The sequence below is a fragment of the Momordica charantia genome, assembly GCF_013281855.1.
Source record: "Momordica charantia cultivar OHB3-1 chromosome 2 unlocalized genomic scaffold, Mcharantia_2.0 BLBB01000002.1, whole genome shotgun sequence".
Classification (NCBI taxonomy): Eukaryota; Viridiplantae; Streptophyta; class Magnoliopsida; order Cucurbitales; family Cucurbitaceae; genus Momordica; species Momordica charantia.
Window position 1 is genome coordinate 11,536,610 of NW_028275160.1, and position 72,089 is coordinate 11,608,698.

Here is a 72,089-nt window from a genome sequence, read left to right on the forward strand (position 1 = left end):
TTGATTTCTCAACTGAAGAGACTACAACTTTTAATAGCGAGTCAGAGATTGATGTGTATTTGTTGGAAGCTCTTGTTTCGTTAGAGGAACCTAATTTCAACATACTTCACTGGTGGAAGGAGAATGGTCAACGATTTCCAATTCTTGGCCAAATTAGTAGAGATATTTTTGCAATTCCAGTATCAACGGTAGCATCTGAGTCGGCTTTCAGTATTGGAGGACGTGTAATTGATTGCTATCGTTCTTCGTTTGCTCCAAGAACTGTGGAGGCTCTTATATGCACTCAAAATTGGCTAAACTCTGACCCAATAGATCTTAAACTTCATCAACACTTGGAGGCAGCTCTCATGATGGAAGAAGGTATTGGTTCTACTTTTATTTATTTTATTTGTTTGGAAATATTTTCTTTTAAATCCTAACCATGTCGTCTTCTCTTCTTTGACTATAATTTTATAGGATTCAGAGTGATTGTGGACGAGGAAAAGAACATTGAAGAACTTGGAGATTTTTCAAAGTTGGTGATTTAATATTTGTGATATAAAAGTTGTTGATTTATTTTTTATGTTTGGACATGGACTTATGTATTAGACTATGATTTTATTTTCTATGTTTGAATTGACGTATTTTAGATTTAGATGACAACTTGGAAGTACTTTTTTTTTTAATTTGGATCTAATGTCTTTTGAATTTCTATTAGGAGTAGAACTAATAATTATTTTAAATTATTATTTGGAATTTGATTATTCATTTTAATATTGATTAACTAGCAATTCTAGCATAATTAATTGTTTAATTGTTATCAAATATTCAAAATTATGAAAATATTCTCATAACTTTACGGTTAAAATTCAACTATTAAAAAGAACACCCAACCCAAATCATCAACAAAATCAGATTTTAAATATAAAATGAATTAAAAATTATTCAAAAAATGAAAAAAATGAATAATTAAATCAACAAAACCGACCGACTGAACCGACTGTTCGGTTCGGTCGGCCGCATAAGCATGTGTCAGCGTGGTCGGTTTTCTGCATACATAAACCAACCTGGTTGGTTCAGCAGGCTGGATTTCGGCCAAAAACCAAACTCGCCGGACCTATGCTCACCCCTACTGATATTGACAAAACACGATCACCTGAAGATTTTTTAGAATTGATTACTTTTACTATATGATAGATCAAGCAATTTCTTCCCCTAAAAATAGATTTTAAAAATTTCAAGTATATGAAAATATTTTAATTTCTTATTTGATATGAATTTTTTAAAGTCATTAGATGATGATAATCTGAAAAGATATTGTATTAATCTTGAAAATACATTAAAACACGATACATTTTCTGACATTAACGGTTTATATTTATTTTTTGAATTAAAAATATTAAAAGAAATCTTGAAAAACGAAATGGATTGTCCTATTAAAATATTAAATTATATAAAAAAGGTAAACGCTTCTTCAAATGCATATATTGCTTATAGAATATTATTAACAATACCGGTAACCGTTGCTTTCGCATAGAGAAGTTTTTCAAAATTAAAATTAATCAAATCGTATTTAAGGTCAGCTATGTCACAAAGAAAGATTAAATGGATTGGCTATATTGTCAATTGAAAATGAACTTAGATTATCAAAATTTAATTCATAATTTTGCATCTCAAAAAGTAAGAAAAATAAATTTTAGATGATATTTTCAATATTAAGGCCTCCCTATCAAAGTTTTGCTTAAGACCCTGTATTATCTCGAGCCGCCATCGATGGAATTGACCCAAACCACTATAATTTTTTTGTAAAATTGTCTCTGACCCTTCCCTAATTTATCTTTGTATTTAACTTTTATGTTTTTAAGTATTGCCTTTATTATTTTTGGTTGAAATTATTGCCGACCTTGAGTCGTAGGAATTCATACCATTTATTAAAGAAGTTGGTATTTATTTAGCTTGCAAGAATTATTTGTGTTTATTAAGGGAAATGAAGATCATTTCTTTACTAAAATATAGGAGTGAAATCAATTGGTAGGATCTACCTCAAAATTATCGTTTTCTTTAAATCGGCGAATATTGGTCAGCATATATGAACAATTAGAAATCTCCTTTTATATTTTTATGTGGTAGATTGACAATTTCTAGATCATGTTATGGGTCAATTTGGGTGGGTGCAATATATTCTTGTACCTTGCAATATATTCTTGTACATCTCCACACATATGACTAACACGGACGTCATGAACAAAATTGGGAACGAACTTTGGCTTCCCAGATTCAAGAGTAGGAAAACCGTCAAACTAATACTATTAATAGTCACTCTAAAACCGAGTGCAGACGTTGATCATAATTATAATACTTTGGTCAATGACATTAGTAGGAGATTTCTCACCAAAACAGAAGTATCATATAATCATTGGGAATTAACATTATTATAACAAAATTTTTATACAACCTCATTGATAACTCCATAAGAGAGTTATTTTAGGAGAAAATACCTTGAATAGATCAGAAATCGTACAAAATAATTCAAATTACCGATGTTTTAGGCTTACTATGTAAATATTCATAGAAAAGTTTGAGCACGAGGTACTCACCTTTCGGTGGGAGGGGAATTCTGATTTTCCCTTTTTCAACAACCTTTTTCTTATTTCTAATTCTTTTTTTCAATTTTTAAAATGATTGATTTGACCAATTTAGTTAATTTTTAAATTTTCGCTTTTACTTTAACTTAACTTTTACCTTAAGTCTTATTTTCAAACTTAAATTTACACAATTTCTAATTCTATTTTTTATCACTCAACCATTTTACTTTTTCCAATTAAATTTACGCAATTTTCAAAACTATTTTTCAATCACTCAAATTATTTTTATTTTAAATTTTTTAATAATTTTTCATTTTTTTTTTACATCCTAAATTTCAATAATCTCTCTTTTATTCTTTATTTTCAATCATATTTTCTCTCCCCTAAATTTTATTCCTCCTTCTCCTTTGAATAAGTTTAAATTCTTAGTACTATTATACCCATATTAATGATAGATTTTATATTTCGTTATATCAACATAATGTAGATTCACTTTTTTTTTCATCTGATTGGCTAACGAGAAAAACATGTCATTTTTTTTTATTGTTTTAAATTTTATTAGGAGACTTAATTTTTTTTTTTGAGGAAAGACTTAAATTGTATTAAATACTACAAATTCTTTTCAATTGTGTTAGGTTTATTTTAGTGCATGTTATATAGTTTTTCTATAATATATATACTAACTTTTTTTTCAACTAATAAAATAAGAAAGCAGAAAGAATTGTCAAATACATTTTTACTTCTATTCAAGTAAGAAACATAAATAATTACTATTTTTGTTTTTGTCCTAAAAATAGAAACAAAAACAATAAACAAGAAACAAGAAATAGAAACAAAAACATTACCAAGCAACCAACAAGTCCTAAAATTTCTACTTTCATAAGTTAGTTTCATGAGTTTCAATCATACCATATGTTTTGATAATAATGAACGTTATCAAGTGTTTATAGGGTACAGCCTGAAAAGAAAACACCTTTTGAATCACTTAAATTGAAGTTTAAACAAATAAGTTATGGTAAAAACAAGTTTCGGAGAAAAAGTCTACATAAGAAATGATGGGGATAGATTGATCAAACAATAGTTGACATGTGGCATCGACACATATATTTTTGTTGATGTGACATCGAACCATCAAACGAGTGAAATGATGACACGTGACGTAATCGAATAGGAAGGATTAATCAATAATTTCCACAATTCCTTCTTAATTTCCGCTGTCACTGTCAATCTCCACAAAAATTCCTCATTCTCCATTTTCTCAATCTCCAATTTTTTTTATTTCGTTTCCGTATTGTGACTCTTAATCTCCGTTCATTTCGTTTTAGATCAAATGGTCAAATTTCATCATCAAAATTCTATTTAAAACCACCAAATTGACGTTGCTCCACACCAATTCCTCAAGCAAAATAAAATTTTCTCTTCTTCCATTTTTACTCTCCAAATCTCTAAATTCTCATTCTCTCATATATCAAAATTTGTCAACTTTTGTAATTGTGAGAGATACATTAGAGTGTGAGTTTAGTCATTGTTTTTCATGCAAAATTTTTAGAAATCCACCTTAGTCGGATATTTTCTTTGAATTGCTTATTTTACATTATTTGAGATTTTGTATTAAGGTGTGCGTACACCTTAGGATTCTGAGGGTGATTTGATCATGAACCAGTGAAAATGATTATAGTAATTTGATCCTAAACTTGGAAAGGAGTTGATAAGAGGTTTAATCTATTGAACCAATAAAAAGAGTAGTTGATTTGGTTGAGTTCTCGCTCGCAAGAGAGCCAGCACACTAAAACATTCAAGAAATCTTAGGAAGTTAAAAAGAAATTTCTGAACCACTCTAAAGTCATCTTTTCCATTATATATTCTCTTTAATTTCCGTATTTAAATTCATTAGATTTTTATAATAACCACATCCTACACCACAATGTAATAAAAGAATTTAAAAAGCTAAATTCATATATTATTAATTAAATTGGATCACGACCACAACTTTGTAAAAGAAATTAAGAAGTTCATGAAAAATATGGTCAGCAGATGGTCCAAATTTGAGATAAAATGTATACTTTTTTCTTCATCACACCTATGCAGGTGGTTATTCAAATCTTATATTTTTTTAGAAGAGGTATGGATGCTCATAGTTCTATCAAGGCATATAGTTCAAAATAATCTGTTAAATCATGAAGTAAGTTTTGCTTATCTTCTCTAAACGAAACAATATTAAAGACATGTCAAGAGTGATTTTGATAGTCAAAATTAGGGATGACAATGGGATGGAACGGGATTGGGAGACCATCCCCAGACCATCCCCATCCCCGCTCCGTTGGAGATTTTTTCTCCCATCTCTGTCCCCGTCCCCCAAATCTTGGGAGCGGGGATTCCCCTGAACCCGTCCCCGACATATATATATTTAAAAAAATTTAATAAATATTTATTAATATTTTAATTATTTAAATCATATAAACCTTTTCTTTTATAAAATATTGTAAAATTCAACTAAATACAATTAAAAGTATTTATTAAAATTAATATATATTAATATGATTATATATAAAAAAATATAAAATAATAATAAAGTATTAAACGAGGCGGGGTCGGGAACAGGGTGGGGATACTCCCCTATTCCTGCCACATCCTCGTCGGGGACTCCATTTAGGATGCCCGGTTTGACCTCGTCCCTGGTCAAACTGGAGATTCTTGATCCGATCGAGTCGAGTACCTGCAGGGATCGGGTCATGTGGATTTTTTTGCCATCTCTAGCCAAAATCACTTTTTTCTATTTCCTAAAATCACTTGTACGTCGTTGTAAGATAGTAAGACACGTTTTGAAGTGATTTTGACATGATCAATATCACGTTTTTTCATTGTAAAAATCACTTCCATAATGTTTTACAATGATATACCGAGTGATTTTAGAATGATAATGCCAAGATCACTCCCAATTATAGCCTAATGTTGATTAAAATTAACCCAAATTTATATTATATTAGTCATGCTACACATATCCAGCTTTTAGATATATTGTAATTTTTATAATGTTGATTTTTTAAAGTAAGCTGGGTGAGCTTGACATTATATATATATATTTTTTTTATTTTTCAAAAAACTTTCTAAGGGGAAACATTCATCTACAAGAACCTTGCACTAATATGGGTTCCCACGTACACTCCAAAACTTAAGTTTGATTTTATTCGAAATTGGTGTCGAACCAAACATTATTATTATTATTATTATTATTATTTACTTCCAAACTTAGTTAAGTTGCTCTTTAGAAAATGTCTATTTTAAAAAATAGGGACCCCATCTTATAAGGGGAGCTTTAGAAAATGTGGTCCTATCACTTTGACATTCCGTATTTAGTGTTAGTAGATTTTTCGTCAATGACATATTTTTCCATGTAAGTGGTAAGTTGAGCCTGACCTAGTCATACGTGATTCAACCTGTCCCACTTGTCCTTAACCTGTCAAAGCTGAGACTCGTATACTTATTTTCAAGTGAATGTGGTACACGTGGCAAACTCCAAACCTACTTATAAGGCTACTTATTTTAACTTTACCAATTTAGTACAAATTATTAATCCTTTCATGTACCCTGTACATTGTACTTTGCAGGTTATATTCTACCTTGATCTTTGATGGCTGAGGAAATTAATAATGTGTCTACCCTACTACCACTATGCAATCATTTGAGCCATCAATCGGTTGGAAGTTTAAGTGTGTAGAAAAGAATAATGTCTATATATACTTTGTTGCGACTCTAGTCACTCAAGTAATAAATGAAAAAATGTCTGTGTCTATTCCTTTATATGAAAGAGAGAAAAAAATTAATAAAACACTACCTAAAATAAAATAATAAGACAAATTATTTAGTTTTTTAGTACAGGGTGACAATTTTGAACTCCGATTTTGAGAGAATGCGAACATATTTTTACCATTGACTTATGCTTATATTAACAAGTCAAGTGATCTGATTAATAAATGACAAGTATTCGAAATCTGAATCTTAATTTAGTTTCATAGGTAGTTTTTTAATAGTCAGTCCTTTATATTTAAACTATTTACTTTCTATTAGATCTCATCCTTTAGGAATGAATAATGTTAATTACAAATTTTAAAATTGTAGTTGTATTCAACCAAAAAAACACACTTTTTAATAAAGTGATTTTCTAAAAATTGCAATATATTTCAAGTAAATGCTAACTATGTTGCACAAATAAAATAGGATAAGGGTAGAAAGAAATAGGTCGAAAGTTTATAGTGGTCTGACCAAAGTTAGCCTACTCCACCTCCCAAAAATCTATTTAATATTCGATTATAAAAAGCTCATTGATGACTATTCCTTAGTTCATAGTCTTTCAACTGCTACAAAACCTTACTTTTTCTGAAGCGAGAAGAAACCATATCCTTTCCATAGTTAAGAATTAAATCGTTAAAACTCTTTTTTTATAAGTTCAAGAACAATCCTTGCAAATAATTTAGAAATATAAGGACAATGTCACAATCTCTCATAGTAGATATACAAATCTAGACTCACAAATTGGTAAGAAAAATTCATACAATATAAAAATTCCAATTTCAAAAGTTCTACAAAATGGCGAAATAAACGCTCAAACAATGCTGATTTTTCCCATTTTTCCTTCAATTTTAAGATTTAAATAGTGGAGGAATAATTTGATCATTGATGCCACGTGTCCTCTTGTGATTGACTACAAAAATCAAAATTTAAACAATAAAAAAATTTGTACTTTTATTATAGTTTTGATATCTGCCTTATTTTTAAAATTTTTTATTTAATTTATTACTATTTTGAAATCTACATTATTGTTAAAATTAACCCTCCAAAGCAAATTGTAAAAAGACAGACCAAAATCTGATCAAATCTTCTCTCTTTTACTGTGAAAGCCCAAAATAAGAAGCATTAACTGTGGGGACTGGGAGGAGAGAGAGAAGCCTTTATTTATTTATTTATTTAGAAATTAACTAGCATGAATTTAAACTATATATAAAAGACTGACGTGGAATAAATATTTTTTTACCATATTGCCCTTGACTTTTTTTGTAATACCCATATCCATCTCTCTACCTGTCTCTCGGTTATAATTAAGTGACTACCCAATTGGTCAAGGAAGCTTTTTTCACGGTATGCCTCTAGGAACCTCTCATGCTTTCAACTTCATGATTGTATTCTAGACTGAGCACAACATCATTATGCACCCATTTCACATATTAGATGTAGCCAGTGTATTCGGCGACATCAATGTTATGCATGGTTCTTTGGTAACTTTTAGTTTGTTAAAGGGAAAACCATAGAAAATGGATCTTAATGAAGGTTACAGTTTCGAGCAAGAGGAAGAAACTTATAATATCGTAGCCGCTCATGGTTATTTTAGCAATTACCGCTTAGTTATGCTCACTTTAGCAGTTTTCCAATATTATTAAATTATATTAATTACCTAAATTATATTAATCATAAAACGTAGCATGTACGTCCCAATTTACATAAATTAATTTAAGCATTATAACCCTTAATTATATTTAATTTTTTAATGTAAAAAATTTTGGAATCTCATAAATTTTGTAACTCTTTCATTTCCTATCATGCTAAGATGACTCATTTTCTATCACAATTTAAACTACCATTTTCTTTAGTCTTATTTTTTTAGATTTTTTTTTTTAATTTTTTGGTCTCTAAGATTGTTGTTTAGTGATCTCAAGCATGGATGAGAAGTAAATCCATTTTTTAAAATGACGTGCATATCAATTTTCTTCTTTCCTACCTACTAGCTATTATTTTCATATTATTTTATATTTAATCTTCAAATTATTTTAATATTTTAAATTTGTATGGATATTTGTATATTTTAATCTTTTGAATATTTTTTTCCCTTTTTTGGAATACAGTTTTTGAATTCTTAAAGAAGATATTTTGATTCAAATTAGAAATATGTAAATTAATTTTAATTTTAATAAAATATAAATTATGCGAGACATTTCGACTCTTTTGATCTATCAGAACAGATCATGCTATCTATCAATCGATTTGAAAATAGCACGTTCATTTCCGTCATAATAATAAGTAGGCGAAGTAGCTAGAAGCGCTCGCTTCTAGCCCTTTCATTCTGATTCATGAATGAATTTTGATTTTGGGAAAGCCAACGGATTAGATTAATAAATAATGGATAGGATTGTCTGTCAAAAAAACAAATTATAGGATTGATATTGTATACTCATAGGTTAATTATATAGTTGAAAGAAATTTGCCTATTATATAGTTGAAAGAAATTTTATAGCAAATTTGTTGTTTTGAATGTATACATAAGTTATTATAAAATTTAAACATATCTTAATATTATAATCTACTCTTAAAGAATCAATCATATCAGATATATTATATAATAAAATAAATTTCCAAAAAAAAAAATGCAAGTTGTAATAAAATAGGATAGTTTTTTTTATATAACACCTCATTCATCACTTTTTTATACGTAGAACTTATTAATTTTTTTAATCTATAATAAATATTAAGTTCACTTCACACCTCTACATAAATAATATTAATTTACGGCTTAACCTCTTCTCACATTTTCACATCTAAAATTTTGAATTCTAAATTTTTATATATACAACTAGGGATGGCAACAGGGTGTGGGTCATCTCCATCCCCACCTCGTTGGGGTTTTTCACCCATTCTCGCCCACGTCCCCAAAATTTTGGGGGTTGAAACGGGGCAGTGATTGATAACCCGTTCTCGTTATAAATATATATTTTTTAATTTTTTAATTTAATTTTTAGATTTAATTTTTAATTTTTAATTTTTAATTAATTTTGGTTATCATTAGTATAAAAGTGAAGTGGCTAAATGGGTATTAGCTTGAGTTTTTTTTAATTAAAAAGTATTTATAAAATTAATATATAGTAATATTATTATATAAAAAAGTAATAAAAAATTAAACGGGTGGGGACGGGAATAGGACAGGGGGACCGATTCCCGTCCCCACCGGGAAACCCTTTGGGATCCTCGATTTGACCGAGGACGGGGTCAAATCGGGGAATCTCCGACCTGAGGATTCCATGGGTATTTTTGTCATACCTGTATACAACCTCCTAATTCTAAGAATTCAAGGGAGAAATTACATTAAAACTACAAAATTTTGTGTAATTATATATATTTTACGAGTAACGACAAAATAAGTCCTACCTTCTTTTCCCCAATTAAATATTCCTACATTTGTATAATTTGCTTGGAGTGAAAAAATCAATATATAACGTACGAAATACGAGCTAAAATACTAGTATTTTAAAATATGTGAGTACTTTTCGTTTTTTTATTCATAAAAAATGATATAAATTTTATTGTCGAGGTAGATAATAAGTAAACCTCCGATTGTTAAAAAAATATAATTGATGGCTTATTCACTGAGGTATCGAATTGTTTTAAAGAAAACAAACTTTGTTATAAATAGTGTTCAATGTAATTATTTTCATGCATACCATTAGGAGTGTCATTTTTTAATATAAAAATAGTAGTGTCTTTTTAAAACAAATAAATAAAAATAGTCACATATCCAAGGCCCTCCAAAATTTGTTTAAACCAATATAATAGTGTAAAGCGAGTGCGATCCAAATTAAAGATTGATATCGGTTGTGAAAATGTCGAGGTCTCACTTTCATATAAATATTAATAAAATATCGATGTCGATAGATATTTCTATAAAAATTTAAAAATTTAAAAGTCATAAAAAATATTTAAATTAATATTAATTTAATTTCTAAAAATTATTAATATTAATATATATAGTAGCAACCTTTAGTTGAAATTGTTCATATTTTATCTAATTTTTGTAATACGATGAAAATTCCGATTTATCGTAATATCGATGTTGAACTTATAGTTACATAAAAATGTCGATAGAAATATTAATGTATCTCTTAATCAAGTATAGATATCAATTACTGTTAAACTATGCTCCAACATGTCATCCCATTTTCATTATACACACAATTGAGATAGGAAAGATTTATAAGATCTATTTTTGAAAGGCTTTTTTTTAATTATTTTTTTTACTAAATTTGTAGTTTAACATATATATATATGTGTGTGTGTGTGAATTTTTTTTTAAAATTATTTTCTTAAATTGAAAGTTGACACCTCAAAATCTCTGAACGACCGCGGTGGACCCCGACGGCGACGGGTTGCGGGTGAATCGGTGATTTCTGGTAGCAAGATTTTGCTTCGAAGCAGTTGGAAGTATCGATTTCATAGATTCCTTTGTTTTAGATCTGTCTGAATTTCATTATCTTCTTCATTTCTCTCCCTTCCTCTCACCGGAAACAGCGACGGAATTTGAAGCGGCGGAGGAGCCATGGATAAGATGAATCAGGCGTTTGAGAAAATGAAAATGTTAGTAGGAGTTGAGGCGGACGAAGAACATCAAGCTACTACTGCTACAATGGATGACGGTTCCTCTTCCTGGTTTATGGACGATTTCAACCGCAACTGCACGCTGTCCACCAAACAGGTTTCATTTTTAGGTTCTTATTTTGATTCTCTTGTCGCTGAATTTAGCGTAGGAAACTAGTGGTTTGATCTTTATCTGCCATTTATTGTATTGTATTACATTTGATGCGGTATTGCAACTTCAGGATACATTTTGCATTGCTGAGTTTGATTTTTGAAAGATGGTCTAACACAGTCGGAATGTAACTGGAATTCTATTACAGTTTTGTTTGGATCAATTGGATTATACAATACTCATTGTTGAAAAGTAAAACTTCAGTTATTTTAAATTAGAACTTAGAAGTGTTTTCAAAGGAGAACTTTGTTTTACTACCGGCAGAATTTAGTAAATGTTGTAAGGGATTGAACCCTATCGAGCATACAACTTTGCCTCAAGAGATCTTGGACAAGGGCCAATATTAGCATAGCTTAGTAGTTAAGACATTTACTTATTTCCTTTAGGTTGGAGGTTAAAATCCTCGCCCCATATTTGTTGTACTAAAAGAAAGAGAGATCTTGGACAAGGAGATTTCTTCTCTCCCTTTCTCTTGATCATTGTAGTGGATTGTTTCAGGAGAATTCTCTCCCAAAGCCGTTCTTGCAGTCTCTCCAAGGGTTCTAATATTGGGGAAGCCTTCCCTATCCATTAATCCTCTTAATTTACAGACAGCACTATTATCTTCTCAACCAAGGACAGAGTTAGTATCAACAATATCTTTAATATCATCAAGATCTTTGAGGATGCATTTGAGATCAACATTAATTATGGACAATTTGAATTATTGGGGATTAAGTTTAACATTGCAAATTCAGCCCTCAAACCTATGTGGACTAGTTTGGTTTCAACCTTTCAGGAATGACTCGTGGCCAAGTTTTGTTGAGCATTCCCGTAATGGTAAATACTGCTCCATTTCTTCATCTGTTTTTGAGTCCATATTATTGAAAGAATCAACTGACTTTATAAATGGAAAAACTCCTCCATCTCCAAAGGTGGCCACCTAACAATCAAAGAAGCGACATTATCCAACCTCCCTACCTACTAAATGTCACTTTTTCTATATCCATCTAGGTTATCGATATAGGGAAACTCTTTTCGTGACCTTTAGAAAGGTTCAAACATGGATGGGGGCTCACCCTTTGTCAATTGGTACAAAGTGCAACTTCGTACATGTTAGAGAAGGAAGAGCATATGCATCACATTTATCCTAGTGTTCTTGGAAGAGCATTCTCAAGCATAAAGATCTTATTGGCTAGATGCTCTGTTGGAAATGACTCCACAAATTTTTGACTTCATCAGAAGATTAGAACGAAACCATTATGCAAATGTTTTCCTAGACTCTTCTCCCTATCCAACCAAAAATACTCATCTATTAAAGACACAGGGAACAACTACTCTCTAGACTCTCTTGATAGCCTTTTTTTGATAGAGTTATTGTACTAGCTCTTGGTTGGTGTAAATGTTTCTATTCCCCTTTCAACAACTACTCTCTTAATGATCTTATTACAAGTTGGAAGACTTTCTTGTAATTGTCCATGTGGTCTTTTGTATATTTCATACCATCAATTAAATATTTGTTTCATACCAAAAAAAAAAAAAAGAAAGACACAGGGAACAATCCCTCTCCATGCCCTTCTTGTTGGCCATGAATCCCCTTAGAAACATAGATGTAGACTTCCCAATGCCTTCTTCTTTCCATTCCGATTGAAAGAAACGATATACCTTTGAAGGAGACAAGAGATTAAGAGGAACAAGAGTTGAAATCACAGAAATGACAAAAGATCGTGCCTTTTTTTTTTCATATCTATACACTGGTCATCCCTTTCTTGGGTTTTCTCATCTCTTCTCACGATTCCCCTGAGCCAGCAACTACACTTCTTTTGTTATTAACCTAGATTAGAAGCCTTTCGTTTGGTCCTCCATTGGGGAATGGGACACCTTGTTCCTATGGCCTTTAGGATATTTTGTTTGTCTCTTTTTTAAACGGCTATCTACCTGTTCCCTATAAAAAAATAAGAATAAACAAACAGCAGGGGCATAATTTCTATAATTAGAGAGAGAAAGAATGGAAGAATGTCATCCATATACATAATACTTATAAATACGTGGCCATGAAAATGGGAAAGTGAGGGTTTGAATCATATTTTTTTGAAGATGCTATTTCTTTGGGGAAGATTTGGCAGAGTTTCTTAAAGGTCTTTGGTTGTCCAGTGCTACAGCTTTTCCCCTTTTTCAATAATTCAATTGTTGCATCATGTTAATGGAATTAAATATGACACCCCACCCCTTTTTGAGACAGAGCGTTTCCTTTGACCAAGCTAGTTTTACAGTCTTTTGGTACATTTGACCTAAAAGGAATAGGAGGATCCCTTTCCTCTAATTATTATTTGTTGCATTTGTTTTACTTTTGAAGCTTTTTTTGTTTTATGATGGCCTTTGTTTTTAGTATGACCTTCTTGTACTTTCTTTTTTTCCTTCATGAATGCAGTTTTAAAGCCAAAAAAGAGTATTCATTATCTTATTAAATCTTTTCTTTTTCTAAAAAAAGCACAGAGATGTCGATGGCCATGCAATTATGAGTTTAAGTGAGCCCAATAAACCAGTCCATTTGTTTTCCATTGAGATTCTTTATTTTTCTCTAATATTTGCTATATCCACGTGTTTGAACATACGGTGTATGTCTCTATGATCACAGAATGTTGAAGATTTAAAACTTTTTTAAGCATCTAACTGAGCATTGGATGCCTACCATGTGTTAACTTAGTCATGTTACTCAAGGCTCAATTGAATTATTCATCTGCAAAATGTTTTGGAGGATCCATCTAGTTAAGTACATCAAAAGTTGGGTCCAGTTTGTGGAGTCGATAGTTGAGTATTTTTTACTTGTCAAACTTGGTTATGTGAACCAATCTGCTGAATCATACAGCTCTTTGTGAACAGAAGAAAATTGGAGTGCCCCACACTTTTTCCGGAAATCACATGGTTTTTTATACAATAAATCTTGATTGGAAGCCTTTTTCGTATTAGTTGATTGTGGCAGGGGTTGCTTATACCTCCCACCCATAGGCTGCCTTTTGATCTATTTTTTGTGAATATATGGCCTATTTCAAAAAAAAAAAAAATTGAAGCTACAGTGCCTAATTGCCATCATGTTCTGAAGGTTGATTAGTTGCCTTCCCCCATGACTGGATGAAGGGAAAGAACTTTTGATTGATTGATCCACAATTTGACTTTTTCAGAATATGCGAATTAATGCCCTTCCCATTATCCTTCTGCATCCAATATTGTGCTTTTAATATTGTTCATATGTTGGCAAATTTTGCCCTACTAATTCATCCCTCTCCCTCTCTCAATTTAACAGAGATTTTATGGTTTTGCCATATGCTTTACTGCTGGTTTAACGTGTACATTGATGGTAAGTGTTATTGAAACTAATATTAATCTCACTTTTCTTTATCAAGTCATGCCAATTGTTAATTTACTATACTATAACTCACAAGAGCCACTTTGTCTTCATATGGAAAAGTGATCTTTTTGTTTGTAATGCATCTGAAAATGTAGGCCCGAGATGATATCATATACTTTTTGCCAATTTATTGCTGTCTTGTGTCTTCTAATATGTTCTATCATTTTAGTATAAATCATATGGAACTTATCTTTGTGTAGCAATTTGTACGTGGAACAGATAGAAAGGTTTTTGATGAAACTTGATTATTGTTGGATATGAAGAAGTATTTTAGATCCAAAAGATAACAAAAAGGGAGTAAAGTGTTAGGATCCTAAATACACTAAACAAAACTAGATGACTATATTGCAATATCAAAGAGAAATTACAATATCAATAGCCTTTCGAGAGGGCTATCTCTCTCCCAAGAACTCTATCAAGTTCCTCACCATAAACCATTCTCCAAGATGCCCCTTCCTCTCCCTAAATCCTATATTTATAACTACTTACCCCTAACTAATTATTATAACCCCCTAGCTCATATACTAATACTATCCCCAAACTATATACCCATTAGGACTCTCACAATAAGTCATTAAAGATCTACAGAAGGTTTCTCAATTGACTTGAATAAAAAAGGAAGAGATACTACAAAGGATTTTTTTTTTTTTTTTTTGAGAACTTCATCTAGAGGAGAGGCTAAGAAAAACATTAAAATCATTGATTTCATCCACACTTAGACAACTTTTTAAAGTCGTGGCTGCTTCTTTCAATGAATAACAACCAAACTATTAGCAATCACTATATTTATCCTCAAGATTTTTGCTTTTTCTTTAAACCAAGGATTGAAGGAGGTTTTAGCAGAAATTTGTTGAAACTTTGACAGGGTTACCAAAATTTAAGCTGAACATCATGAAAAAGACATTCCCATAAGATGTTTTAAGAACTGCGGTGGATGATTGTAAAAAAAAAAAAAAAAAAAAAAAAAAAACAAACTGCGGTGGATGAAGATATTCTTGCACTGTTTGTCAAGATTTTTGTCTGAATGATCTTTTACAGTTTCAGACAAAATCTGTGATTATTTTGTAACACAGCTGCAGATATATCATGTCATCTTCATGTATGTTTTTCTGAAAAGGTCTTAAAACTCCGTTCTCACAATTTTTAAATTGCCTTGTATTGATATGCTCACACGAAGCTAGAAGCAGGGAATTCTAACCTTCGTGTGATTTTCAGGTCAAGGAAAGGTGTCTAAATTTGATATATTCAACACTCTGACTCTATATGGAATTGGTTATCTTCTTGTAAGCACTAATTTGCATCTTGTTTATTTACATGCAACAGTCGATGCTAGTTTTCTTCAAGCCAATTAAATTTGGAATAGCTTTCACATTGGGCAACTTGCTGTCACTTGGAAGGTTTGTGTTTATATGTTGTTCTATGTTCTGATTAATGCTTATTGGGACGCTTTGTCGAAAGCTTTCCTTGGCTTATGGTGTATACCATATCTTCCATTCTAGTAACTCTCTTTGCTTTTGATTGAAAGTTGTCTCCTATTTTATGAAATTTTATTCGACATTGCAGTCAGCTAAATATGTCTTGAATCCTATTCATATGTGATAATATTCTTATTTGGTCTTGTTGGTTTTCACAGTACTGTTGTTTGGTAAGTGGGTGGGTGGTAAGTGCTGATAGGTTTTGACGGTTGCTTCATGTGATTTGTGAGTATGATTCTCCCAGGAATGTTAATGGAACTTTTGTGCTTGAACTTTATATGCTTATTAGAAGAAAGGGGAAAGGGAATAGAATATGATGAATCCAACACTGCCCTTAATGAGACTTACATCTGTCTCGTCTCCAGACGGAAAGATGCAAAAATAGTGCACGATTACAGACCCATCAACCTCATTCCATGCGCCTACAAAATCCTTGCCCGTGTCCTCCCAGAAAGACTTAAAAAGGTACTTCCCCGAACCATTGCTGACCATCAATTTGATTTTGTAGAGGGGAGACAAATTCTGGATTCCGCTCTCATAGCGAATGAAATTATTGATGGGTGGAAACCCCGGAATATGGAAGGTGTAGTGATCCAGCTTGATCTAGAGAAGGCGTTCGACATGGTCAACTGGGACTTTCTTGATATGGTGTTGCAATTAGGGGTGTAAGTTTGGAACCGAACCGACGAACCGAATCGCTCGGTTCGATTAAAATAAAAATCAAGTCGGTTCGGTTCGGTTACACCAAACCGACCTTTATAAACACATAACCATAGATTTACTCTCTATGTTGCGCTGTTTACTCTCTCCCTCTCTCTTCCCCAAATGCTTCTCCCTCTTTCTCCCTCCCAAATGCTTCTCCCATCCTTTCCTCTCCAAATGCGTCGGCAAGAAAAACATCCACGACTGTAGCGACAAAGAAGATCTACGGCGGCGACAAAAGGAGATGCGTGACGGCGACGGTGCAGCGGCCTCCCTACGCACCGGCGAGCTAATTGATTCACGGCGGAGTAACGACGAGATGGTTCTGATTTTGAAGTGGATTTTCATGGAGGTCGCTTTTGATGAAGAAGATTCTAAGTGGATTTTTTGGATTGTCATGGAGGTCGGTTTTGAAGATTAAGATTTGTAGTGGGTTTCATGGAAAGAAGATTTGATTTTTGTGGGTTTTCATGAAAAGAAGATATGAAGAAGAAGATTTGATTTTTGTGGGTTTCCATGGAAAGAAGATATGAAGAAGAAGATCTGAATTTTGTGGGTTTTAATGGAAAGAAGATCTAAAGAAGAAAGAAGATTTGAAGTAGGTTTTTGTGGGCTTTCTAAGATCTAAAGAAAGTAAAAAATTGAAGTGGGTTTCAAAATCAAATCAAGATTTGTTTAGATTAAAGTGGGTTCAAAATCAAATTACACTAATTTTGTAGGTTTCTTTAAATTTTATAGTGGATTTTTATTTTAAGTGAGATTTCAGAGATGGAGAAGACTGAACAACCCATGAATAAGAAGGAGAAGAAGAAGAAGAGGAAAAAAAAACGAAGTTGACCCGATCCGACCCGACAACAACCAGAACCGAGCCGACTTGAGTTCGGGTCGGTTCGGTTTCTTGAGGAAACTGACCCGACCCGAAATTATTACACCCCTAGTTTCAATACAAAGGTTTTGGGGTGAAATGGAGGGAATGGATAAGGAAATACATCTCCACAACAAGCTTTTCCATTACGAGGGGCAAATTCACGGCCACAAGAGGATTGAGACAAAGGGATCCCCTATCCCCTTTTCTATTCATCATGATCACAAACGTCCTTAGCCAGCTGCTTCCCATCGGGATTGATGAGGTCAACTCTTAGGTTATGTATCTAGGTGTGGTTTGATTAAAATTAACCATCTCCTTTTCGTAGATGACACCCTTCTATTCACCAACAAGGATCCCTCTAGCATCAAAAATCTCCACAAAGTCATCAAGTACTTTGAGATTGCCTCAGGACTCAACATAAACTACTATAAATCTAGTGTATTTGGCATCTCCATTAGCCCACAGATCACAAGCCAAATCGCTAAGGCATGGGGCTGCTCATCTGGGTCATGGCCAAGTACTTACTTGGGTCTACCACTGAATGGAAACCCCCAAAAAGAAGCTTTCTGGCTGCCAATCGTTGAAAAGCTACGGAACTGATTATGCAAGTGGAGCAAATTTCTAAAGGGGGGAGGCACACCATCCTTCAAACTACCCACATACTACCTCTCTCTCTACAAAATCTCGGGCAAAGAAGCTGAGAAGATGGACAAGATCTTCAGGGACTTTTTGTGGGAAGGGCCAAGTACTAATGGAAAGCCTCGCCTAATCAATTGGAACCGTACACAACTCCCTTTCAACCAAGGAGGCCTCGACATTGGTAACATAACGCACATAAATCGTGCTCTACTATCCAAGTGGGTTTGGTGCTACACAATCGAATACAACCAATTATGGAGGGAATTCATTTATTCCAAATACACATGATCCTCGACCATTTGGCTTGCCATCTGTTACTCCAATTGCAAAGGGCGTGGACTGTGATTTTTCAACAAAACAGCCTCATTTGCCGGGTGGGACAAAGAAGCCTGATAAGCTTTTGGAATGCCAAATGGCTTACAGAGGGAACCTTTGCCAGCCTCTTCCCATGCCTTTATGCTTTAGGTTCGATCAAGGGAGCGACAATCGCAGACCACAGGTCCAAAACTACCTCCTCATGGGACTACAGCTTCTGCAGGCCACTCAAGGATGAGGAAATTAATGGTTGGATGCGTCTATCACACATACTAAATCAAATTGTCCCTCCCCCTCGGGAGGATTTATGGATGTGGTCCCATGAAACCTCCAGAATTTTCACCGCTAAATCAGCATTCATAATCTTAAACACCTCCGACCCCCACCTGACCCCACCCTTTATCCTAGTCTATGGCAAGGAAGATGCCTTGAGAAAGTAAAGGTCTTTTGTTGGGAGCTTAGTCACAAGGCGATAAATACGCATGATAGGATACAAAGGAAGCTCCCTCATATTGCTCTCACCCCTGGTTGTTGTCACTTATGCTTCGGGGCATCGGAGACACAGGGCCATCTCTTCATCAATTGTGTTTATGCTACTCGTTTTTGGAGCCGCCTCCTCTCGACTTTTGGTTGGAAAACAGTCCTACACACTCAACCATCCCTTTTCCTTGATTGTCTCTTGGCGGGTCATCCATTCAAAAAGGAAAAAGCTACCTTTTGGGTTCAACTCATTCGGGCATTTGTATGGAGTCTATGGTTGGAGAGGAACAACAGGGCCTTCAATGATGAAACCCTCACTTTTGATATCTTTTTTGATAGAGTTATTATCCTAGCTCTTGGTTGGTGTAAATGTTTCTACTCCCCCTTCAATAGCTACTCTATTAACAATCTTATTATAAGTTGGAAGACGTTCTTGTAATTGCCCTTGTGGCCTTTTATATATTTCATACCATCAATAAAATATTTGTTTCCTAAAAAAAAAAAAAATCTTCAACTACCCTTCTTTTCTTTTGAAGTTACCATGAGATAAAAATGAAAGAATAAAGGGGCCAACAAAAACGCCACAGATGTTCCTTGCAGTTGCTCTTGAAAAGTCCCGAGCCTCAACCATTTTATGCAATACTAGCCCATCCCCTTAGCATCTTCCAATTTCAGCCCATTCCTTTCATATTTTTCTACAGAAAAATTAGGGCACAGAACCTTTACTGCCCCTCTTTTCTTCTCCGACCATCTGAAACGCAGACGACGGCACCACCACTCTTGCAGCTCCGACCATTCTCTTTGACCACTCCTAATTTCGCCAACAAAGTCTTCCATCCATCCTCTTTTTCTTTTCTTTTTCATTTTTGCCATTATTTTCCACTTTCCCCGAGCTTCACAGGTTCGGCTTTTCGTCGTTACTTGCCACAGATCCACCCATGGTCGACCTCTCTTCCGACATCCCACCTCCGTTGCACGTTGCATCTCCCCCGTTTCCTCCGTTGCACGTTGCATCTCCCTCGTTTCCCCGTGCCCAACCTTCGAATTTCGCCGTCGATATCTTTCCAATCGCATATGAGCCTTCCTCCCCGATATTCGTTCTCTCTTCTTTTTCTGTCGCTTCTTCACCGAAAAACTACCGTGTAAATACGATTCAGCCATACTCGGACTCGTGCTCGTCCTTTTGGGATATTCAATTTCTTCTTCGTTCTTCCTTTTGCAATTTCGTTGTCGTTGCATTCTTTCTCTCCTCCTTAGCTTCTTCATACTCTGGTAAGGGCAGTTTTTCTTCTCTGTTATTTAGGTATCCTTGCACGAAGACACTCCCAAACCTTAATTGATTTTCCTTCGAGCTTCGATCCACGTTCTTGGGTTTGATCGCCGTCCTCCAGCAACCTTTCGTCCCTGCTTTCGGATGCTCTTTCGAATGTTCCTTGCAGTTGCTTCTTCCTTTCTTGATCTCTCTTTTTCCTCTCTAATTGTAAACCCTTCTTGCATTTCTTTCTTTATTTGTCTCATCTCACTCCAACCTTCCCTCATTTCTCTAAACATTTCCTGTAACTTCATCACTGCCTCGAATGGGAGATCCATGGCCAGGATGAACTACCTGAATACAAGAACCTAACAAGAGGACTATATTGCAATTCAAAAGATAAACTACAATATCGATAGCCTTTCGAGAGGGCTATCTCTCTCCCAAGAAACTCTCTCAATTTCCTCACCGAAATACTATTCTCCAAGATATCTCCCCTCCCTCCCTAATACTTCTATTTATTACCAACTAACCCTTAACTAATTACCATAACACCCTTAACTAATTACCATAACACCCTTTAACTACAATACTAATTACTAATAATGTCAATTATAAGAAAAATAATTCTCTTGTATTCTTTCAAAGGATTGATACAAGACTATAAATAGTTATCACAAAGAAGAAGCTAAAACGAAATTCTTGCCTATTAGGATAAGGAAAACACTTACCTACTAGAACAAGAAAACCCTAATCTAAATACAATAGGAAAAAATAATTTAACACTCCCCCTCAAGCTGGTGAATGAATATTCTCCATTCCCAGTTTGTTAACCAAATGCTCAAAGTTGTTGTTGTTCAATCCTTTTGTAAGAATATCTGCTATTTGATTATTTGTTGGTACAAATGGAGTGCATATGAGGCCGCTGTCTAATTTCTCTTTTATTAAGTGTCTATCGACTTCAACATGCTTGGTTCTATCATGTTGAACTGGATTATGTGTAATACTGATGACAGACTTATTATCACAATAAAGTTTCATAGGCCCTTCCCATGGAACCTTCAAATCTTCTAAAATAATCTTTATCTAGAGTAATTCACAAATGCCTAATGTCATTGCTCTAAATTCTGCTTCTGAACTTGATCTTGCAACTACATTCTGCTTTTTACTTCTCCATGTTACTAAATTTCCACCTAAGAAAGTACAATAGCCAGAAGTTGATTTCCTATCGTCTATCGATCCTGCATAATCAGCATCTTTATAAACTTCTAGATTGAGTTTATTGTTTTTCTTAAATAGTAATCCTCTCCTAATAATGTTCTTTAAATAGTGAAGTATACAATACACTGCTTGAAGGTGGACTTCTTTTGGACTATGCATAAATTGACTCACCACTCCTACAACATACGTAATATCTGGTCTTGTATGAGAAATATATATTAATTTTCCAACTAACCTCTGATAAGTTTCCTTATTTGCTGGAGGACTCTCTTCAGCTGCACATAATCTATGATTTTGATCAATCGGCGTTGTCATTGGTTTGCTACCAAGCTTTCCCGTTTCAGACAGTAAGTCAATCACATATTTCTGTTGTGATAAGAATATGCCCTGTTTAGAATAGGCTACTTCTATCCCAAGAAAATATTTCAGTCTTTCTAGTTCTTTAACTTCAAACTCTTGGATTAAACAATTTCTTAGTTTATCTTGCTCATTATTATCATTGCCAGTAACAATAATATCATCCACATAAACAATCAATGCTGTTACTCCCCCTGCAGCAGAATATTTTATAAACAATGTATGATCTCCTTGACTTTGTTTATAGCCCATTTTCCTCATAACCTGAGAAAATCTACCAAACCATGCCCTAGGAGATTGCTTTAATCCATACAATGCCTTTCTCAATTTACAAACTTTATTTCCTGCTTGCTCATACCCTAGTGGAATCTCCATATAAATTTCCTCTTCCAGATCACCATGTAAAAAAGCATTTTTTACATCATATTGTAACATGTCCCATCCATGGTTGACAGCAAGGGATGGAAGTATTCGTACTGTGTTCATCTTGGCAACAGGTGCAAAGGTTTCAAGATAATCAACTCCATATGTTTGAGTATATCCTTTAGCAACTAACTGTGCTTTGTACCTCTCAAGTGTTCCATCAGCTTTATACTTCACAGTGTATATCCATCGACAACCTACTGCTTTCTTATCTTTAGGCATATTAACCAACTCCCATGTTCTATTTTTCTCTAAGGCCTGCATTTCAAGATTCATTGTTTGTCTCCATTCTTCATGTTGTATTGCTTCCATATATGTTTTTGGAATATTTACATGAGTAAGGTTCACCATAAAGCTTCTATACTGACTTGAGAGCTTGTCATATGATACAAAGTGAGATAATGGATATTGAGTACAAGTTCGTTTTCCCTTCCTTAAAGCAATAGGCAAATCCATATCATTAGTAGATACTATAGTGTCAAGCTCATTACTGATATTTTTCTCGTCAATTTCAGTTCCAGAGATATGTTCAGACTCTTGGACTTGCTTATCTTTTTCAGTGTTCTTTCTCAAATAAACCTGTAATGGCATAGTAGTAGGGGGGTTGGATGTCTCTAATGAGGTGTCTAAAAGATGAAGAGGATTGACTAGGGTCCATGTTAGTAGGGTTTGGTGCATGTGATGGCAAAGGGTTTGAAGGAAAGGTGAGGTTAGGAATAGGTAAATTCTTATCTTCCAACAATATGTTCTCCCCCTGAAGATAAGGTGATGTAAAGAAGCTGGTATCTTCATAAAAGGTGACATCGGCGGAGATGAAATACTTTTTAGAAGAAGGATGGTAGCATTTATATCCCTTTTGAGTGTTCGAGTATCCAACAAAAATACATTTGAGTGCTCGTGGATCAAGTTTACCTCTTTGATAACTATGAACATGAACAAAAGCTACACAACCAAACACTCGAGGAATCAAGTTATTTGTCGTACGGAAATCAGGGTAAAATTTTGATAAGATATTCATGGGAGTTTTTTTGTCTAAAGTAGCAGATGGTAGCCGATTGATTAAGTAAGTGGCTGTCAGTACAGCTTCCCCCCATAAGGATTTAGGAACATTTCTTTGGAAAAGAAGGGCACGGGTCACGTAAAGCATGTGACCAATTTTTCTTTCGGCAACCCCATTTTGTTGAGGAGTTTCCACACAAGACGACTCATGAATGACTCCATGTTTTTGAAAGAACGATGTTAATGTTTGGTTGAAGTAGTCTCGAGCATTGTCAGACCTTAATCGTTTGGGTTTGATTCCAAATTGATTTTCGATCATATGGAAGAATGTTTGAATGGTAGAACCAACATCAGATTTTTGTTTTAGAAGATAAACCCACGAAACCCTAGTACAATCATCGATGAATACAATAAGCCAGCGTAATTTGGAAGTATTTGGCACGTTGGAGGGACCCCAAACATCACTATGAATAAGAGAGAAAGGAACTGAAGTTCGTTTATTATTACTAGGAAATGGAACACGCTTGTGTTTAGCAAATTCACAAATGTCACACTGTATTGAATCAAAACTAAAGTTTTGGAACAAATCCGGGAATAAAATTTAAGAGATCTAAATGAGGCATGCCCTAGTCTATAATGATACAACCAAAGTTTATTTAAAGAGGGATGAGTTTGTGAGGAAACAAAGACTTAAACATCCTTCCCAACACTATCCTTGCCAATAGGTTCATCAAGATAATAAAGTCCATCTTTTTTTTTAGCAAGTCCAATCATCTTCCCATTGCCCTGGTCCTGAAAAATACAAGAAGGAAAAAATGTTACTTTGCATCCCAAATCTTGTATCAAATTTCTTACTGATATCAAATCAACAGTTAACCGGGGTATATGGAGCACATTTTTTAAGGTAATGTTTGAATTTATTTGGACGTCTCCTTGACCAGCCACTGTTAATAGAGTACCATCTCAGTAGATATTTTTTTATTGCTCGGACAAGGACTATAGGAGATAAAAATGACAACTACTCTTTGTCATATGGTCAGTTGCACCAGAGTCAATAATCTAAGTAGAGAGTTTAGGATGTGAAGTTGTACCTGAAAAGGCTACAGAACATGTACCTTGATTAGGATTCTTTTTTAAGGTTTCCAAAAAACTCCTTAGCGTTTCAATCTCATCTGTGTTTAGTTTTCCTTTTTCAGAAATCTCTTCTGTCACAACGCCTTTCTGACTTGATGAAATATGAGCTTGACTATTTCCTCTATTTGCATTACCTTTATTTGACCAATTCTTGAAATTCGAATTCTGATAGTTTTCAGGTTTTCCATGCTTCCAACATTTATCCTTGATGTGCCCTGGTTTTTTGCCTACATGGTCTTTATTTCCTGTTTTTCCTACATCCCAATTGTTAGCTCCTATACGTTGCTTTTCATCCGTCATTTTAGTACCTCCTGTTTTCATGATCTATCCTTCTGTCTGTGGTTCCAGCATAATACTACGGCGAGATTCTTCACTTCTAATACTGCCAATAACTTCATTCAGAGATGAGAGATCTTTGCCCAAAATTTGTATTCGAACAGCATCAAATTTTACATTGAGACCAATAAGAAACGTATAAATTTGGTCTTTTTCAACAAACTTGTTTAGAGTAGCAGCATCATCAGTACATTTCATATCAACGCATTGATAATGATCTAGTTCTTGCCACAAACTTTGAAGAATTGTAGAATATTCTGTCACTGTTCGATTACTTTGTTTTGTTCCAAAGATACGAGTTTTGATATCAAATATTTGTGCATCATCTTTTACTTTGGAATAAGTTTGCTTCATTGTTTTCCATATGTCCTTTGCAGTCTTAAGAAACATACATGTATCACTAACAGTAGGAGTCATTAAATTCCATAACCAAGACATGATCATTGAATCTTCTTCATCTCATGCATCGAACTTTGGATCTTTCGGTTTAGGTCCTCCCCCAATAATGTGGTTCGATTTTCCTTTTCCTTTCAAGAAAGTTCGAATAAGTTGAAACCATTTTAAATAATTTTTTCCATCCAATCTATAAGTAGGATGGATGTATTGTAGGTCTCCTGTGGAAGATTTATTAGTTTCTTCCATGATAGTTTCTTTGGAAGCTTTGGTGGAATCCGTTGACTTTGATTAGAGAAAAGTTAAACAAATAACCTGAGAGCTGGATAGATGGAGTAAACCTGCTGAACCGGACCAAATCAAGTAGAACCGGACTAAAAATTACTGAACCGAGGCTAAGCTGAACAGAGGTTAGAAACTGAACCAAGTCGAACCAGAAATCGTGAACCAATCCGAACCGGAAATCGTGACCAAACCAACAAATGTTTAGATTTCCCTTTTAAAACCCTACCAGCCACCCTTTACAACAACAACCCTAGCAGCCACGCGAATCAGCAAACGGCAGCGGCGGCAGTGGTCGGCGGCGGCGGCGGCGGTATTGCTGTGGGTTGGGTACAATGAACACTTGCAAAATAGTGTTCAAAACTTCAAACCCTAATGGATACAAAATCCTAATGGACACAAAACCCTAATTCCCACAAATATTTCAGAAGAAACTTGGCTCTGATACCATGTCAATTATAAGAAAAATAATTCTCTTGTATTCTTTCAAAGGATTGATACAAGACTATAAATAGTTGTCACATAGAAGAAACTAAAACGAAATTCTTGCCTATTAGGATAAGGAAAACACTTACCTACTAGAACAAGAAAACCCTAATCTAAATACAATAGGAAAAAATAATTTAACAAATACTATTCCCAAACTACCTCTATTAGGGCTCTCACACAGAAATCCTAGAAGAAGGCTGGACAAAGCCACCGACTGATTCTTTATCGAGGATAAATGATATAAATGTGGAAAGAGTGAGGAGAAGGGTCTATCCTCCAACCACCTATCCTCCAAAAGTACGTATCCAAACCATCTCCCACAAAACAAAAGCCAAATTGAGAGAACAAGGGAAGCCCATTAGAAATAGCTTTCCACGAATTTATGGGAGTGCCTTTCAAGCCCCTATGTGATCCACCCTAATGGATACACCTTGAGGATAAGGTGTGTCTCTTCGAATGTTAGGAATACTATTATGATAAACAATAAATATTAGAAATATTATTAAGATGCTAGGGGCATGTTAGTGATTAACTAAGGAGTTTATTGGAAAAGTAGTGATAAACACAATAGATTGGAGGGGTTTAAAGTGGGTAAATTTCGGGAATAGTTTTGCGGAGAGCCCTGGCCTCTCAAAGTGCTTAGGAATTTGGAATTTTCCTTTCTTATATCAATAGTAATTTCTGCTAATACTTATTTCAATTTCTAGCTCTATCGAATTGGTATCAAAGCATCCATTTTGATCATGGATATAGATTTAGAAATACTGTTGAAAATGCAAATATTGCTGCTCGAAATGAAGAATATTATGGAATCAGTGCAACTTGGAGATGAAGAAATAGATTTGAAGGGATTCTAAAAGTAAGCTGGAAAAATAAATGGAAGCTAAAAATCTAAAGAAATAAAAAGCCTGCAATGCCAATGAACTAATGGAAAATCAAGGGGAGGCGAATCAAATTGAGCAATAAGTCAAGTGTAGAATTTTAATGCTGGGAATCACAAGTTGAACTAGCTTGGATAAAAAATGGTCAAACCCATACAAACAATATTAAATGCTCACAACCCAGGGGTGGAGCGTGGCCAGACTAGAGAACATCAACAAAAGTACGATTGAAGAGGTTTGATAGAGGAGCTTGGCACTTGGCAATGTAAAGGAGATGTGAGAGAAAATCCATAGGGCCTAAAAGGTGGTGTGACCAAAGAGGAGAGAAAGAAGGCCGCAACCCTGAAAGTAAGTTTGAAGATGCAAAATTTGTGAGAAAGAGGAAGGAGAATCAAATAGGTGAAATGGTGACCGATGAGATTAACCAAAGGTTTTTTAGAGCAAGGTTGCTAATGATGGAGGGAGATCTGGACACTATTTACATATAGGCATCGACGACACAAGAGTGAGAGTGTGCAATGAAAGTTAGAAGAAGATACTACTCTTTGGTCAAAGTTATCTTTGGGCATATATATATAATAACAAAGGATGATGATTCTGATACTTATGTCTCGGCTCCAATAATTGTGGGAAAATAATCATCACTTGCATGCCTTGTCAGCCTGTACGTATTGATATGATTGTGGGACTGAATGCACTTATAGAACTCTATTTGTCCCACTATTAGCTAATCTCTAATTTAGCCTCCACATAAGGGACAATAGCTGGTGCCATTCAGATGCTATTTACTTCTCAATACCTTGAGGACAAGGTATGTTTTGGGGCGGAGTAATGTTAGGTATTAGCATTAACTAAGGAGTTTGTTAAAGGGGTGGCTATACTATAGATACATTAGGTTGGCGGGATTTATGGCGAGTAGATTTTGGGATTAGCTTTGAGGAGAGTCTAGAAGTCTTGAAGTACTTGAGAACTTGTAATTTTTTCTTTCTTGTATAAATATCAATTTCTGTTAATTTCTATTTCAATTTAACGTTTTTATCTTGATCCTGTCACATTGAAATATTGTCTCCCTTGGACTCTTTTGCTCCCAGATAGCTTTCTTATTCAACCAAACCTCTGCCTGTGCCCCCACCCAAAAATAAATAAATAAGTTTTTTTTTCCCGTGTCTTGATTGTTTATTTGGCAGCACAGCATTTCTCGTTGGCCCCAAAAGGCAAGTGACAATGATGCTTGATCCTGTTCGGATTTATGCGACAGCCATATACCTTGCTAGCATGATATTCGCTCTTTTTTGTGCTCTCTATGTAAGTTGTGCTGTGGTCCTGTCAAACTATCTTAAACCCACATATAGAGAATCCTCGTCTTCGTTTTGGCAAGTCATTATTAATTTCTCATCCCACTTGCATATACTTATACTGCAGGTCCACAACAAGCTGTTGACACTTCTTGCGCTCATTTTAGAATTTGGTGGCCTAATTTGGTTAGTCGAATCCGTTTGTTTCCTCCTTGTCTTGCTATTTTATCTCACTTATTTTAACATCTGTTTTTATCCTCTTAAAAATCTGGAGCAGATGCCAATATAACTCCATGAGTTAGAAACATTCAAACTATCATCATCTGTTTCTAGTCTTCATATGATTGTGAACAATTAGAAAGTGGTTACTCTGGTGTTGTCAACGCACTGCCCTTAGGTTTTTTCCTTGGTCGTTTGAATACATGGTTCCCGTCTTTTATCAGGAAAAAAAAAGGTATCATTTAGAACCAGGATGTTGAGTTATGTATAACAAGTGTCTCGATATTGTGAAGATGGTTGTCTTGTGATAAGTCTCAATTTATTAATCAAATAAGCAGAAGAAACAAGCTTAGGAAGAATCTGAGACTACCCAATCAAATAATTCCCTTGAAGGAAATATTTAGGCAGGTGAGCTAAAATGAAGCTTAACTCTAGTGTATCGCTTTGGAGGGTATGCGACTCAGGTTCCTATGTAGGAATTATTTGTAAATCACTATAAGAACCTTTTCACTGGGGTCCGGGTTTTTTGTTCTTGATGATTGATTGTTGATTTCAAATGAAATGTCTTTCGCTATATTCTTATTATTAAGTCCATTTTGTTGGTTTGAAGTAAGAATAAAATGACTTGGCTTGGAATTGGAGCAGTGGTGAAATTTCAGTTGATAACGGGGGTGTGGGTGGAGATTAGAACCTCCGATCTTTAGGGAATGTGTATTAACTAGTCGGGCTATGCTAAAGTTTTCTCTTTCATATCTGTATATCCTTGATTCAAAAGGATAAGATAATATGGTCTAAAAATGTTTTTTGTATGCTTGTCCACCCATCTCCCTTATCTGTGATTCACTTTTTTTTTTCTTTTTTTTTTTGATTAATAGGTATAGCTTGAGCTACATACCTTTTGCAAGGACGATGGTTTCGAAGGTTATGGTAGCTTGTTTGGATACTGAATTTTAGGGGTAGTGCCTATCATCCTGGGTTCTTGTGACGTGACGTAGGCGCTCGACATGGCTACATACTCGCACGAGAAAGTGACATTATTGAACTTTGTTGTATTATGTGATTTGTAGGCTTTGTTTCTATGTACCTTTGCATCTCTCTTACTCTCTCACTCATACTAATTGTTTAATGCGAACGAGTCCAGCGTGTGCTTTAAACAATATTCTGAGCCTTGGCGATGGTATTTTCACTTGTTTCATTCTAGTAGGGAAAGAGCTGGAGTTGGTTGCCTAACATATCAAACGAGTCATAAAATAGCATCAAATATTTGTGGAATTATCTCTCTAAGTATTACATTCTCACTTTGTTTGACAAAATTTGGGACTGGGGAGATCTTTTTTTTTTTTGAAATACGTGTGTCCAAGCCAGCTTGCGTACACTTCGACTAATCACGGTCCAACTGCCTGACCCTACTACATTTGGTTAATTAGGTAACTCGTAGGATATTAAATCTTAAGTAGTAGGACTTGGGAGATCCTTATTTGTTCTAAAAAGTTCACTTCATATAGCTTTTTCGTTTGATTATTCGACACGTTCAGAACACTCGACATTGAGTCATTCATAGTATTTTTGTACCTTCTTATGTGTGCATAATTTATTTGTTCTAGCTTTGGGGAAGTCTTATATATTGTGAGAATGAAACGATGATCTGAGAATGGTTATTTCATGATGGCTTCATTGTAAATATCACTAAAAAAAAATTATATATATTGTCGCTACGGATTTGCGATGTGAAGCGGTCGACTTTCTTCCCGAGAGGAGAAAAATGGAGTCGCCACCGGTCTTTATTTATAGGGTGTCTAGTCACTCAAATGTATGGATAAGTTAATCTGTACAAAAAGATTTAGGTTTAGGGTTTTTGTGTATGTGAAAGGTATTAACACCTCATAACACTGTTCAATGAACGATAATTTAATTTTTCATATTAATTTCAAGATGATGGCTTTTAAAAAAAGAATTTTATTTTTATTTTTAAATGTCTTCGTTTTATTGTAATGTACAATAATTATTATGAGTGGCCTCAAGCCATTAAGAAAATTTTGTTTATTTGAATTTAAATTGGCCTCCTAAAATAAATTCATCACCTCAATAATCTCTGTCATAGTTTTAGGAAAATATTAAAATAAGATTTAAAGAAAGATTTTTTTTTTTTTTTTTTACTTTTATAAATATCACGAGTGCTTTAAAAAATGTCTAACTTTTTAGGAGAAAATGACTTTATAAAGATTTTTTTTTAGCAAAAATTTTCTTATAAAAGAATATTTACAAAAAACGAAATATATTTTTATTTTTTAAAGAAAAGATATTTATTTGTTTCAAAATATGATTTTTTTTTTTAGAAAAAAGAAATGAAACAATTTTGTATTAATATTTCAATTACTTCTTAAAACCAAACAAAATATAAGTGACTAAAAATACATCATTCCAAAATATAGGGATAAGTAGATTAGTAGACTATTGAGAGGTACTAATTACACAAAAAGATTCATTTTTTAAAATTTACACTTTTGTCATAAAATACACCATTTGAGATGGAACCCATTAGTATTTTACAAATATATCCTCTTCTATATGTATGTAATTAATATTTAAAGATTAAAAACTAAAATGGAGAAGTAGAATTTATTTTTTGAATCCCAGGATTACAGCATTTTATTTTAAAAAAATTGACCAAATCCTTTCATTTTCTCCATTATTCTATTTTCCTTTTCTGGCAGCCGCTGCAATATAGTGGCTCTCTCAAACGGCCAGTTCTTCGTCTTCTTCATTCTTCTTCATCTAACATTCCGGCAGCCATTTTCGATAGTCGGAGGTAAGCTTAGCTTTCAATATTCATGTTTCTTTACTTAAATGCCATATTCAACTTAAGCACACATGAAAGAGAGGTTTTTTGCGTTTGATTTTGGGTATTTAAAACTTATTCAATTTTTGTGCGTTTGATTTTCGGTTTTATTACTACACTAGATTCTTGATTTTCGAATTGTTTTTTTCTATTTTTGTTGTGAGATTTTTGTGGGTTTTGTTGCAGTTGAGTGCTTTCGTTCATTTGGTTAAAAAGGAATCTCAAGATTTTCAAGGATAAGGGTTGTCTCCGGAGGAGTTTTGAAGTACTGCACGCTAATGCTTTTCCATGGGTGTTGAAGTCTCCATTGTTTAAGAACTCTCTCTTTTTTTTATCTCTAACAATGATCTTCTCCATAGTATGTAAGTTATAACTCAACATAAATAGGCCATATATAAACTATATTATTAGATCCCTAATAATAATTGATTTCAAAAAGTACACATAGTATATATGTTATATATCCTATAATAAGTATTTATGTATAGCATTAACAAATTAATAAAAAAACAAGAACAAAATCAATTGACATAATAAGAAATATATACACAGATAAACTAAAATTAAAATATTGTACACCTTAAAATAATTTTTTAAATTTTATAATAATACATGATATGCAAGTTATAATCGAGTATAAAGACGTATATACAGTATTTAATTATATCACTAATAATAGCTGATTTCAAAAGTACACATATTATATATATTATAACTTATAATAAGTACTGGTATACAACATTAACCTAAAATGAAAAAAACATAAAAAGAATTGATTGACATTAATCAGAAATATATATATATAAACTATATTTTAGAAATAAAAATAATCAATCATATCCATATATTTTGAATATTGTATTGATGCATTTAGAATTTGAGATGCAAAATTTGTTGTGAAACGGAACTATTATTGTCGGATACTTGAGTTGCTAGACGTAATTTCTCAAACAAAAGAATTAACAGTCACTAAAAGGAAAAAGTAGAAATTGATGAAGCATGGCATGACAGGTTTCTCAACTCTGTGAACTATTGTATATATGAGGATATATATTATAGTGAGTTTGATTCCTTATACTAAGTTGAGTATATTTAAAAAAGATATAGAAATAGTTAGAATCATTTAGTTGTAACTATTAACTAGTTTGAATTAGAATATTAACTAAAGAGATAGTTGTAAGTAATTTGACGATAATTGTAGGATATTGAAGTTTATATGGAATTTAGTTTGTCTTCGGATATATCTAACTCAAAAAGTTTAATCGTATATAATTTATAATGTTCAAGTAGTGAATTAAGCAGAAATCTGATGGTGGGGAATTACAAAAGGAGGGAAAATGATTTGGATATTTTTGTAATTAATAATATTGGTAAATCAAAAGAATAAATCTTTTTTGAATGAGTGAATTAAGGGATTAGTTTTAAAAATTTGTATGGGACCCACAATAATTAAAGAATTATGATAACGAAACTAAATCTTTTATATTTAAAAAAACGAATAATTATAATAAATATAAATGAATAAAATCGGTATTAAAATAAAATCCTACATGTAGAATCTAAAAGTGTAAAATTAAAAACAACCATCCACATTATCTCCAAAATATATTAAAAATCAAATCTTTTTATCTAACGACCACTCTTTTTATGCGAGTTTTTTTTTTCTTATCTTATTATTTATATTTTTAAAAGTAAAATTTCAAAATTTAAGTCTAAGTTGTGAAAACTAAAAAATGATTTTAAATACTTATTTTCTATTTGAAATTTAGTAATTTAAATTGTAAGCAAATAAGGATAGTTAAAAAAAACATAAAATTAGAGACAAAATTATTATCAAATTGGACTTAAAAACATAGGTATGAAATGACACATAAAAAAGTAGTCATTCTTATGCCTTTTTGGGGGAAAATAAACTAGTTTTTTCTTTTGTGTTTTGCATATATTGATTATTTATAGTATTTCTAAATTGTTTAGATGGTATATTTAGAGTGTAAATTAATTATTTGGGGTATATTGGTTTTCAAGGTATAATTTTTTTGAAAACAAGGTGAGAAACTTATAGCATGATGTGTATGAAAAAGGAAAAAGTTTTGAGGGTGTTGAATAGTTCTACTATTTATATGATATATGAATTAATGAGAAAAATGAAAGACTATTCACTTTTTAGGTTTCATTTTTTAAAATGGAGGTGTTTAGGTTCGGTTTTGAAAAAATGAAAACTTTAAGGTTCCATTTGATAATTTATTAGCCTTAAAGTTAAAGGCGAGGTTCAAACAAAGAAAGGCTTACGGTGGATACCTAGGCACCCAGAGATAAGCGACGAAATGCTTCTGGGAGTTATATTTCATATTTAGTCTTCTGTTATTTAAAAATATATTTGTCTGTTCACAATTTTTTTAGTACATTCTGATTGTTTTTCAAAATACATTTGAATTCTTAGTCAAATTTCAAAAACAATAAAAATAAAAATAAGTTTTTGAAAATTACTTTTTTAAGTTTCCAAAATATAGATTAAATTTTGTATATGTTTTTCAAAAGTATATAGAAAAATAAAAGAAATACATAAGTGAAAACAATATTTATAAGTTTAATTTACAAAAATAGAAAACAAAAAATAAATGATTATCAAATGAGCATAATTCATAAACATTCTATTTATGTAAACAAAAAAACAGGGAAGGAAAAAATCTTAACCACGAGTATATTACAACTTTTATGTGTCAAGTTAGCGCAACCATCTTCCCAATGATTAATGAGATACTTAACGACAACATTTGTCAAGAAAACCTATTCAATAAATTCTAGGACTAAAAATAAATGATTTTAAAATATTTCGACCAAAGTTAAGGTCTTAAGGACCAAAATTGTACTATTCTCCAAAAATATTTACTACCAATCAAATAGCAATAAAATAAATTTAAAAGATATTAACACAATTTTTAATTAACATATTTTACAATTAGTTAGAACTAAAAATGCTCTATATTCTAGATTCCTATTCTCATAGCACATATTTCTAATCAATAGAATTTCAAAAGAATTTTAATAAACAATGTTAGAAAATAACAAAATATCTTAATAATCATTTTCATATATTTTGATTGATTTTCATTTGGATTCTTTTTATTTTGATAACTAAATGAACGATCAACATGGGCTTGGCCAGCGCTTAAGATCGGAGATTTACTAAAAAGAAATTGGCATTGGCACCGCGGTGGAAAAATCCTGACGCCCACATCTTGAGCCGCTGTGTCGCCGTTTCACTGAAATTCACTGAAATTTTTGTCCCCCGTATTTCTCGAATTCTCTCTCAACTATTCCTTTGCATATTCCTTCGTATTTGCCGACAGTGACACACCCGCGGAGCCGGAGATGCGAAGCTAATGCGCTACTCCATGTTCGGCGAGGTAAGAAACTTCTTCTTCTTCTTCTTCTCGCTTCGTCATTAGGGGTTTCATTTTCCATCCTCCTGCCACTGGGAGTTTGTGGTGTGCATCAATTGGAACGCGAGGTGAATGAATTGATTGTTTTTTTTTTCCAATTTGTTCTGCTTGCAATCTGTTTGCGATAATGCCCTCGATGAATTTTGTCTGGGTTTTGAATGCTGTGATCTCTATTCTTTCGAACAGGTTACTTTGGACAACTGGGTTGAATTTTAGGAACATTTTTATTTCTTTGTTTTGATATCTATCGGCTGAACTGTGGGTACCCACTGACTGTTTGATATGAGTGGTGCTCCGAAGAGGTCCCATGATGATGGTGGTCACTCTTCATCTTCCAAATATCCCCACGATGATTCGAGTCCCTATCGGAAGCTTCCTTCATCACTTCCAATGCAGTATCGTCCCTCCTTTGAGATGGGTCAGGACACTCCAATGTCAAAGATTCCCCGCACGGAATCCCGCGATGGAGATAGAAGATCCCCGCTGCACTCAATGTTTCGAATGCCATCGTCCTCTAATGATCCTCATGTAGATCATTCTGCTGCTTCAGAAAGCCGGCCGGAGCTGCGGGACTCCAAGGACGGCGGAGACCTCAGGTTTGAGAATCGGGATTCGAGAGTGGAGGCTCGAGAGCTGTTTGGTGACGAGAGGAGGGATTCTCAAGCTGTGAAGTTGGAGAAGGAAACGAGATACGAGAGTAGATTGGACGATATTAAGGAAATGAAATATGACAGAGATAGTTATAACGATTACAAGGGTGAATTGAAGTCAGAAAAAGAGATTTATGGATCAGCATCCAGTCATTTGAACTGGAAAGAATCAAAAGAATACCATAGAGGAAAGAGATATCCTGAAACTTCAGTTGGAAGCATGGAACCCTGGCATGTTTCACGCACCAATTCCCAGAGTGCAGCTGAGGCTGCAAAAGAAGCCCTGACTACTGACGAGAAAGAGTATGTTGAAACAAGGGAGGCTGTTGGAGAGAACAAAATAGATTCAAAAGGTGAAGATAAATTTAAAGAGAAGGACAGGAAAAGGAAAGACACAAAGCAGCGGGATTGGGGTGATAAAGAAAAGGAAAGAAATGATCATAGGAGCAGTACTCAAGCAACAAATAGCAATATTGAGCCGAAAGACTTGTCAAAGGAAGAAAGAGATACAGACAGGTGGGAGAGGGACCGGAAAGATACCTCGAAAGACAAGGAAAGACCTCGTGAAAGGGAAAAAGACCATGCGAAGAGAGAATCATGGAATGGGATGGATAAGGAGACTTCACACCTTGAGAAGGAGTCAGGTGAAGTATCTGTGAGAATGGTGGAGCAGGATAATCCAATTTCAGATCAAAAAAAGCAAAAAGATTATGATAGCTGGAAAAATGCCGATAGAGAGGGTAGAGAGAGGAAGAAAGAGAGGGATGCAGACATTGAGGGAGATCGACCAGAAAAGCGTAGTAGGTGTCATGAAAAAGAGTCAGATGAGGGATGTGCAGATGTTGAAGGGACTTTAGACAGGGAGAGAGAGGTTTATAATTATGGTGTTCAACAGCGGAGGAGGATGCAACGTTCAAGGGGAAGCCCTCAAGTAGTGAATCGAGAACCTCGCTTTAGGCCCCGTGCTCAAGATAATGAAGGGTACATCATACAATTTTTATACAATTTCATTTTTCCTTCACTACCTAAGTTATTATTATTTACACCATACATCTTAATTCCATCTTATTTTAACCCGCTGCACGATGCTTACTCTGATACATCATAAATAAATAAACAAATAAATGACTAAATAAAATGTTTATTTGCCAATTGAAACCTACGGTCTTCATGGTACTACTATCTTGACTAAGGAGAATGCTTTTGACACTTTTTTGCTGCTCATAACTTCATGCATAAGGGTATTTCATCTTTAGTTGAAGGCGTTTGAGTTACATAACGATGTTCCTTCTCTATCTTGCAGATTACAAGGTATGCTGTCTTATTATTCTGTTCTCCTTGGTGTAAGATTCTTCTCAATTGTGACAGCTACTAGCATGCTACCTTCTGCTGGAGTGCTATTGCAAGATATATTATTCTATTTTGCACTCTCTCCCATAAGCTCTGCAAACCAGTGGTTTATCATTCTTTATGATCTGTTTAACATGAAAGTATCTTTTAACTTGGACTTATTGCTCTTGTGTCGTCAATTTAGAGCAGTTTTAGAAGTTCTATTTAGGGAACAATAACACATGGAAGGAAAAGGGCGTGTTATTTGAGAGAGGAAACTTTTTGATGAGAAACAAACTACATTTATGGTTGGAATATGTAAAAGGGAGAAAAGTTCTAGAGTTAACATAGAAGGGAGAGTAGTTAAAAAAATTGTTTTGAGCAGGGGCTCCAAAGAGTAGCAACAGAAGAAATATTTTCTCAAAGGCTTACCTGGAAAATTCTTCTCTTCCTCTTTAGCCAACACTCCCTCAAAACTGCTTTTATGTATTCAACTATAATACTTCAGCTTTCATTTAGATGAACCCAGAAACTAAAGCAATCATTCTTTCACAGAGAAAGGCATATTGCAACGAATTCTTAAAAATCCTTAATTGTCTTCTGTACAATAATTTGAAAGATGGAATTTGAAGGAACATGGGCGAGGCAGAGTAGTCCAAGTTATGGTGTATGCATAAGGTTAATGAATTATCGTTAAATATGTGGGAGGACAGAGTGTTTGGATGTATAGGAGATCAATGTGGATGTAATACTGAAGGTGTGAGGAATACAATCAATTTGGAGGATAGCGTGGAGGTGTGTATAGAAATTGAGGTAGTGTGAATTTATGTTTCTAAGGTTTTTTTCTAATTATTAGTTAGGTGTATTCTTTTGGATTAGAGTCCCTCCTCATTCTAGTTGGACTCCTTTTGTGGGTTGTTCTTTTTGTATGTCCTTATAATCCTTTCATTTTTCTCGACGAAAGCTTTTTTTCTTATTATAAAAGAAGTGTTGCTTAATCCCAAGTGAGACTAAAATGGAAAGATCTCTTGTAACTGTGGTGGAATTATTGTCTGTTGGGTTTTTGGTTAAGAATTGCGATTGTGACACCAATTGCCCTTAGGATGTGGCATGCGCATCATTGTTTTCTAGAGTTCAAATATATATATATATATATATATATATATATATATATTTTAAAGTTACATTTATTTAAAAAAAAAGAAGAAGAAAGAAAGTTGGTTGGAGACCCGTGTCTCTTAGTGTTAAAATAATGCCTTAATTTCTGTAATTTCATGCTGGAAACCCATCTTGTCTTTGTTTTATCATCTGTATATTCTAACGCCAATGCTTGATATTGAAAAGCTAAACTTTGAGAAAAGCCAAAAAAAAAAAAGGGAAAAGGAAAGCACGCCATCTACTAAATCTTTTTGCCTGTATTAAATGCATAACCTTTTTCAGGAAAACCTGAAGTCTCATCCGTGGTTTATAAAGTTGGTGAGTGCATGCAAGAACTAATAAAGTTGTGGAAGGAATATGAATCAGCGCAGATAGACAAAACTGGTGAAAGCTCGCAGAATATCCCCACTCTAGAAATTCGAATACCAGCTGAACATGTTTCTGCTACAAATAGGCAGGTAAAAGCACATTTTCTTCACAATTTTATCACAAAAGCAGATACGAGATTTACCTATCTGTTTTTAATCAGCTATAGTAACTACAGTTTCTCTTTATACCATCCTCTTTGTTTTTCGATAACAAAAGTTACACCACGCCCCCCCCCCCCCAGTGTGCATCATCTCGAGAACCCTCTACACCCCAAACTGTCCTCCTATTCTTTGCCAACCAAGTTTGCGAAACAAATTATAGACCTCTTTCTTTGTCACATAAGAGTCATGGTTGTTGACGCGAAGGTAAAAGATACTCATAGTTTTCTAGCCTCCAACATGATAGTTCGATAATATTAGTAGGACTGTAGGAGAAAAAGATTTTTTTCCCTTTTGCTTATAATTTATATATTTAATAAACTTGGAATTCAAATTTTTTTTTTTCCTTTTGTTTCTCCCTTGCTGATGTTTTTTTTATTTTTTTTTTATTTTTTAACAAGATACAAATTTTTCATTGATAAATGAAAAGGAACAAAATTGTTCAAAGATACAAACTCCAAAAGGAGTGAGCAAAAATAAAAGAAGCAAAAAATAAGAGAAGACAGTAAAACAAAGTATAAAGATGAAACATCGCTCCCTTGCTGATGTTTTTTTTAAACAAGAAACGAGATTTTTCATTGATTAATGGAAAAAACCATACAATGCTCAAAGATACAGACCCCAAAAGGAGTGAAAAAGAGATAAAAAGTAGAAAGTAAAATACAGAGCCTAAAGAGAAAGAAAAGCTTCCCAATTGCTGTAGACGGTGGATGAAGAATATCGCTCCCTTGCTGATGTTATAGTTATGTTGCAAAATTTTATCCTGTACTGTAACTCAAGGTTTTTTTTTTTTTTTTTTATGTTTTTTCTTCTTTGCTGGTGTTTTAACTACCATTAGAGCATCGATTCTAATCTAGAAGCAGGAACAACTTTGGAGATTTTTCTTCTTCTTGTTCTTCCTCTTTTTCAGAAAATGTTGTTGACTTTTTAGACAGTATTGAAGATCTTTCTCTTCTATCCAGCTCCTCAAATGTTTGATGGTTCGTTTGGTGATTGTTTTGCCTTCTCTTTAGCAAGCGGCTGTTTTTAATTTGCAAGCCCTGAAGAAGTTTTTTACTCAAGCCTCTGCTCATTCAGACTTTGGTTTTACTTTGGCATTAGGTTTAGTGGTGTTGCTTCTGCTGTAGTTTGTGGGTTTGGCCATTTGTTCTATTCACTTGTATCTTCTACATGTTTGTTCTTCGTTGGGTGTTTTTTATCTTTTTTTTTTTTTTCGCTCCCTTTAGGAGTATTTATCCTTGAACAATTTTCTTCCTTTTCATATTATCTATGAAAAGTTTGTTTCTTGTTTTTTTTTTTTAAAAAAAACCTACCACTAGAGATCTTTTTTTTATATTTTAAAATGGAAAATATAACAATTAAGGCTTTTAAACTATGTGTGCAGGTCAGGGGTGGACAACTGTGGGGAACGGATGTGTACACGTATGATTCAGATCTTGTCGCTGGTGTGTGGAACAATGTCGCACTGTTTTCTACTTCATTGAATAGATGTAAATCCATGAGAAATAATGCAGGTTGATGTTCTATTCTGTTTTCTAGTTCTCATGCATACAGGCTACTGTCGACCAACAGCTTCTCCTCCTCCACCTGCAATCCAGGAGTTGCGTGCAACAATCAGAGTATTACCTCCACAAGATTGTAAGCCTGTCGATCTGTATTTTGTTTAGTAGATGGTTATTTTATGATGGGGTTTAACCACAATCTATTTTGTTATAGTAGCTCTATATCTTTTTAGAAACAAACACTTTCACTGTTTCAACTATCAATGAAGAGTTGCAAGCATATTCCAAAAGTAATCTTTAACTCCTGGTGCCCCCAAGAGCTTATAGAAAACCACTCCAATTAGAATTAATTAGAAATGGGGAATATTTGCAAGAAGAAGAAAGGAATACTAATTTAAACAAGTAAATCTTGCCAAATCAGAATCTTCATCCTGATTTTTTGCAATTATCATTAGAAGTTCTTTTATGTCTTTTTAACCACAAGTTTCATAGAATGGACTTGACTGCGCTGAACAAACATTGCCTTTTTTGGACGTTCCTGGTTCATTTTTTTACTTTGCAAATAAGTGGGGATGGTGAGAAAAAGACAAAACTAAGACCAGTTAACCAAGTTGATCAAAATTTGAGAAGCAAACCGGGTTTGAAGACTAGCCTTTTTTCTCTAGAGATGACCCAAGGCCACAAGTGCCAACCACCTTTATGCACTTTCACGTAAAAGATATAAAAGTTCAAAAAGAGGGGGTCATGTGCTTTGGAGATGTAACTTTGCTATGGAGACCTTCACTGTTTCCTCGGCCCATTTCTTGTTGCTTGATGGTTTTGGAGGTGTTGTGGCATCCTCCATTTAGAAAGAAGGGAGGCGTTTTTTGGAGGACTATCTTTTTCGCTGTGTTCTGGAACATTTGGCTCAAGAGAGACAAAAAAAGGGTTAGGGTAGAGATGCCCTAGGGGAGGGGGATTTGGTCTACGGCTAAGTTCAACACCTCTCTTTGGGTCTCTGTAAACAAAGAGTTTTGTTTTTATCCTTTATTTCTTGTTCAGATTTGTTGGGCCTACAGCAGCCCCCCCCCCCCCCCCCCCCCCCCCCCTATCTTGTTGTACATCCTTCATTTACTCTATGACAGTATTTTCGTTATTGCCCAGTTGTATATCATTTCATGCTTGTCCATCATGATTCATGAACACAATCAGGTCCAACTTCTGATGATTACTCCATCAGTTATCATTACCTCTTATGCAAACCTTTGCTTAACATGACTTGGAATTTTGCCAGCGAACAATCCTAAATCAAGAGTGGGCCTCCCTGGCCAATCTACTTTCCTTGGATCACCTTATGGTTGGATGTGTCTTCCGGGTGTGTTAGGATCTTTCTCCACTAGGTCTCTCTAGACAACTTTGGTAAACAAGGGTGCTTCTTCATGCCAGTCATATGCAGAAGCATATGACCTGGTAGGTACCCTAAAAAGGGTAAAGCTTTTCCTATGGGAACTCAGTCTTAAGAGCATCAACACAGGAGGTATCCATAATTTTATCTTTCCTTGAAACAAGGTAGGCATCCGTCATTTGTGAATTTACTTGAGTTGGTGCATCTTGGAGAGGCCGAGCCACAAGGTGGGAGTTTTTTTGATTGCCCCCTTGCAAACAGATTTTGGACCTTCATATTCTGCTCCTTCAGCTGGCATGTGGCCTTCCCTATTAAAAAAGTCTTTTTGATTATGGCTTGGTTGGTCAGAATAATTGATGTTTCTGTTACTATTGATAATTTTGGTTATGGATGCATATCTCCATGCATCAAGTGCATTTGTACCTTCTATCTATTGGCATAGAACATAAATCAAAAAATGGAAAAAGGAAAAAACCTGGTTGCTATCATAAATTAAGTCCCTCAAATACCCTTTCTATGCTGATAAAACGGCCAAGAGGAGTAGATGTACAAATACACCATATAAAGTACAAGCCAAATTGAGATGCAGGTCTCCAAGAAAATAACAAGAAATTATCTGTAATTACAGAAAGTGGCAAATCAAAGAGATAAATAAACTTCACTCGTCAGATAATTGTTAACTCATATAAAAGCATATATAAGTTTCTCTTTCTCTCTCTGTCTCTCTCTTTTTTTTTTTAATGATTTTTGGGATTCTATTTTATTTTCTGCACTCACATAGCGTAAATTCTGTTGTTCTTTCAATTCTTAGTCTTAATCAACTTTTGGTCATACGGGTGAGTTTTTTGGTAATCTTACCTGGCTTATGTATAACTTTTCCTTGTTTTGTACTATTTCAGACTATCAGTGAAGTAATATTAAACCACCTTTCACACTAAAAGTTTAAGCTGATCGATTACTATAAATTTAATCATTTACCAATACTTTAACACTCCCTTCACTTGTGGGCTTAGAAATTTGCACAAGATTCAACGAAGTTTGTCAATATTAATTGAAGAATAAATGACATTATAGGCGTTCGAACACAGGACTTCTACCCTAATACTGTGTTAAATCACCGGTGAGCCCAAAAGCTTAAATTGATGAGCTGTGACAAATTTAATCATTTGTCAATACTTTAATAAATACTCACATTTTAAAAAATAAATGCTTTCTCTTTTAAAATTTTAAATACCAATATTATATTTTAAAACAACATCAGAACTTTAGTAGCTTACTCATTCCTTATTTATTTTGTTAAAAATATTAGTTCTTTCTATTTGTTCATATCTTTTTATAATGTTCTATTTAATTTTGTGTTAGGTTACATTTCTACTCTACGAAATAATGTTCGATCTCGAGCTTGGGGAGCTGCTATTGGCTGTAGTTATTGTGTCGAAAGATGCTGCATTGTGAAGGTAGTGAAGCTTTTAAACTTTTGGAAACAGCTTCTAAAACTCGAATATTATCTTAAGATTTAATGTATTTAGATAGATATATAGGTACACAGAAATCACTTTCTCAGGTATTAGAAATGCGTGTGTATATATATATATATGTATGTATGTAGATATGTATATACACACATACCACACACACATGAATATTTTTAAAAGAAGAAAATCGGCCCCAACATGTGTATAAATTAATGTGTTGCCATGTCCATGTCATGTCGTATCCTTGTCCCATGCCCATGCCTGTGCTTCTTAAGACAATGCTATTAGGACCATGGTTCTTGACCTATTAACAAGGTAACCTAACCATCAAGAACAAGTACCCACTTTGATTGTGGACTTCTTCACAATGTTGACCTGCCGAAAATCGGCCCCAACATGTGTAGAAATTAATGTGTTGCCATGTCCATGTCATGTCGTATCCTTGTCCCATGCCCATGCCTGTGCTTCTTAAGACAATGCTATTAGGACCATGGTTCTTGACCTATTAACAAGGTAACCTAACCATCAAGAACAAGTACCCACTTTGATTGTGGACTTCTTCACAATGTTGACCTGCCACTTGGGGGTGATCAAAGGAGAAGGATTTTTTTGGTTCTATGATAGAGGATATTAGTGACAAAGTTCAAAGATGGGAAAAGGACTATTTATGTTCAAAGGAGGAAGGTTGGTGCTTTTTCCTTGAGTATGCAATTTATGCCAGGTGAAACCTTAGATCATTTATTTCTTCATTGCCCTTTTGCTTTGAGGTGTTGGGCTCTCCTTCAAAAGGAGTTTGGCTTGTCTGCATGTTTGCTGAGGCAGACGGATGATTGAGTTGTAGAAGCACCTCAAGCTTAAAAATAAAGCTTGAATATTGTGGAGATATGCGACTAGGGCTTTGCTGTGGGGTTTTTGGCGGGAGAGGAATCACAGATCTTTTGATGATAAATCTACTGATTTATTTATTTTTTTGAATAATGTACACTTTATTGCTTCTTGGCTCTGGTGGAGCCACAGATACAATTGATTCTTTTATAATTACTCTCCTACCATGATCCTTTAATCTTGGAAGGTCTTTATGTGTTAGTTCTCTTGGGGGTTATCGCTTCCCCTGCCCTCAGGTTGTTTCGTTCTTTTTTTTTTTTATTAATTCTAATCTCAGGTTTCTTACCCAAAAAAAAGGGGGAAAAAAAAAGAGGCTCTCCCATCGAGCTCACAAGCATCTCAATCCATGATCATCATTACACAAGGAATATGAGATACAACTCCAAATGGACCAGGTGACCAGCCATCCATGTCGAGCCCATACTTGGGACATGATCACAAAATGCCACAAGGACCTCTCTCATTTTACCAACCCCATAGCCATAGCCACCTAAGGACACCTTGTTTGTCCTTGCAAAAACCAATATATTTCAGATTTCAGAGCCTTGCACCAGATCTTTTGCAGACAGCCTTTCCCTCGCCAAATGCAGGAACTTGGCTTCTTGCAGGCACAACATTCGGATGGAAAGAACCAATTGCGTCTCATCCAACTTTGAAAGGCCCAACCATATATGGGACAACATTGTTTATTTTATGTCTTTGTGGGCTATTATGTCAAAATCTTTTTGAAATTACTCCTTTATTGACTTACAAACATATTGGAAAGCTTTTATGTAGCTCCTTGGTTCTTCAATACTTTTCAATCTTTCAATGGAAGTGCTTGTTTCTTTTCTTTTCCCTAAGAAAAAAAATACATTTCTTCTGGGGGAAAAGATATGGCTAGATATTTGTAGCTTTGGAAATAAATTTTTGACAAAGGAAATGAATTTTTTTTCATTGATAAAATGAAAAATAACATAGAAGTCACCTCTCCGTGGAAGATTAAAGTTTCTAAGAAGATCAAGTTCTTCGGGTGGCAGGTCCTTCTTGGGAAAGTTAATACCTTGGATCGTATTCAGAGGATGTCGAGTTTTTGCTTGGGTCCGCAGTGGTGTGTTCTCTGTAAGAGTGCGTCGGAGGACCTTGATCATATACTGTGGACTTGTCAGTTTGCTCAGGAACTTTGGCATCGTTTCTTTTTGTGCTTCGGGATTTCCTAGGTCCATGCCAGGGATTGTAGGGCTATGATGGAGGAGGTCCATGCCAGGGTCGTTTTTTGTGGCAGACTTGCTTTCTAGCTATGTTATGGGGTATTTGGCTGGAGAAGAATCATAGAGCGTTTAGGGGGGTGAATAAGTCTGTGGACTATGTTTGGGACATTGTTAGGTTTTATACTTCGTTATGGGGCTCGATTTCTCATCTCTTTTGTAATTATTCGCTTGGCCTTATTCTTTTGGATTGGAGTCCTTTTCTTTAGGGGGCTTCCTCCTGCTGGGCTGTCTTTTTGTATGCCCCTTTTAGGCCTTTTGGTGTATTTTGTATCTTTTTCATTTTTCTGAATGAAAGTTTTGTTTCATATAAAAAAAAACAGCCCAACCAAAAACCAAAAATTACAAAACACTCAAAACCCAACCAATAAACATAGCGAGGACCACACAAAAACCTTAAAGGTATCTGACTAAACAAAAATACAACCAAGAAAGGAGAGAAGACGTCACCAGGGACACTAAGGAGCTTGGAAAATGGCCAACAAATCAACCCTTTGTGGAAGCTAAACAGGAAACTCAATAATGGAAATCAACACCACTGGACCTTTGAAATTTTGCTTGCACCAGTTCGTAATATCAATGAAAAGTTCGTGTCCTTTAAAAATTGTACGAGGAGCATGTTAAAAGATCAACTGAGCAAGCAATTTTATCGAGTAATTAAAGAATTTTCACCTTATGGATCTCATTGATTTGTCTTTGCTAGCCTTTTTGCTCCATCTATTGATGGAACCACCTGCGTTCTTGCCTTGGTAACACTTCATCTTAGTTCATTAGTTGGCTTCTTGTGAAATAAAAATTAGAATGGAATAAGAAGTTTACTTTAGAATGTTTTGCCATAGCCAAATTCAAAGCTTCTCACTCGTGTGTTTTCTCCAATCTCTTCTCCAATTACTCTCCTAGTATGCTTTGTATGAATTGGGTGGCATTTGTAACTCCCCATTAGTGGCCTTATTGTCTTTGATATCCTTACTTTTTGTGTTTTGCATTTTTTTGTTTACTATTTTTGCTCCTAACGGAGTTTGTATCTTTGGACAATTTGGTTCTTTTTCATCTATCATTCATATCTTGTTCCAAAAAAAAAAAAAAAAAAAAGAAAAGAAAGAAGTTTACTCTAGATGTTGTAATGTAATAAGTTTTTTATTCCGTATTACTTTAGTCTCTGGGATTTTTATTTTGGGTGATTTTTAATTGATTTTAGAGCCAGTTGCACCATACTGATCTTTGTTTTGTGAATGCTTCTTTCAACTTTTTTTATCCTCAGAAAGGAGGTGGAGCCATTGACCTTGAGCCGTGTCTTACCCATACATCTGCAGTTGAGCCCACACTTGCTCCTGTGGCCGTTGAGCGAACAATGACTACAAGGGCTGCAGCTTCTGTAATACTTCGAAATAATATTTAACCTTTTTTATTTCTAAGTTGAATTTTGAGGTTCTAGCAGTATATCTTTCTATCTTCAGATATACAATAAGAAAACAATTTTCTTGATCGTGCTGTAAGATTGCTTCCTTTTACACATATAAGAAAGGAAATGGCTGTTGATATTTGACTGATGATATAATAAAAAGGTTCTCCAAGGATTTGAATGTGATGCAACTGCATACCATCAATGAATTGTTTCTTATAAGAAAAGAGGAAAAGAAAAAGTGATACAACTGCTTGATTTGATTATTAGAACTGAAAGCAAGAATTTTTGGCTGCAAGTAAATGGTGACAGAGATGGCTGTCCTGCTCTTTATCTGTTCTCTAAATTGTAGTTTTATAAAACGCCCTGCTTACTGTCTATTTCATACTATGTAACTCATATTTCAGTCTCACCATCCTCGTAGCATAATAAAATTTCAAGATTGAATATATTATTAGGCATTTCAAAGGAATAACATAAATATCTATCATTGCTGTGATTTTTCATTTCATTATGGTTTGTTTTAAATAAAATAATAATGATTTACATGTTATGCTATATTTTTCAGAATGCATTGCGTCAACAAAGGTTTGTAAGAGAAGTTACGATTCAGTACAACCTCTGCAATGAACCATGGTATACTTCAATCTTCTCTTTTAATCTGCATCTGCAGGTCTCTGCCAGAATGCTAACTTCTTACACATGTGCAAAATGATCTGGAAAATCATGTTTTGATTTTTTTGTTTCTTTTGTAATAATATACTTGTATTTGCGGTCTGTTTATCTCAGCTTTCATGCATTTCTCATTGTGTTTACCCATCATTTTTTTTTAAATTATCATCGCAAGATCAAACATAATACATTATATTTGTAGTTTGTTGGAATGCATTTACATTCCATGGCCATATATGTGATATTTCCTTCTCCCTGACAGTTGAGCTGTGATCAATGAATCTTCAGAACTCCTAAATTGTATCCAATTATTATTAACATTTTAAACGACTTTTCTGGCTTGGTAGGCTTAAACTTAGCCTAGAGACTTATGCTTCTGTTGGATCATAAGGGGCTTACGCCTCTTACGGAAGAGGCTTGCACCTCCATGAGAACACTATTGTTGGGTCTTTACACATGGTGTAATGATGGGAAGAATAATATTAATTTGCGTGATTCTTCAAAAATATAGAAATTTTGTGAATGTAATGATAATACATGATTGTGGTAATTTGCCTTGTTACTGCCTTCACCGCCCAAGGTTTAAATAGCATTGAAGACAAAAATTTAAACAATGATAAGTCAAAATTCTATAGGCAATGACAATAATGTTAAGAACGAAGTTTAGAATCTTTATTTAAGATAAATGACAATGGACAGTCATATTTTCTTGGGGCTCACGCCACATACCGCTTCAAAAGAAAAGTCTTGATACTGCCTTAGCCATTTAAAACAATATTCTCCACTGTTTAGTAGCCTTGGTCTTTTATATATATTAAGAAACCTAAGTGAGCCATAATGCCATTAAAGCATTTCATCCTTTTTTTTGGGTGATAAGAATTGAGAATATATTGATATTAAAAAAAACTACTCGCGAACTTTGTCAGTCTACCTTCTATGGGTTAAAAAAGGAGGCCTTGGTCCTCAATTTGAAAACAACAATAGGTCATTTCCTAGATGCTATGATTTCTCTGTTTAGGTGAGTAATGAGTTACTATCCATTCCCTTTTTATGATGAACTGGGTCTTCTAGAAGACTAAGTATTAGGCATACGTTATTGAGATGGTTGTCAATGGTCTATTGTTTAATTAGGAGGTTTGGAATTTTTTTCCTTTGTTTCTTCTAGAGTACCTTTTAAATAGTCTTTTCGATAGTCCTTGTTTCAAGTATATTTGTTTATTTTAGCTTTTAGCTTCCTCTCATTAGTACTTGATGCAAGAGCAAGTTATCATACATATATGTGTATACATCTGTATTTATGTATTTAACGTATCGATCCATCTATCTCTGTGTGAGTGAATTCATAGTCAGTGTTTGAGCTGGTCTACATGTATCTCAAGACAACTACATGACTTTAGAATAGGTATTTACTATTTACATATACCTAATACTTAGTGGTTCAGATTAGTCTACATGTATCTCAACTAATTTTAAAACCCAACCACTTGACTCTACGAAATTAGTATTGGCTCATAGACTAATATTCTAGTAGGCCTCTACAAGAGTTAGAACCTATCATCACAATGACATTTGGGGTTTAAATTTTGTTTCTTCTATCACTAGGCTTTTTAGGAAATTGGTGATATTTGATATATCTAAGCTCTTTTACAACATTATTTCAATAATTTGTTAAAGTGCACCAACCACCATGAGTTAGTGGTCAAAGGGGCAAGTTTTAAGCACTTATATGTTTTCCAAATGTTACAGGATTAGGCAAATGTTATAGGAGATTAGTTGTGTTGCATATAAGTGGTTGATCGTTCAAATACCTATGTTTATCATGGAGGAAAAAAGATTATTTATACTAGTGCCTTGCTTTCACGAATTGTGGCAGTTACTGGCACTGTTATGATGTTATTTCTTATGTTTCTTGTACACTACATAACATAGCCATGAATCTTGCATCGTATGATATCTTATGTTTCCTGTACACTACATAACATAGCCATGACAAAGCCATGAATCTTGCATAGTATGATATCTCATGGTGTTCATGGATTTACCATATAAAATTGCAGAATGTTCATCTTTAATGTTCCATTTACAAATATCTCCAGGATCAAATACAGTATAAGTATTGTTGCTGACAAAGGCTTAAAAAAGCCCCTTTATACATCTGCACGGTTGAAGAAGGGAGAAGTTTTGTATCTAGAAACCCATTCGTGCAGGTATGTCAAGTCCCAGCCATGATGTTTACCTTTACATCTCATAAACAAACTTCAAATTAATATCTTGTTGCTACAGTTATTCATTGTTTTTATTTTTTTTTAAACCAGAAACAAACTTTTCATTAACATATATGAAAATAAATAGAAGTTCAAAGGTACAAATTCCCCAAGGAATGAAATGAGTAAATGCGGTAAAATAAAATAAAACATCAATTAGGGCGCTAAAGGGGCCTCCCAAGAGGAATAAATTGTGGAGATTGTGTAATCCTTAAATAAAGGCGAGAATGAGCACCCCTTAGAAGTTTTAAACTTGGCTAGATCCCGACAATCCAACCAAACCCTTTGCTTGTTTTCGAATATCCTACGGTTTCTTCCACACCATAGTTTATGATGGGACTGCAATTAAAAGGGGAAATCTTCCTTTTGTATATTTCACTTATCAATGAAATTCAGTTCTTACAAAATAACTCATTTGTAAGGCTATCATGGAGGGCCATATTACCGGATAATCGGGACCCATACAACTGGGTTATTTGAATTATAGTACTAGTTTTATTTCAATATATACACATTGCAATTTGCATTCTGGGTACATGTCCTGATGCGCACATGAAGACAAAAATTTGGAAACCTCATTTGACTGAATTACCACATCCTTTAATCATATGCAAATCATAATCTATCTGAACTACTGTGTGAAGGTATGAACTCAGCTTTTCTGGAGAGAAAATGGTGAAAACCATTGCAGCATCTCAGGGCCATGAAGCCGAAGCCGAGAAATCTCAGAATCACTTTGTGCACTGCCCAAATGGTGATAGAACTGATAATGATAATACTTTGATTGATGTGTTTCGGTGGTCTCGCTGTAAGAAGCCACTGCCCCAGAAGGTTATGCGTTCTATTGGTATTCCACTGCCTTCCGAACACATGGAGGTACTTCTCTCGAGTTTTGTCTTAACCTTTGAAAGTTCAGTATATGTGCTCTTTTTTTTTAATCAGAAGCCTCTTGCATTTACAATGATTTTTTACTTCCAAGATTGCTCTATAGTGAGCTCTCTGGTCCGTGTTAGAATCTGATTGCAGTAGTTGCCATGAGTTTAATTTCAAGTTTCAGTTAGCGGCCATATCACACCTCTTTGAATCATAGGAGGTAATATTAAGTTGCTATGTCCCTGATTTTATATTGTTACCCACAAGCATGTTGACCCTTTCCGAGAACGTGGATGATCAAAGTTGGTTAATGTGTTAAGATCATAACATAGAAGAGATTGGCAAGATAAATAGGACATCGTGGCTTTGAGAATCTTCAACTTTTTCTTTTTGAGTATAACAAATGGGGTTGGAGGATTCGAACTCATAACCTCTTGGTAAGAGATAGGTATAAATCATCGTTGAGTTAAGTTCATGTTGGTTTTGAGAATCTCCTAACTTTGGCTTCTTATTTGCTGTGAACTACAATCTCGTTGAGTTAAGTTCATGTTGGTTTTGAGAATCTCCTAACTTTGGCTTCTTATTTGCTGTGAGCCACCAGATTGTAGTACAGTAGTAGTATGCTGTAAGCCTAGCATACATTTATCTTTCTTTCTTTTTTAGGTACTTGAGGATAATCTAGACTGGGAAGATGTGCAGTGGTCACAAACTGGCGTTTGGATAGCTGGAAAAGAGTATCTACTTGCTCGTGTGCATTTCCTATCCATGAATTAGTTACATTTTTATGTTTTATTTTGTGATTCTTAGATGTATGAGAATATGTATCAAATAGTGATATTTCAGAGTAGTATGATGTTATTTCAACCGTGCGAAAATTCCATGCGGAAAACTGGACTCTTGTTCTTGCATCGCATTATTATATTCACAAAACTAGACTTGGAGTTGGTGTTTAGTTTAATTTCTTCATCAAGCATCCAACACCCTTCAACTTTTTGGGAGTGCCTGAATGATTTGACATCTTATGTAATTACCTTGCCCCATCCCGTTGCCATCTTGGATGATCTATTTGATATTCATGAAGGTAGTAGCTTTGAAATGAACAGAGTTCTTTATTCAGTAATTCTGTAAATTAGCTACTTATTTCTTTCACCAATACCTTTTAAGGAGGGGTCCATGTCTTGTGTTGCAAATTATATATCAATCTATATATATTCTATCATATGCTTCATGAAGAATTAAATTCATTTGCGTGACTTAAGAAAGTCTAGACTTTGTTTTTTGCTTTGAAGCGACAAGTACTAGCACAACTGTTGAATTCTAGAGTATTCAAAAAGCACTATAGTTTCATAGTTTCATATTTTCCTGTCATCCTTTTGAGTTCTACAAATAGAATCCTAGATTTTGGTCAGTGAAGAGTCTCAATACTATTGGCTAAGTTCTATGCCTCTTTTCTCGTGGAATTGGAGATGGAGATTTTAAGCTCCGAGGAGTTGGGTGATAATAGCAAATTTAGCTTAAATAATTGCAAATTTGTCTCAATATCGTGCAAATGTAAGAATTCATATATTATCAATCGTTAAAAAATAACTCATGAAAATTTATTAATGATATAAAAATGATATGCTGGTAATATAAAAATTATATCGATGATAATGATAGAAAAGTAGTGCATCGTTGATGATTTTTGTTTTGACAAATTTACAAATACGGCAATTAGTTTTACCATCTACTATTAACTTCCCTAAATTTGAACTTATATCAAACCTAAGCAATGAGAATTAAGGTTGCTTCAAAAATATTTCTATAACAATGTCAACAACATATTTTGACTTATGATTTGTCAACTTAAATCAGTAAATTGTACTGCAAAAAATTAAAAAAATTAAAAATACACCATTGACTACCCCTTGACTACCATTAAATTTCTAACACTATCATTAACAATTGGAACAATATTAAAGTCTCTTTGGTAATGTTTTTTATTTCTAATTTTTGAGAAATATAAGTATTTGGTTAACTATTTTAATTTTTTGTTCCTCATTTTTAGAAATGTTTCCAAAATTGTGTAAAAATTTTGGAAAACAATAAAATCAAGTTTTTTATTCCTATTTTTAAATTTTCTAAAGCATAGATAAAAATATTATTTTATTATTTGTAAATTATAGAATGCATGAAAAATACAAAAAAGTAGATATGACATAAAAATTTTAAATATTTAATTTTATAAATTAATATTCATACAAAACTTTTATTTTGTTGAATTCAATATATGCATTTGAAAAAACATTTGCCTACTTTATATAATATAATATCTTAATAAGACAATAATTCCATTTTACAAGATTTCTCTGGACACTTTTAACTAAAAAAAACTAAAACTAAAAATGAATCATGTAATTATGTATTTTTAAGACAACAATATTTTCTAAAGATTGTTATTATCTAATTACTTTAAAATTTTCATATAAAAAAGAAGTTAAAATATTTTAATATATTTGAAATTGTTCAAATATATTTTTAAGTGGAGAAATTGCTTGATCTGTTGATAAAGTAAGCTAACACTGTTAGTTTTAAGGGTTTTAATTTTTTTTTCATTTTCAAGAGAAATATAAATATTAGTTTGTATTTTTAATATTATAAAAATATATATATTATGTTCTACTCTAAATTACGTTTGTAATTAAAAATTAAAATAAATAGATAATAATATTACAGTATATATATTATATATTATATGAAAAATATGCTGCCTCTTAGAATTGCGGCCTTAGGCCGGGTCGCGGCGGGCCACTAATTGTAATCAGCTAATACACATGGACAAAGTGAGTAAAGTATGAGAACTCAAATTTTACTCATTGACAATACTAGGAAGAATTTAACTAGTGACTTGAACATTTGTTGTTGCTAATAGTCGCCCTCGGAAATGAGTTTGGAATTAGCAGATAATTTGTGTAAACGAATGATTTACATTACAAGCCATAATTATCACCACTTATACAATGTAGTCATAGAGTCGTCCAGCAATACAATTGAATCCTGCAATGGGCAAGTGGCGTGAAATTGTGCCAAATACATCTCATGAAATAAGCCAAATACATATCAAGGCACACATTTCAAATTAGGAAAATAGGTTCTTAGCACATAGTTTGAATGATACGGTGCATGCCTATAATTAAATAACTCCCTTGTATTTATAGATAACTAATTATCTCCTCTAAATGGAGAAGATTATGTACAAATTCCATAGATATATAATTGAGAAGAGACGTACATAAAAGTTCACACAATATCTTGTAAAAATGAAACAAATCCAGCAACACAATATGGTGGTTTAAGTAGAGCTAGAGGGGAAAAATGATCGATGATACATGGTGATGTAGTCTAATATGCTGCGAGTTGAAATTTAAAGTTTGCCCTCTGTTTTAAGAGTCTAGCCTATAAAAGGGAGGAAGCTCCTTATTTTGTAAGTTTTAGAATCTAATAGAATTCCTCGGTTAAGTCAATTGGTATCAGAGCTTCGTGTTTGGCGGGGAAGAAGAATGCCTCCAACATGGGAGACTATTAGCTCACCATCACAGAGGCGGAACCAAATCTCGTCCTCTCTCTGCGATCCACAACCACTTGACTTATGATGGTCGAAAGCGCCGTAGAAATTGTCCAAAGGAATGTGGTGGAGATACTTAAATTATTACAGGATGTGGTGGGTTGCTGGACACCATGAATCTGCAAGCAAATCCTCCAAGGTTTGAGCAAGAAGGTGATCAAAGGGAGCGAGGAATCAGGATAAACCAAGATCAACAGAATCATTAGACTCATTATTGGTTTAAGAAGGGCACAAGAACCGTGTGATCTGCAGCTTCAACATAAAAATTTCTCTGTGCAGTGTTGAAATAAAATTCATGCGGACTCATCAATTGATGAAGAAGAAGTGTGTGATTGGAATGATGACCGCAAGTATCCTAGGATCATAATCAATGGTATCAAGAAAATAATGAGTATAAAATGAACACACCAGACAATTTGGAAAATTTCTTGAATGGGTCAACAATGTGGAAAATTTCTTCAATTACATGAACACACCCGACAACAAAAAGTCAAGTTAGTACGTAGCTTTCAAGTTAAAAGGAGGTGCGAGGTACACTGGCTTGGTGGGAACAACTCGAAACTAACCAACGACGTTTGGCAAAATTCCTATTTGAACTTGGGAAAAATTGAAGAAGTTGATGTGAGAAAGATTCCTACCTATAAATTATGAACAAATTCTCTAAAACCAATATCAAAGTTGCAAGCAAGGATCACACTCAATAGCTGAATGTATCGAATTTCATCAGCTTGGAGCAAGAATGAATCTTAGTGAGATTGAACAATATCAAGTAGCGTGGTATGTAAGTGGTTTACGATCAGACATAAAAGAACACTTACAATTGAAGCTCATTGGTTATTTTAATGAGGCAATAGCTACTAACTGTGAAAGAACAACAGTCCAATAAATTCAAGTTTCAATACCAAAGAAGAGTTGTTTGGGATGGACAGATCAATATTGCTTCTACTTCGAAAGGCAAAGCTGTGGAAGAAACCAAACCAACAAACACACACAACAAAATGGATGACCAATGCTTATACAACCCAAAACTCTAGGTAAATGACAGGTTGGTCACTTGTCTAATGAATGCCCACAATGAAAAACTATTAATCTTGTGGATGAAATAGATGATATCGGCCTTGAGAATGATATGGGCATAGATGCGGACATTGAATATTTGGAATCGGATGAAGGTGAACAAGTATCTTGTATTCTTGAAAGACTCCTTACACCTAAAACCAAATTTTTTCCGCAATGACATTCTTTATTCTGGACTCGTTGTACAATCAATGGGAAAATTTGTGTAATCATAATTAACGATGGAAGCACGGAGAATATTGTTTTCAACAAGCTTGTTACTACACTGAACCTTAAAACTTTCCCTCATCCAACACCCTACAAAGTGAGTTGGATAAAGAAAAATGATGAAGCTAAGTTTCAGCTATATCCACTATCCATTTGTCTATTAAGAACAGTTATAAAGATTAGATTATTTGCGATGTCCTTGATATGGATGTCTGCCATATCTTATTGGGACGTCCATGGCAAATGATATGATATACAAGCCACAAAGGACGTGACAATACTTATGAGTTCTCATGAATGGGAAAGAACGTAGTTCTACTCCTATTGACTACACACCATGGTAACAACACAAGCAAATATAAGGGACAATTATTCCATCTTTCTAGCAAATGATGATCCAATATGAGTCTGCTATCATTGGCTTGGTTGTTAAAGCTATTACCGATTGACCCCAACCTAAATAACTAGAGATATACAAGGTTTCTTAGGTTTGACCTCTTTTTATAGGAAGTTCATTAAAAATTTAAGCACCATTGACAGATTGCTTGAAAAAGGGTAAATTTTTTTGGGTGAAGATCAAACCATAAGTTTTAGCCTCCGATCCAAACTAAGCAACAGCCTGATCCTAAACCTATCAAACTTCACACAACGTTTTGAGGTTACCGCTTCTGGAATTGGAATGGGTGCAATTTTAGCCTAAAACAATCACCCTATTGAATTTTTCAGCGAAAAACTTACCTTTCTAGGCAAAATTGGAGTACTTAGGAATAAGAATTATATGCTCTTGTCTGTGCTCTTAAACAATGGGGACATTACCTACTTAGCAAGGAATTTATTATCTTCATTAATCATTTCTCTCTAAAATTCTTTCCCAAAAGACAATCATGCTAGATGGTTATCCTTCCTACAACGTTTTGATTTTATGATTTAAACATAAGGCAAGAGTGGCTAACAAGGTGGCAGATGCCCTCAGCCGTAGGGAACCTATTAACATTACTTCATGGAGAGATTATAGCTTTTGCAGATCTACCTACAATGTACACCAGTCATCTAGATAAATATGGCAACAATGACAATTGCAACATAGGCGAATTCCATTTGGTAGATGGTTATCTATTCAAGGGACGACCTGTACATTGCCCATACCTCCCTCCGTGAAACTCTCCTCCACGACCTCCATGCCGCCTTGGAGGCCATTTTGGCCGGGACAAAACGTTAGAATTAGTATCCTTGCATTGCTACTTGCCGCAACTTCGGAGGGATGTGTTTAGTTTTGTGTCTCATTATTTTACATGCCGAACTAACAAAGGCACGTCACATAATATCGATTTATATACCCCTTTGCCTGCTCTTACAACCATGTGGGAACTTATTCATGGATTTCATCCTTGACTTACCTAAAACTCAGCGAGGATTTGATTTTGTCCTAGTGGTAGTCGATCGATTTAGTAAGATGACCCACTTCCTTGTCGGTAAAACGACCTCTGACGCCGTCTATGTGGCGAACTTGTTCTTTCGAGAAGTGGTCCGCGGATGTTAAATTCCTAAGCCATTTTTGGAGAACATTATGGAAAAAAATTGACACAACCCTTAAATATAGCACAACAAGTCATCCTTAAATCGATGGTCAAATTGAGGTCACCAACAGGACATTAGGAAATCTTATTAGGTGTTTGTGCAACGCTAGTCCTAAATAATGAGACTTAACCTTAGCTCAAGCGGAGTTTACATTCAACCTTACGCAAAATCGGTCGACAGGTAAGTCACCATTTGAAATTGTCTATACCAAACTTCCACGATTAATTGTCGACATTACTAACCTTCCTTCTTCTCTTGATTTTAGCATGGAGGCAACTCAAATGACAAAATGGATCATTCAACTCCACAAGGAAGTTCAGGACCACATTGAGGCAACCAAAGGAAAGTATAAAGACAGAACAGACAGCAAGTGACAGTACAAGGAATACCAACCTGGGGACTTGGTTATGATCTACCTTCGTAAGGGACGAGTTACTACAGGCACATGCAACAAGCTGAATGAAAAGAAACTTGGCCCATTTGAAGTCCTTGCTACTTCCGCTTGACATGAACATCAACACCATATTCAATGTCGTCGACATTTACACCTATGAGGCACCTGACAATTTTATCTTAGTGGGCAAGAATCTGATGTAGTCTAATATGACGTTTAGTTAGTTGGGTTGTTATTTAAAGCTTGTTAGTTAGTTTAGTTTGTTAGCTGTGGGTCTTAAGAATATTTAAGTCCTCTATCAAAAGGAGGAATCCCCTCTCATTTGATAAGTTTTTAGAATTGAGGCCTTCCACTAACAGAAAAACCATATGTCTAGGTTGTAATCCGCTAATACCTATGACAAAGTAATTGAAGTATTGAGTACTCAAATTCTACATTGACAATACTGATAAAGTTGGGAAGAATTTGACTAATGACTTGAATATTCGTTGTTGCTAATAGTCGTCCTCGAAAATGAGTTTGGAATCATCAGATAATTTTTGCGCACACATGATTTACATTACAAGCCATAATTATCACCACTTATACAATGAAGTCATAAAGTCGTCCCACACAATTGAATCCCGCAGCGGGCAAGTGGGATGTATTTTGATTTACTATGAGTTTGTTGTGAATGAAAGAGCGAAATTATGGGTGAACAACACACAACAGTGGTCCTGTATTTTTTCTTTTTTTTTTCACATAACAAGTAGTCATGAAAGAAGTTATCAAATTTAGCTATATTAATAGAAAATACTTCAACTAGAGAAGGCACCGCATTTGCATGATGAATCCTCCTCCACATAATTCGTTGCTGCACTAGGATCAATGGTCTTTAACACAAAGTCAACCATTCAAATTAATTGGCTTGTTTTGGTTCCTTTTATCTCTCTTTCTCTCTTACAAATATATGACAAAAAGAATAAAATTGTTACATATGTTGTTAGAACTTTATTTACCTGACTCAAAAAGATAGAAAGGATATTAAGCTCACTCGAAAGTTCAAACTTGAGACCTCTAATTCTTAAACTCCAAGAAACAAGACCTCTAACATGATGTATTTTCAGACTATGGAACGTACAATTAAACCAATGCAACAACACAAATATTTGGCATTAAAGAATACATTGAACGAGAGAATTAATGACACCCACTAGACATGCGAATAAGCGTCAAAAGCGAGTCAAGGTTGAGGGGAGGCAAGAATAATTTTAGGGTGTGTTTGGTTAGTGATCTGAAAAGAATTAAATGAAAACTGAGTTGTATTCATTGTTTTCAAATATGTGTTTGGTAGCATATTTGAAAATTGAATCTCAAACTAAAACAAACAAATTCGAGGTGTTTTTGTAATATATTGGTAAGTCATTATCTAAAATATTATTGATTAATTTATTAGCATAAATGTTATAAATTTTGTTAGAATTAATATTTTACAATATTATATAATTTATAATATATTCTATTTTACATGTTTTAATTTTAACAAAAAATTAAAAGAGTTTATAACATGAGATGGTGTATCTATCAAAGTTTTTATCTTTTTTAATATAACTCTCCATTTTAAAGTTTTGACTTCAAAATCTGAAAACACTCCAAATATAAAAAAGTTGTTTCAGAATTTATAACATTTGGATCATAGAATCTGAAAAATTCAGTAGTGCTACCTAGCCTAATTTTTATAAAACTAACCGGAAGTTCCGAAATAATGTAATTAAAATTTAAAAGATGTAATTTAAATAGAAATTTTCAATATTAATTTTAAACTACATTTTGTCAATAGTAATGACAAAAGTTCAAAATTTTGTTTGCCACTTGTCTAGATTTACAAGTAACGAAATAGCCTATTAATCGTCTACTATGAATATGATTTTGGAAATATAAATTTGGAAACAAGGGATTGAATGAAAACAAGCGTTGTATTCTATGAATCCAGTGTTTTCAATAATGTGCTTGGTAGCAGATTCAGAAATTGAATCTGGATTTAAGGATTTATTGAAACTGTGTTTGATATTGTATTCACTATTTTCAAATATGTATTTGGTAGCAGATTCAGAAATTGAATATGGATTTAAGAATTTATGTAGTCTTCTACGTAACATTGATATGATAGATTAAATATGACATAAAATTTTAAAATCTGTTATATATAAACTAATAGAAAGGAGAAAAATATTAATACATACTACATGAAAATTCACGTCTCTTTATGTATTACAATAATCCAACCATATGGTATCTGCAATGTCATTCCTCACGCCATGCAATGCATTCCTCACGCCATTCATTTGACTTACATAAGCTTGACTTAAGTTTATATCAAGAAATTCTTGTGTCCCATTCCCATCCAAGCTTCCTTAATAAACTAGAAAGAAACTAGAAATATAAATTTAGCACATTTTTAGATAATATATATTTACAATAAACTAGAAAGAAAGAGTGGTATTCTAGTAATTATTAAACATTAATTCAAAAAAATCTAGTAGGCAACCATAAATGGAAGGAGTATTCATAAATATTAAATTATATAAAATGCAAAAGAAAAGCTATTGATGTTAAAAAAGAGAATGGTATTGAACTTTTGTTTCAATTATGCATCTATGGTTTCAAATGTTTCAATATTCTACCACCTTTAAAATCGTTTAAAAAAATGTATCCTTTCATCAACTTTTGTGTTAAAAAAGAAAAACCGAGACAGGACAATGAGTTAGACAAGGTACACGTGGCAGAGGTGGTTTTAACTTTAACTATGTTCCTAAACTTTGGAATAAATTTCAGTTATACTCTCATTGTTTAAAAGTTTCATTTTAAGCTCTAAACCCTTAAAATTGACTCAAAACAACCATTCCACTAACTACACATTAAAATAATTACGAAAATGTGACGCGGTGAGTGGTGAGTTGTAAAATGAAAGTTAATTGTGGGCATAACAATTAAAGAGTTTGGGTCACATTTGAATTCGGTGTTGATAGGGAGAGAAGCATATTTTTTTAGTCAAAATTTCATCATTTAAGGCAGAAAGTCACGCATTGTGGGAAAATCATAAACTTGTAAAACTTATATAAATAAATAAATAAAAGTTTAAACAAGTTCATTTACTTTTGACTTTTTTTTTATTTTGATCCTTATACTTCCAAAACATTCATTTTTGTTTCTATACTTTTCATTTTTATTCATTTTAGTCTCTACAGAAAACACCTGTTGTGGTGTCTATATTTTTAAAAAGTGACCGATTTTGTCCCTAATTACAAAATTTTAAACACAATGAAATTTTTTAATACATAAATTTATAGCTACATTTTAAGAAATTTAGCAAATGGAATGTCAGGTTAAAATTATTGTTTAAACAAATTAAATAAAAATGAAAATTAAGAGACCAAAATAGTCCCTTCTTTAAAAGCTCATAGACCAAAGTAGATGTTTGAAAATATATGGACTAAAATGAACGAAAGTACACTAATCAATATGGACGTTTGACGTTTGAAAGTACAATGACCAAAATAAAAGTAATATATCCCTGAAAGAAAACTTGTGGAAGAGTGGGGTTCATGGAATTTTGGTGAGAGCCATGAGAAGAAGAGGAAGGAACCAAGGAGAGAGAGAAGAGAAAAAAAAAATCCATCAGCAATTCCTCGTGCCTACATTCAACTTTTCTTATTTCTTTACTAGCCCTAATTTCTATCAATTCATCATGAAACAAGAGGCCCCAATTTTTGTCTTCATTCATAGTTTGCTTACTCCCTTGATAGTTTTGTACCCTAACCCCCAAAACTTTTTCCCTCCAATGACAGTCGTTTTCGAATGTGACAGAGACCTTTCAATTCTTTTTATCATTCGTCACTCCAGATTTTCATCCAGAAGCTAATACAAAGGTTGTCTTGTACAATTATGAAAGTTAAAAGGTAAAAATGGCTAACCTGAATATAGCTCAACTGGTTAGGCATATATCATTGACCAAAAAAATCATAAGTTTTGATCCCTTGCCCATATGCATTTGACTCAAAATAATAATAATATAGTTAAAATGAGACTTTTTGAAAATTACCCCAAAGTTCAAGGACATAATTGAAACAAACTATTTCATGTATAGCTTTATTTTTACACCTCATTGGACAACTCATCGTATCACATTTTTCCCACGAAGTAGTTTGAAACAATTTTAAAAATTGAGAGTAGAATTGAAACTTTTGATACTGTTAAAGGACAAAATTGAAACCTAAGCTATTATTCAAAGGTATTTTATATAATTTAACCAATAATAAATTACATCTTTAGACTCCATTAATAACAATTTTATTTTTTGTTTTTCTATTTCTAAATTTAGATACACTGCTACCACCTTTATATTTTTTTTTCTATCATCCATACTTTTAAAAAAGAGAAACATTTCAAAATCTAAAAATTTGAAAACTAAACGCCCTCTGAATTTACAGTTTCATTTTTAATTTTCTGTTTTTAATAATTATAGTTGCTTCTCCCAATTTCTTCACCTTTCCTAAAAATAGAATTTAAATTTTAGCCAAACTTTAAAAACAAAAACAAATTTTTTAAAATCACTTTTTTCTCTAATTTCCAAAATTTGGCTTAAATTTTGAAGATGTTTTAAGATCAAATAACACAACAGAAAAATAACGATTATAAGCTTAATTTTTAAAAACTAAAAACAAGAAATGAAATCATGAGACTTAAAAAAAATTCTAAAAACTTGCTTTTTTTTTCTTTCTTTTTTTGAAATTAGACTTACAATTCAAACCTATTTTTAAGGTAAAGTATATTAGAAAACTTGTAAAAATCAAGCATAATTTTTTAAAAGACAGCCAACGATGAAAGTGTTATTAAAGGTATTAAAGGAATATTACGAATCACAATCTATACATCCAAGATTTCTATTGAATGCTCCCAAAATGAGAATTTTCCATAAAACATTCTTGCACATTTCGAGTATAGCAAATATTGAGTGAGAATTTGAACCTCCAACTCAAAAAAAAAAAAAAAAAAAAAAAGCATGCATGTTGGCCAAATTCTTCGTCTCATTCTTTAACAAAGAAAATGATTACCAGATACTATAGTTTTAAAAAAAAAACATAAATAAAACCATTATTTAGATATATTAATATCCCACCAAACACATAGGAAATGAAATAGAACTCAACTGACATATACTTGTATAAAAGAGAACAGAGAATTATTTTCATCTCTAAAATTTTGCCCACAGAACGCAGCAATGACTTGTGGAAAACCTGAAACCACCATTCTGATGGATTTCCAAAGCAATAGCCAGTCAGCCAGCAAACGCAGAAGCAAAACAACAAAATCCAAAGTGTAAATGGGAAGTGGGCTAAAACCAAATATATACTTAGTCAAATATTTGCTAAACCATAGACACAGAGAGAAGAGGAGAGGGGCCTAAGACACAAGTGTAAAATGGCTAACAATTGCTATTTACAGAGAGAGAATTGCTTGGCTGAGATGGATGCAGCTACTACTCACTTATTCCAAAGATTTAAGAAGCCTGAACAACGCTGCTGCTTCTCTAATCCGAGAGAACTCGATGCAGAAAGCTTGAACTTCGATGAAAAGATCTTTAACTGCAACCAGAACCAAAACAAAATCACTGAAATTAACCAAGTGTGCTTACAGCCAAAGGATGTATAGCTCAATTGGTTGAAACATTGATAACCTCTAATAAAAGTTAAAAGATCAAATCCCGACCTCAACTCCAAAATAAATAAGGAAAAAAAAAAGTTATGCTTATCAAACAAGACATAAAAAAAGACACAAAATAGAAGGCAGGAACTAAACTATAATAGAACATTAAGCCTCCGATTCATAATCATGTTTTTGGTTTTCTACTTTTGAAAATTAAGATGGTAAGTCATTGTTTTGCTATCTACTCTCCAATAACACTTTCAAAATCTAAGCTAAATTTTGAAAGATCAATCTTCCCAATAATAGTTAGGTGTTCTCTTCACTTTTCGGCTTTCTACAAAGCTTTCTAGTTGGATCTTTCGTTCTGGACGTTTGCTTGGCATCGCTTGATGCTATTTTTGAAGCTGGGTGGTAGTGGACTAGTGGCTCCTGCTCATATGGCTTTTTGGCTTTTCAAGACCTCCCCTGGCAGTTATGTTCTTCAATGTTTCGTTTATTTTTTTTTTTTTGTTATTGTAATTCTTGGGGTTCTGTCTCAAAACAAATCGGCAATGAGAGGGATGGCCCACTTATAAACCCTCAATTAGGTCCCTTATCTTTTCAATGTGGGATCTTAACATGCCCCCCTCGAGATGGTGCCTCTTTTGGGTTCACCAATCTTGGTCAATATCCCATTTAGCTTTTGGGCTCTGATACCACATCAATATTATGGGATTCTATCTCAAGACCAATTAGCAATGAGAAAAGTGGCTCACTTATTATAAACCCTTGTTAGGTCCCTTATCTTTCAATGTAGAATCCTTAACAAACTTATCTTTATTCCTTTGGCTGTTTGGTTTTATTTTCACTGATTTATCATTTTGGCTTTTTGGCTTTTCAACTTATCATATATCATATATCATAGCCCGGCAAGCTTTACATGGGAAAGTTAATACCATGGACCAGTATTTGGTGACATTCTTCCTTGTTGTTGAGGCCTTAGTGGTGTGTCCTATGCAAAAATGTTGTTGAGGATCTTAATCATATTTTGTGGAGCTATCAGTTTGCTCAGCTTATTCGGAATCGGTTTCTAGAGGTTTTGGGGTCTTTTGGGTGGGAAATAGGGATTGTAGGGCTTCGTTGGATGAGGTGTTGTTGTTCCCGCCTTTTTGGAATAGAGGGCTCTTGTTATGGCAGGCTTGTTTTTTTCCCCATCTTGAGGTGTGTTTGGTGTGGAAGGAATAACAGACTATTCAGGAGAGTTGAGAGGTCTTGAGAGGAGGTTTGGGAGCTGATTAGATTTAATACCTCTCTTTGGGTTACAGTGTCTATCACCAGTTAGATATCATTCTTTTTGATTGGGGCCTGTCCTTGTTGGCGGTTCTCTTTTGTCCAGCTTGTTTCTTGTATACCCTTTGTATATTCTTTCACTTTCTCTCAATGAATGCTTGGTTTCTCAGAGAAAAAAAAAATCATATATCAATGAAAAGTTTGTTTCAAGAAAAAAAAATTGCTATGCACACTAGTACTATTCTTAGATATCAATCAACCTCGCTGCTGACTGCTTTTCTCCCCATATACCCTGAACCAGTTTGTTTAGGTAAACAGCACAGGTTGCCTGAATACTATAAGGCAAAAAAGCTACTAAAAAAAGAATGACAACAGTACCAGTTAACTGAAGTAGCCCGACAATTTCTATTTCAAACAAAAATAAGGTTAGGTAGCAAACATCAAAATACCTATATGATTTAGCATGTGGCACAATCCGTTAACACAGGACATGATACTTCTTATTTAATAATTCTAGACTGTTCCAAACACGTTCCCTTATTTGTGTCTCCAGTAAGAGACACATACATACGCATAGATGTGAAAGGAAACAAAGGCCATAGAAGAAAGGAATCACTTACCATTGATGATGTTATTTCGAATTAAGCTCTGTAGAAAAACACATACAAGTCGAACCAGCCTGTTCTGCATGTACTTATCCTGGGGAAAAATTCAAAAATAAAAAATTGTCATATCTTAACGATGTTTAGCATCTGCCAAACAAAACTAGCAAATTGGAATCGAAAAATTCCTCCTTCCTCAATGTCTTTCCAAGTACAAAAGACTTGTTGAGCCTTTCTGCAAGTATTAATCCTTTCCAAGGGCGTCCAACCAAGCAAATGCTCAAGGGATAAGGAGGGGTCCCTTGAGCCATTAGGATCCTTACTTTTTAATCTAATAATGAAAAAAGTTTCCATCTCCAAAAACATAACTCAAAAATTAAATAAGAGAACTGAGTTCATAGAAATATACATGTCTTCAAGGGGCTAACACACAAAACACAATGAGAACTTGAAGACAATAGGAGAAGTACATACTTTTATGCTCTCACACGATGATATACAATTAGTAATGTACATGTGTATGAACTCGGAGGGAAGTTCAACAGCTGTTGTTAGTCTGTTGACAACTTCCATAGAGTGTAAACTCATGTCCATGTTCACAAGAACAGTAAAGTACCTGCCATAAAAAGGTGTGATAATCAATAAAGGTAAGAAGGCTAAAAAGAGAGAATCTCAGGACACAAATTCTTTTTTTATTCTCAGGACAAAAATTAAAAAAACAAATTAAAAAAAAACAAATCAATACATGGATAGAAATCCATACTCTGCAATTTCAGGAGAATTTATCAGTTTCTTTAGAACTTCAACTGCAATAAGAGGATTGTTTTCCACCAGTTCCTAATGATAAGAAAATTATTTTCAAAAGATCAGGCAGGAACGACATTTTTTCTAATGACTATGAGATAATGCAAACACATACAGGTAGCTTTCGTGGTGTGAGTCCACAATGATATACAAGCTTCGGGTCACTTGCCAACTCCACCACCACTTGCTGTTCAACCAAAAAATAAACAATGAGTCGCTCCTTTGGGATTCATCATACAGCAAACAAAAATCGTGTGACAAGAAACAAAGTAATCATTGAAGTACTTGCACCTCTTGTTGAGCTGGTGCAAGAGGTCCCTTCAGAGCTTTCGCAATTAAGTCCCTAACAGCTGCACCTCTACTAGTGTCAACACACATCCCATGATCCCATAAAAGTTCATGATGATCGTCAAGGTTCAACCACACTAACTGCAAAGGGGCTTTGTAAAGTATAACTCGGGAGTGCTCTAAACTACATATGTTAGCTGAAAAGAGAGTTAAAATGTGTCTCACCTCTCCATTCTGTACCGGAAGCCTTGGTGGAAGAGGCCTAATCCACTCTGGACTTAATCCTTCAAGTGACAAATTAGACAATAACCCCATCAACGTCTCATCTCTCTCTCCGGATCCCAGTTTAGGTACAACTCCAGGTAGCAGGTCAAATCTAAGATTTCCAACATCATACAAACATTTTTATTTCAACAAAATGGAAATAATATGTCAATGCAGAGGCTAGGTTATGTTAAACACATAAAACATTGAAGCGAGAACTCAAGAAAGGGGGGAGGGGACAACTCATACTCGGGGGAGTTTGCATCACAACCCTGTGGGACATCAGGGTCTGGCACCACATTCCTCACTGAACTGTCTTTCGAAAAGCAATCAAACGATTGAGCTTGGACTTTATCGCAAAACTGTTGCTGCAACTGCTCTAACTGAGGGAAAGCCTGGATAAAACAAACCTTAATTACATCAAATAGATATTACAAATTTGATTCTCCCCACAATAAAAGAACTTGTGGGAATAACTCTTTAGGGTCTTCCTAAAGACAAATTAAAAGGAAGGTTATATTCATGTTGATTTACGTATCTTACATGCAATGAAGGATCGAAACCTTTTATGTAATCCGAAGCAGACTGTTTCAGGAACTGCAAGATAGACATCCCCATCATGACTTATATAATGAGAATGATATACATGAAAATTAGCATAGGCATGTAGCTATATAATAAAATAAGATTAGTACATTGGTATTAGGTATACCATACACACTCGACAAAATGTACCAAAACATCCAATATTTCTTGAAGTTCACATTGAAAACGTAACAGGCTAGATGCACAGAACAAGTCTCGTCTTCACAAGGGTTTGATTGGTAACCGAGACTTTTTTTTTTGCGTACAATCTAATATACATTCTTCCTCTGGAATCCATTATAATATAAAATGATAGAAGAAAGAAAAGTATGACCTAAACTATAGAACATACCAAAGTCTTTTAAGGATATCCAAAGCTTCCATGGGTTAGCTTCGTTTTATAAAAAGTTCATTCGGTAGTTCTATAAGCAGCTCCACTTACCAAATTATTAACAAAGATGATTTAGACGGAAAGAGGAATGACAGAATATGGAAAAATTGAATTCGATGCCTTAGAGATGGCAAGCTAAAAAAACTGGATGTGCTCCCACAAGCCGAGCTGGCATTCAATAATATGAAGGGTAGATCTATACATAAAACATGGTAGTATATACTAATTTCCATTTAACTATTCACCTAATGAATTTGCCTAGTTCTACAAATTTAAATCTTAAGGTTAAAGCAATAGCCGATCAAATCAAGAAGATGCAAAACGAGTTACTTGACCATTTAATAAAAGTTAGCATGCAGTATGTGGCAGCGATTAATAAAAGAATGACCCAGCAAGGAGATCTAAGTGGCAGAGCTGGTCATGGTACAATAAGGAAGAACAGGTTTCATAGACAGAAAAAGAAAATAATTGGTCAATGTCAAATCGCAAACGAGTTGCAGATAATGCTTATATTGTCGAACTGCCACTTGATCTGAACAACAATGCTTTTTAGTTAGTTACCTAATACCCTCCAAACGAGTAATTATCCTTAACTCATACACAAGTTTATTTTTTCTTAGGGGAGGGATTGATGTAAGTTAGCAAGAGGTTTTATCTGTAATCCCTACCTTACCTATAAATGTAAAGGGAGGGCTTACCTCTTGTACAAACTTATTGGAGAATAAATAAAATAAAATTTTGTTTCGCTTAGGTCTCAACCAGGAATGTTAGTCTGCTTCAGGTATGTTAGTCTGCCATTCCTTGTAATTAGAATACATGTAATTTTGGGATATTTGAGGGTGAGGTTTTTTGGTTCGATAGAACCACCTGAAGAGCGACTAAGTTATAATTCCTCATGAGAAGGTTGGGAAAAGCTACTCACAATAATAACAAAATTATAATGCATACAAGTACGATTTTACCAATAATCTAACCCAGTTATGATTCCTCATATTAATCAGTTACCATGATGCCCAAATAGGACATCATCTTCCAAACCATACAGCATAAGCAATTATTATAGACAACTAAGAATATGCTAAATGGTCAGCTAAAATCAATGTAGTCAATAAAAAAAGTCGAACCTCTTTGCCACCACTGGAGCTGTCAGATGCTAAAAGCTGGAAAATAAATGCCCTCTCATATTTTTCAGCTTCCTCGTTAGAAGCAGCCTGATACCCAGAATGCAAAGCAGAAAAAATCACAATTACTAAAATTAACCTTATACAGAAGGCAAGGAAAAGAACAAAATTTTATTTGTACAGCCCATCCTACAGCAATAAAGGTTTTTATTATTATTAAAACAAAGAAATGGGTCATTTTCATATATCAATGAAAAGTTGTTTCTTGTTAAAAAAAAATGGGGCTATCAAATTGATGGAAATCGGTAACCTTTGCTTTGATTCCCTTCTAATATGCTACCATTACATATTCTTTTTAATGAGAAAGCTTGTTAATTGGAATATTACTTCTAAACATCTTGCTAATGGTGGCTTGGGAGTTGGGGGTCTTGCCTGAAGAAACAATGCTCTTTTAGCAAAATCAGGTTGGCGTTTTGGTCTAGAATCTGGTTCCCTTTGGTGGTTGGTGGTGGATAGCATTTATGGTTCTGATTCCTTTGGTTGGTCAGTTGCTGAAAAGCCTAATTCCTGCCTTCGTTGTCCGTGGAGCAACATTACTAAGCAGTGGAAAAAGGTGTAGCATCATTCACACTTCATAGTTCATAATGGAGAAAGGTTTTCTTTTGGCATCATATCTGGTTGGGGAATGAGGCTTTAAAGGTTTGTTTTCCTAAGATCTTTAAGCTTTCTCCTCTTCCTAATGCCCCTGTTTCAAACTTTTGGGATTATGTCTCTGGAGTTTGGCATATTGAGACTAGAAGAGCTTTAAAAGAAGACGAATTAGAGGAGTTTTCAGCCTTGCTGGCTTTATTTAATTCAACCTCAGTTATAGATGAAGTTGGTAGAAGGTGCTGGTCTTTGGAACCTTCGGGGGTCTTTTGCCTCCTTAAGTAGGCAGCAAAATTCTATTCCATTGCCTGGGGACCTTTTGGATGCACTATGGAAAACAAAAAGTCCAAAGAAAGTTAATATCCTAGTTTGGATTCTTCGGCTGATGTTCTTCAAAAAAAGATTCCTTCCATGGTTCTTCATCCCTCTATTTATTTACTGTGTGGAAATTCTTGCGAGTCCCCACGGCATATTTTCTTCCAATGCTCTTTTGCAGCATCCTGCTGGAAATTTTTCTTAGAGCTTTTTAACGTTTCTTGAGTGTTTTGAGATTGATGTTGCAAAAAACTAAGTTCACTAGTAATCGGGCCGGGTTTTGCACCAAAGCAGGTGTTCTTTGGTGTAATGGAGTTATGGATAGCTGGAGTTATAGCTTTATTGTCTGGTATTTGGTTTGAAAGAAATCAAAAGATTTTCGGAGGAAAAAGTAAAGCTTCCCTTGAGGTTTTTAAGGTTTTCAATTTAACCAAGTTTAAAGTCTCTAGATGGTGTGTTCTTTCTAATTTGTTCGCTAATTATTCTTCAAGTATGGTTTGTTCAAATTGGGAGGCTCTTATAACTCCGCCTTAATTTTGGTTTGGTTTATTTCTTTTTGCTTCACTTATAATCTCACTCCTACGGGAGTTTGTATCTTTGAACATTTTTCAATTCCTTTTCATTTATCAATGAAAAGTTGTTCAAAAAAAATGAGCAACTGAGCTTTCATTGAGAGAAATGAAAGAGTATAGAAGGGGAAACGAAAAAAGAGCCTGACAAACAAAAGGAAGCCCGCCTAGAGAAAGGGGCTCCAATCCAGACGAATTAAACCTAATTGAGAATTACAAAAAATCTTAGGAACAAGAAAGTATTAAATCTAATATGCTCCAAAACATACTTCCTAGATCCCTCAACCCCTAAATATTATATTGTTTCTCTCACGCCAAATTCCCCACAAAATAGCAAAGAGGCAAATCAAGCACAAAACCTTCCCTAGTCCTGAAAGGGAGGGAACAACGAAACCCACTCCATCAACACCCAATAACTTCTGTTACGAGCCCAAGTCACCCCAAACAACTTAAAGAACTCAAATATCCTGGGCACATTTCCACATAATGTGGTCAAGATCCTCAAGGTACTTTTCAAAGAACATACCACTATGGCCCCAATAAGAAGGAAGAACACCTTTGAATACGATTCAAGGTGTCGACTTTCTCATGCCTGCACCCAAAAACATTATCTTTGTTGGCTTCTAACTTTACAAAGCGAAGCACGCAATGGGGTAGAAGGGGGGAGAGACCCAAAGAAACCTCCAAAGTTTCACTATCACGAGGCACTAGATTCTTGAAAGAACCACCACAACCATTTGGCCAACAAAGCCTTTTTTTGTGATAATCGGAAGTCGAAGCTTTGCTACTCAATACTCAAGGCACCTACCCCCACCACAAGGCTTGGACCCGATAAATATCAACGGTTTTTTGTATTAAGCTCACGCGAAGCTTCGAACTTGAGACCTCCAAGTCGGTACGACCAAGAGACCCCAAGCTCTTGCCAATGGAATCATCCTTTGGGAGCTAACAAAGCGTCATTTTCTATGTCTCAAGTTCCCCCACCTCCAAAGGCCTTGAAATGGTTTCCTAATTGACTAAGTGACATCCATCCCCCTCATCCACTCCCAAAGGAAATCTCTCATAATTTTCTCCAAGCTCTTGCTCACAATCAGGATTTTAAAAAGGGAAATAAAGTAAGTAGGTATACCCTTAAAACTGCCTGGATAAGTGTTAGTCTCAATCCTTTAAAGAAAAAGACTTTTTTCCACAAAGCGAGGCGCTTTTGAATCTTTTTTGTGCTGGCACCCAAAAGGCAATACTCTTTAAATTTTGACCCAAAGGAAAATCACGCACTTCGCACACACCCTACTAAGGAAGCCCGACAGAGAAGCTTGGAAAATTCACAGTTCATTCCCAAAAGCCAACGTGAAGATGGAGACAGTGAAGCTTAGCAACTACTTCAATGGAGAATAGGCACTCAATTAGGTAGGTTAGTGGCTACGGAAATCAGGGTTGTGGATAGAAGATGTTGTTCAAATGCAGGGATTGATGGAGAAATAGTCCAATTCATAATTTAAAGGCTATCCACGAAACTTGGTCCCCATAAATTCACACCTTACCATGCTTTCAATAGCATATTTGCCATTTATAGAATTTGGGAGAGATCCAAGTTTCTTTTTTCCTTTTAATGAAAAACTGCTTTCATTGAAAAAATGAAAGAATATACAAGGGCATACAAAAGCAACCCAACAAGAGGAGCCCAAAACTGTAGAAATGTATGAATCTCCTTAGCCACAAAGATCTCTTTAAGGAAGTCCCAATCAACTTTATTCAAAAGCTTTTTGGTTCTAGCATTTGAGAAGGTAGGGGTAGAGGCATTAATACCATTCAACAACCTTTTTTATAAGATAAATGAACTTCATTAATGCAAGAAGAGGCATATGGGAAGTGAGAAATCAGGGCAATAGAAAAGGACCAACCTTTCTTACTTTCACCGGAAGGGACTAGAACTCTATTTTTGTCACCATTTTAGTCCAAATTTGTGATCTCGGCAAAGGAACCCTTTTTGTATGACATCTTTTCGACCCACAACACATAATCATCAACTCTAGACTCTTTGAAGAATTTAAGGCTAAGGGGAGAGACAAAAAGTGTCTTGAAGCATTCAACTACATAATTGAGAGAGCTCCAAGGTATGGAGAAAGAAAAATAGTTATCTTTTATGAACTCAACGATACAAGCTCAACTCCCTCTATATCTATTTATCTACTTCAGTCATGAAGTCTACAGTTGTATTCACGGCACGTTTCTAAACAATTTACAATAGAGTTAAATTGCTAAATTTTTCTTGCCCAAGGTGCAAAAGAGCATAGTTTACATAATGGTGTCAGGCTATTGACATTTAACAAAAATTAATTTGTAAAACATTGCTATCCAACCTAATGAATTTAATTTTTGAGCGGAAAACTAAAGAGAACAAAACTCTAAAATGCCTTATTTTACTCGTAACAAGTCATAAGGTAGCATGCTTACATTTACGATAAAAGATATAAACGGATTAGAAGAAGATTTCTGCGAGGAATATGCCTGGTGAAGAATAGCAAACCCCACTAAACGTTGAGTGGAATTGAGCAACTTCTTTGGCTGCATTTTAGACCAGCCAATCAGTAATCCGTAAAGACAAAAAATGGTCAAGTCTTAAGCATATAAAGATTTCATGCAAAAGATAAGAAACAGATGGAAACAGTTTCACATCAAAGATGTGGAATCCATTCATCACTGTCTAAACATGTATGATAAATTCCAAATAGAAATCAATACCATGTCACAATCACC

General features: G+C 34.2%; 3 protein-coding genes across 6 annotated transcripts in view; 2 read left to right on the forward strand and 1 right to left on the reverse strand.

Moving 5' to 3' along the window:
- Window positions 1-10,689: 10,689 nt before the first annotated feature.
- On the forward strand, window positions 10,690-29,461 carry LOC111024936 (Got1/Sft2-like vescicle transport protein family). 3 transcript variants are annotated; one of them, XM_088120703.1, is made up of 7 exons: window positions 10,690-10,777; window positions 10,896-11,079; window positions 14,417-14,470; window positions 15,845-15,918; window positions 27,955-28,072; window positions 28,190-28,248; window positions 29,157-29,461. In XM_088120703.1, exons 2-7 carry the CDS (start codon window positions 10,924-10,926, stop codon window positions 29,233-29,235), a joined length of 540 nt encoding a protein of 179 aa, XP_087976829.1. In that variant the 5' UTR covers window positions 10,690-10,777; window positions 10,896-10,923; the 3' UTR covers window positions 29,236-29,461. The 3 variants fall into 3 exon arrangements, with proteins under 3 accessions (XP_087976829.1, XP_087976828.1, XP_087976830.1); XM_088120702.1 differs by having other exon boundaries at window positions 10,696-11,079; XM_088120704.1 differs by lacking the exon at window positions 14,417-14,470 and having other exon boundaries at window positions 10,696-11,079.
- A 4,816-nt stretch (window positions 29,462-34,277) lies between these two features.
- Window positions 34,278-50,883, forward strand: LOC111024931 (zinc finger CCCH domain protein). The gene is made up of 12 exons (XM_088120691.1): window positions 34,278-34,527; window positions 34,750-36,194; window positions 36,517-36,554; window positions 37,983-38,158; window positions 39,612-39,672; window positions 39,767-39,865; window positions 42,476-42,570; window positions 45,982-46,095; window positions 46,691-46,758; window positions 48,891-49,001; window positions 49,703-49,934; window positions 50,595-50,883. Exons 2-12 carry the CDS (start codon window positions 34,846-34,848, stop codon window positions 50,703-50,705), a joined length of 2,454 nt encoding a protein of 817 aa, XP_087976817.1. The 5' UTR covers window positions 34,278-34,527; window positions 34,750-34,845; the 3' UTR covers window positions 50,706-50,883.
- An 11,081-nt stretch (window positions 50,884-61,964) lies between these two features.
- The window catches only part of LOC111024935 (CCR4-NOT transcription complex subunit), an 11,206-nt gene continuing 1,081 nt past the window's right edge, over window positions 61,965-72,089 (reverse strand). The window contains exons 2-12 of one of the 2 annotated variants that reach the window (XM_022302758.2): window positions 71,787-71,897; window positions 67,804-67,890; window positions 66,247-66,300; window positions 65,953-66,098; window positions 65,665-65,815; window positions 65,443-65,580; window positions 65,267-65,338; window positions 65,111-65,184; window positions 64,822-64,963; window positions 64,366-64,444; window positions 61,965-62,415 (exon numbers count right to left, since the gene is read on the reverse strand). In XM_022302758.2, coding sequence (XP_022158450.1) covers window positions 62,318-62,415; window positions 64,366-64,444; window positions 64,822-64,963; window positions 65,111-65,184; window positions 65,267-65,338; window positions 65,443-65,580; window positions 65,665-65,815; window positions 65,953-66,098; window positions 66,247-66,300; window positions 67,804-67,890; window positions 71,787-71,897 — 1,152 coding nt within the window. In that variant the 3' untranslated portion in view covers window positions 61,965-62,317. The remainder of the gene's footprint in view (window positions 62,416-64,365; window positions 64,445-64,821; window positions 64,964-65,110; window positions 65,185-65,266; window positions 65,339-65,442; window positions 65,581-65,664; window positions 65,816-65,952; window positions 66,099-66,246; window positions 66,301-67,803; window positions 67,891-71,786; window positions 71,898-72,089) is intronic. The other variant, XM_088120966.1, reaches the window with a different exon arrangement.

Excerpts from the sequence above, each read along its gene's own strand:
- LOC111024936 (XM_088120703.1), top strand. The coding sequence starts at position 10,924 with ATGGATAAGATGAATCAGGCGTTTGAGAAAATGAAAATGTTAGTAGGA. Across the intron at positions 14,471-15,844 it reads GTTTAACGTGTACATTGATG|TCGATGCTAGTTTTCTTCAA; the intron begins GTAAGTGTTATT and ends TACATGCAACAG. Across the intron at positions 28,073-28,189 it reads CTCTTTTTTGTGCTCTCTAT|GTCCACAACAAGCTGTTGAC; the intron begins GTAAGTTGTGCT and ends CTTATACTGCAG.
- LOC111024931 (XM_088120691.1), top strand. The coding sequence starts at position 34,846 with ATGAGTGGTGCTCCGAAGAGGTCCCATGATGATGGTGGTCACTCTTCA. Across the intron at positions 36,555-37,982 it reads TTATTATTCTGTTCTCCTTG|GAAAACCTGAAGTCTCATCC; the intron begins GTGTAAGATTCT and ends AACCTTTTTCAG. Across the intron at positions 46,759-48,890 it reads AACCTCTGCAATGAACCATG|GATCAAATACAGTATAAGTA; the intron begins GTATACTTCAAT and ends AAATATCTCCAG.